This window comes from Astyanax mexicanus, chromosome 1 (genome assembly GCF_023375975.1).
Source record: "Astyanax mexicanus isolate ESR-SI-001 chromosome 1, AstMex3_surface, whole genome shotgun sequence".
In the NCBI taxonomy this organism is placed as follows: domain Eukaryota; kingdom Metazoa; phylum Chordata; class Actinopteri; order Characiformes; family Acestrorhamphidae; genus Astyanax; species Astyanax mexicanus.
In genome coordinates, this window is record NC_064408.1 from 131404317 (window position 1) to 131476405 (window position 72089).

General features: G+C 39.2%; 3 protein-coding genes across 3 annotated transcripts in view; all 3 read left to right on the top strand.

Moving 5' to 3' along the window:
* Positions 1-18: 18 nt before the first annotated feature.
* On the top strand, positions 19-15171 carry LOC103031575 (sialic acid-binding Ig-like lectin 5). The gene is made up of 8 exons (XM_022686933.2): positions 19-100; positions 1537-1899; positions 3434-3745; positions 5901-6164; positions 8479-8772; positions 10202-10304; positions 10402-10567; positions 12607-15171. Exons 1-8 carry the CDS (start codon positions 73-75, stop codon positions 12757-12759), a joined length of 1683 nt encoding a protein of 560 aa, XP_022542654.2. The 5' UTR covers positions 19-72; the 3' UTR covers positions 12760-15171.
* A 20435-nt stretch (positions 15172-35606) lies between these two features.
* Positions 35607-38183, top strand: LOC103031894 (uncharacterized). Its single transcript, XM_049469498.1, has 2 exons — positions 35607-35637; positions 36090-38183. Exon 2 carries the CDS (start codon positions 36176-36178, stop codon positions 36926-36928), a length of 753 nt encoding a protein of 250 aa, XP_049325455.1. The 5' UTR covers positions 35607-35637; positions 36090-36175; the 3' UTR covers positions 36929-38183.
* Positions 38184-53004: 14821 nt separating this feature from the next.
* The window catches only part of LOC111197509 (NACHT, LRR and PYD domains-containing protein 12-like), a 592302-nt gene continuing 573217 nt past the window's right edge, over positions 53005-72089 (top strand). Inside the window, exons 1-6 of the mRNA XM_049479820.1 lie at positions 53005-53151; positions 55260-55308; positions 62004-62046; positions 64756-64926; positions 66278-66340; positions 69456-69565. Of these exons, the coding sequence (XP_049335777.1) occupies positions 53105-53151; positions 55260-55308; positions 62004-62046; positions 64756-64926; positions 66278-66340; positions 69456-69565 (483 nt within the window). The 5' untranslated portion in view covers positions 53005-53104. The remainder of the gene's footprint in view (positions 53152-55259; positions 55309-62003; positions 62047-64755; positions 64927-66277; positions 66341-69455; positions 69566-72089) is intronic.

Genomic DNA, 72089 nt, shown 5'->3' on the forward strand with positions numbered 1-72089 from the left:
TTCCTCTTCGGTTTCTGTGATTGGTCACTGCTGTCCTAACAATTCTGACTACAGACACGAACAAAGCTCAGCATGAGGATCTTCACTGCTGTGGTGTTCGGTAAGTTCTACGTTCGTTTTGGGTTCTCTTCCTCAAATAACGTCCAGTTATGTTCTTATTTTGCACATTTAATTTGACATTTTTTGGAATTGTCCAGTCCACCTTAAACGGTGCAGCAGTTACATTCTAGCACCTGAACTTAAGCCGAGGTGTCAGAATGTAACTGCTGGACCGTTTAAGGTGGACTGCACCATTCTAATAATTAATCAGCAAATAATCATACCTTTAACACACTCATTAATCTGAGCTAATTTATCGATAACAGGGTTCTGTAATCAGACGATGTCGGGGGAAAACAGCGATCATGTGCAGCCGGGCTTTTTTCCCCTGACTTCCACATGTTCCCAATTTAACTGTGTTGTGAAATAACCTCGTCAGAACATCTGACACACTAACGCTGATCTGCTGAGTGAGTTCCACTTCCCCCTGCTGAGTTGCATTTACTAATACCCTCATAAAAACATGGACAGAAACATGCAGGACACCTGCGTACCTGCTGACCAGGTCTTACATAGGGTACCTGCTGATGGTACTTGCCGATGGTACTTGCTGATAGTACTTGCTGATGCTGAGGATTCCTGCTGGTTGTCCCAGTTGATGCAACATAGTGCTTGCTGATCTGACCTGTTGCTGGTACCCGATAACAGTTCTTGCTGATGCTACCTACTAATGGTACTTGCTGATGCAATCTTTTAATGGTACCTGATGACAGTTCTTGCTGAGGCTACCTGCTGATGGTACTAGATGATGCTACCAGTTGATGTTACCTGCTGATGGTACATGCTGATGGTACTTTTTAATGGTACCAGGTGGCAGTTCCTGCTGATGCTACCTGTTAATTTTATCTGCTGATGGTACTTGCTGATGGTATCTTTTAATGGTACCAGGTGACAGTTCCTATTGATGCTACCTGTTGATGGAACCTGCTGACAATTCCTGCTGATGGTTCTTGTTAATGGTACCTGATGACAGTTCCTGTTGATGGTATCTGCGAAAGCTACCTATTGATGGTAGTTGCTCATGCTACCTGTTAATGCTGCCTGCTGATAGTACTCGCTGATGGTAACTGTTAATGTTACCTGCTGATGGTACTTGCTGATGGTACGTTCTAATGGTACAAGGTGACAGTTCTTGCTGATGCTACCTGTTGATGCTACCTGCTGATGCTACCTGTTGATGGTACTTGCTGACGGTACTTGCTGATGCTACCTGTTGATGCTACCTGTTGATGGTACTTGCTGACAATTCCTGCTGATGCTACCTGCAGATGGTACTTGCTGATGGTACTTGCTGATGCTACCTGTTGATGCTACCTGTTAATGGTACTTGCTGATGCTACCTGTTAATGTACTTGCTGATGGTACTTGTTGATGTTGCTGATGCCCTCAAAAAAAATTCATTATGTAATTTCTAGTTTTTTTTGTGTGTTTGTGTAGTGTGTGTGTGCAGGGCGGCCCCGCCTCCTTCCATGCCGGACAGTGTGTTGGCTCTGGTCGGGTCGTGCGTTCTGCTGCCCTGCAGGTTCCCCCCCGCCCCGGGTTCTGATGTCCGGCTGAGGTTCCGCTCGGCGTTTCCGGGCCTGAAGGTGACGGGGTTCAGCAGTGACCAGACGGACCAGGCCAGCAGGGGGCAGCGTCAGCTGAAGGGCCGAGTGTCGCTGTATGGAGAGCTCAACTCCGGAGACTGTTCCCTCACCATCGCTAACGTCAGCGCCTCAGACCCCAGCACCCTGGAGATCCAGCTGAAGCAGAAGAGAGGATCATGGGGTGGAACCAAGAGCGTCCAGCTGATCGTCAACCGTAAGCTACTTTACACCTCCTCTTTACCTCTTTAGCTTACACACCTGAACCTGATCACACTCTCACGGGCCTGTTCACACCTGATATACAGATGTGCTTCAAGTCCAGATTAAATCTGGATCTGTGCTTCATGTCTAAATATACAGTGGCTTGCAAAAGTATTGTGCATTTTGCCTCTTTACAACTACAAACTTAAATTAATTTTATTGAGATTTTAAGTGGTAGATCCCCCTTTCACTGCAGTTACAGCTGCAGGTATTTTGGGGTTTTGTCTCTACCAGCTTTGATCATCTAGAGACTGAGATTTTTAACTCCATTCTTCTTTAAAAAATAGCTGAAGATCAGTCAGGTTGGATGGAGAGCGTCTGTGCACAGAAGTTTTCATGTCTCTCCACAGAAGATCAATGGGATTTAGGTCAGCTCTTTTTTTCTTATCTAAACCATTCCACTGTAGCTCTGGCTGTATGTTTAGGGTCATCGTCTTGCTGGAAGATCTCAAGTTACAGCCTCCAACAGCTTTTCTTCTTCCAGGATTGTTCTGTATTTATTTATCTCCATCCATCTTCCATCCATCAACTCTGACCAGCTTCCTAAATCTGTCCCTGCTGAAGAAAAGCTCATCCCCACAGCATGATGCTGCCACCACCATGTTTCACAGTGGGGATGGATGGTGTGTTCAGGGTGATCGGCAGTGTTACCTTTCTGCCTCACATATCGCTTTGTGTTTAGGCCAAAAAGTTAAACATTGGTCTGATTTGACCACAGAACCTTTATTCCACTCTTCCATAAAGATCAGATTTGTGGAAAGCAGGACTTATAGTTGTCCTGTAAACAGATTCTCCTGATCCACCTGATCTGTGGATCTCTGCAGCTCCTCCAGAGTGATCATGGGTCTCGGCTGTTCTCTGATCAGTGCTCTCCTTGCTGGATCTGTCAGTTTGGGTGGATGGTTGGTTCATGTCTTGGTAGGTTTGTAGAAACAGTTTTAGAATATTTTTCCTTTATTTTTGGTGATGGATTGATGGAACAGAGCTTCTTGGGACGATCAAAGCTTGGGATGTGTTTTTATAATCTAACCCTGCTTTAAACTTTTGTCCATAACTTTATCTGTGATCTGTCTGCTGAGTTCCTTCTTGGTCTTCATGGGGCTGTTTGTTCACTAGTGTTCACTAATAAACTCTTGAGATCTACAGAGAACAGCTGTATTTATACTAAGACTAAACTGCACACAGCTGGATTAACTCTGTTAACTCATTAAGTTAAGATTTCTGAAGGCGATTGATTGCACTGGATTTTATTTCGGGGTTTCAGAGTAAAGGGGGCTGAATACTTTTACAAACCACTGTATGTAACCATCCCTCCATCACTTCTTCTTGTTTAGGTTGCATAAATTGCAACGTTCTGACTTCACTAATAGTCTTGTGACTAAAATCACACCTAAAAAGATCCTTTGTTTGTGTAAAGTACCTGGAAAAGATGAGTACAGTAGTGTCAGATACTCAGATTTACCACCATGTTCACTCTTCTTCTGCAGACGTCCCGCACCAGCCGGTGATTACCAGCCCCAGGGCGGTGGTGGCGGGTCAGGTGGCGGTGGTGAACTGCTCGGTGCCGGTGAGCTGCCCCTCACAGCCCCCCCAGCTGCAGTGGGTGTGGCAGAGGGGGGGTCAGGAGGGCAGCAGTGGGTATGAAGTGACGGAGATGGTACAGGTGAAAGGTGAGCTGCCCCGGCTGGTCTCCTCCCTCTCCTTCACCCCGACTCACCTGGGGAAACCTCGGCTCAGGTGCGATGCTCTGTACCCAGGAGACAGGAAGAGCAGCGTCAGCACCGAGCTCCACGTCCACTGTGAGTCTCTACAACTTCCTCGCTAGCACAACGTTAAAACAATGTTTGAAATTGCTTCGAAAAAGGTTTCAGGAAGGAAGTAACAGAAATAACTTTCCAGGAATGTTCTAAAAAATTTTTTTGCATAACATTCTCCGCTAACAGAGAACATTATAAGAATGTGTAGCAACATTTTGAAAATGTTACAGGGGGCTAGTCTTTAATGTTACAGAAATAACGTTCCAAAAAAGTTCTGAAAACGTGTGACGTAATAATGGTTTACATCACAACGGTATTACAACGTTTCTTACAATGTTTAGCAATGTTTTGTAAAGGTTGCAAGAAGGTTAGTCTGTAACACTACAGAAAAAACGTTTCAGGAACGTTCTGAAAACGTGTGATGTAATAATGGTTTGCATCATGTTATTAAAACGTTTCTTAAATAACTTTTACAGCTAACATAGAACGTTATAACAATGTTTATCAATGCTTCAAAAAGGTTCCCACAAGGATAGTCTACAATGTTACAGAAATAACATTACAGAAACAGCATTCCAGAAATGTTCTGAAAACGTGTGACAAAATAATGGTTTATATCCCAACGTTATTAGAATTTTTCTTGCATAATATTCTTAGCTAACACAGATCGCTATAACAATGCTTAGCAACATTTTGAAAGGGGATCCATGAAGGTTAGTCTGAATTGTTGCAGAAATAATGTGACATAATAATGGTTTGCATCACAACATTATTAGAACGTTTCTTACATAACATTCCCAGCTAACAGAGGATATTATATTAACGTTTAGCAACATTTTGAGAAGGTTCCCAGAAAGGTTAGTCTGTAACATTACATGAATAACATTCCAGGAACGTTCTGAAAACGTGCGATGTAATAAAGGTTTGCATTACAACATTATTAGAACGATTCTTGCATAACATTCCCAGCTAACAGAGAATGTTATAACATTTGTTAATGTTTTGAAAAGGTAGGTTAGTCTGTAATGTTAGAGAAATTGTGTTTCAGGGACATTCTGAAAACTTGTGATGTAATAATGGTTTGCATCACATTGTGTCTTGCATAATATTTCCAGCTAAAATGGAACATCATAACAACATTTAGCAACAATTTGAAAAGGTTGTTAGCCTGTAATACAGAAATAATGTTACAGGAACATTCTACAGAAGTCACATGATAATGGTTTGTATTACAACATTATTCACATCACATTCCCAGCTAACAGAGAAGGTTATAACAACATTTAGCAACTTTCTGAAAAGGTTCCAGGTAGGTAAGTCTTTAATAATGGTTTACATCACAATGTTTTTAGAATGTTTCCTGTATAACATTCTCTGCTAACATGGAATGTTATAACAACGCTTAGCAACATTTTAAAAACGTTAAATGAATGTTAGACTGTAGCGTTACAGAAAATAGTAGCGTTTTAAGAATAATTGACATAATAAAGGTTTGCATCACAATATTAGCACCGTTATTGCATAACATGCCCAACAAACAAAAGTTATAGAAAGTTATGAAAAAGTTATATGTGCACAGTAAGAAGTCTCCTACAAGTCTCCTCGTATAATAAAATTCTTGCCACCTAAAGATAAAAGTAGAAAATATACAATAAAGCAAGAAATAAACTATCTAACTAAATATAAATATTGAATTGGTGTAACATTTCCATCCAGGATGGAAATATGTACATGATAACAGTAATGATAGATAAATAGATAGATAGATAGATAGATAGATAGATAGATAGATAGATAGATAGATAGATAGATAGATAGATAGATAGATAGATAGATAGAAAGACAGACAGACAGACAGACAGACAGACAGACAGACAGACAGAAACTTTATTTATCCCGAAGGAAAATTTAGGCATCCATATATATATAGGGAGTGTGTTATGGATATTATTTACAAGTAAGTGCATGATTATCTACAGCAATGGAATATGAAAAATGTACAAAAAGTTCAGTAGTGCAATTATAAAGTGAAAATGTGCAAAGAGAAAGATGTAAAAATAGATTAATGTGCATGATAATAATGTTTAGCAACGTTTTGAAAAGGTTACAGGAAGGTTAGTCCGTAATGTTACACAAATAACACTCTTGAATCTTGAAATTGACGTAATAGTGTTTTACCTCTTTGTTTTTCTTCTAGTTCCCCCGAAGGACGTGTCCATCCAGGTCCTGACTGTGGTGGTGAGGGACGGAGGAAACGCTCTGCTGGCCTGTGTGTGCAAAGCCGACCCCCCGGTCTCAGAGTACCACTGGAACTACACCCAGTCCGGTAGAACCCACACCCTGCCGGGACGCTCGTCCACCGTCCGGATCTTCAACATCACCCGGGACACCATGGTGCAGTGCAGCGTGAGGAACACCCTCGGCCGAGCCACCAGTCCCCCAACCTCCGCCAACGTCCAGTGTGAGTCAACGGAACGTGAAGAACCATCTGGACACACCTTCTCTTTTTCACTGCGTTTTCTTTATTTTCATGACTGATATTTACATTGTAGATTCTCACTGAAGCATCAAAACTATGAATGAACACATGTGGAGTTTTATGTTCTTAACAAAAAAAGGTGAAATAACTAAAAACATGTTTTATATTCTAGTTTCTTCAAAATAAAAGCCCCCCTTTGCTCTGATTACTGCTTTACACACTCTTGGCATCATTCTCTTCATGAGCTTCAAGAGGTGGCCACCTGAAATGAAAAGTTTTCCAACAGTCTTGAAGGAAGGAAGGAGTTCCCAGAGGTGTTTATTAGCACTTGTTGCTCCTTTGCCTTCTTCACTCTGTGCTCCAGCTCACCCCAAACCATCTGGATTGGCTTCAGGTCCGGTGACTGTGGAGGTTCAGCTCATTTTTTATTAAGAACATAAAACTCCACATGTGTTCATTCATAGTTTTGATGCTTCAGTGAGAATCTACAATATAGTAAATATCAGTCATAAAAATAAAGAAAACGCACTGAAAAAGAGAATCAAGTGTGCCCAAACTTTTGGCCTGTACTGTATTTATTCTTTTTCATATTATACAGAACCCTCAAATCAGAACCTCAAACTTTACAAAGGTAGAGTCTAAGGGTTCTTCATTAAAAGGGAAAGTTTTTCAGTATTATCTAGTACCCCTTTGTAAGCCGTTTAGTAATCTGTTTAGAAATGCAATATCTCAATAAATCATGTGAAACTTTGTCTGGTTAAAGGATTATATAGATAAACAGCCTGTTTTGTAGACGGTTCTATGTAGAAGCTTTAAAAGAATGAACTAAATTCACACAGACAAATCAGACAAAACCCTACTGATCTAAGCTGGTATAATTTAGAACCATTAGGGGTCTGTGAATTCTGCAAGTTACGAACTCGATAATCTTCTTTTTAATACTCTATAGAACCATTAAAAAAGACTTTGCAACTTAAATGGAGGTACTTCTTTGGTTCTATATGTGTTGCAACCTATACTTTACATGCCATAAAAAGGGTTTCTCTTTTTTAACTGAGTTAAAGACATTTTTAGAACTACATAGAACATTCACGCTTGCAGAAGGTTAGGTCAGGGGTTCTGTAGTGAAGGCATGAACGTTTTGTCCTATATGGCATATATATCAAAAGAGTTCCAATGTTGACACTAGAAAAAACACAAAAAAACACTTTTTCTTGTTCTTTGTGAAATACTGTAAGCCTCACTGAGTTGTATATGCAAGCTTAGCCTCCATATATTTAATTATATTTATAGTCACATACCTACACTAATAATAGACATTAAATCATATATAAATATAAATATATTTCATATTCAAACGTTAATAATGTTACACAACTGGCATATAGGTGTATAGTTAATAATGAAAGGGAACTGATGAATTTTAGTCGACTAAATTGACTGCAGTTTTAGTTGAATATATTCTTATGATAATTAGTCAACTAAAACTAGACTAAAATTAAAAACATTTCGGATGACTAAATTATGACTAAAACTAAATGCCATTTTTGTCGCAAGACTATGACTAAAACTAAATCAAAATTTGTTGTCAAAATGTACTCTTCGGGCAACTTTATATAATCTTATAATTTTTAATATCTTTATAACTTAGTCTGTGTCTCTGAAAACATTTTGTCCTTTGAGTTTTAGATCTGTAAAATTGACTGTGTGGGGGGGAACTCAGCAGGTAGGCGTTCTCTGCTGCAGTGCTGTTAGCCAATCAGAGGCGATATGTTTGCATGTATGAATATTCATAAGCAAGACCCGAAATCCTGTCTTTTTTCAGAGACCACTTATTCAGGGAACTAAAACAGGGCTAAACAGAAACACCTGAGCACTTTTGGGAAAAGACATTTGAGCACAATCTAGAACCTTGCATGATAAGGTTTTAAAAGTTTGGTACTTATTTGACCAAAGTTTCTTTGTTCAAATAAATGGTTCTGTTTGGAACTGTGGCAACTCAAAAAGACGAAGTTGAAGATGGTTCTTGTCTATGTAGAACCCTTTATGATAAGTTTGATGATGTGATGATTTGGTTAAAGATTTCTATGAAGAAACTTTTCGACAAATATTTTGCCTGAGACCAAATGGGTTCCACTAATATTACAATTCAAAGAACCTATTTTTCAGCACTATACAGACCCAGTGTTCCAGACCTGAGTGTACGGAACTGTGTAGGTTCTCCATATTACTGAGAACAGTTCAGAATGCTTTAGGTTCTAGATTATTATTAATATGTACGTATGTTTCCCCGTAGACTCCCCGACCATCCTGAAACACTCCTCCTCCTGTGATTGGAACGGGTTCCTTATGGTCTGCAGGTGCACTGTGGACTCGAACCCCCGACCCGCCATCACCTGGAGCGTAAACGGGAGCGTACCCCCACCGGACTACAACACCTCCTCTACCTCCTCCACCCACTCCACCCACGCTCTGCAGGAGACCCTCAGCGGCCCGGCGCTCACTCCACTCACCATCGTCTGCTACGCCTTCAACGGCATCGGCAACGACTCCTATACCCTGCTGCAGGGCGGAGCCGGCGGCTGGACAGGTGTGTACCAACAGCTTACCAACCGCATAGCAACCACCTACTAATCCCACAACAGCCACTCGGTACACCATTTTAACAACACTGCAGTCGCTTACCAATCCCACAACAACCACCCGGTATACCATTTTAACATCATTGCAACCATCCACTAATTCCTCAACAACCAACTGGGATACCGATTTTAATAACATTTCAACCGCTTACTAATCCCACAACAACCACCTGGTATACCATTTCAACAGCACTGCAATCGTCTAGTAAACCCATAACAACCACCCGGTATACATTTTTAACAGCATTGCAACCATTTACTAATCCCATAACAACCACCCGGTATACCATTTTAACAGCATTGCAAACCACTTACTTACCCCATAACAACCAACTGGGATACCGATTTTAAGAGCATAGCAATTAGCCACTAACCCCATAACAACCACCTAGAATACCATTTCAGCAGCACTGCAACCACCCACTAACCCCATAACAACCACCTAGAATACCATTTCAGCAGCACTGCAACCACCCACTAACCCCACAACAACCACCTGGGATACCAATTTTAATAACATTGCAACCACCTACTAATACCACAACAACCACCTGGTATAATTCTTTTTTAAAGCACTGCAATCGCCTATTAACCCCATAACAACCATTTGGGATTACCACTTTAACATCATTGCAACCTCTTACTAATCCCATAACAACCACTTGGTATACCATTTCAACCACTTACTAACCTCATAACAACCATTTGGGATACCACTTTAACATCATTGCAACCTCTTACTAATCCCATAACAACCACTTGGTATACCACTTTAACATCATTGCAACCTCTTACTAACCCCATAACAACCATTTGGTATACCACTTTAACATACTTGCAACCTCTTACTAATCCCATAACAACCACCTGGAATACCATTTCAACAGCACTGTATTTGCCTACTAACCCCATAAAAAAACACTTGACATACCATTTCAACAGCACTGCGATCATCCACTAAACCCATAACAACCACTTGGTATACCATTTTAACAAAATTGCAACCACCTACTAATCTCACAACAACCACTTCGGATACGATTTCAACAGCATAGCAACTGCGTACTAATCCCATAACAGCCACTTGGGGTACCATTTCAACAGCATTGCAACCACTTACTAACCCCATAAGAACCACTTGGTACACTATTTCGACAGCGTTGCAACCATCTACTAATCCCACAAAAACCAAGTGGAATACCATTTCAACAACATTGCAACCACTTAGAAAAGCAAAGTACAGGCTTGCAACTGCTCAGACACAGCATTGCAACAATTCAGAACAGCAGAACGGTGACAATTGCACACTTGGGACACCATGCGAACCACTTAATAACCCCGTATAAACCCTACGCATTGTGTTTGTGTGTTGTGTAGGCAGTCTGTGGACGATGATGCTTGGTTCTGGTTGTTTGGTTCTGCTCCTCCTCGTCTTCTTCCTCCTGGTTCTGCTGTTGTGCCGCTGGAGACGAGCCGGAAGGTAAGAGCTCATCAAGTCCAGACGCCCTGCCGTTAGAGATCAATACACCTGATCAGAAACCCTGAACTGACCTCTGGTGACCCCCTGTACCTGTCAGGAGGAGGCGGCTGATGAGTCGACGCCCCCCCGTGTTTGAGGACAGCGTCTACCAGGACCGTCTGCCGCTCTACATCAACTGCACCGAGGTCACCAACATCTACACCAACGGCAGCTACCAGCTGATCTACCAGAACTGCACACCCTGCTTCGTCCGCACCAAACAGGTACCCACACATTCACACAGCACAGATTAATCATCCAGTGATGAACTCGGATGGAGGTGTGTAGTGATGAACTCTGAAGCTACATGAAGTTTGGAGGTGTGTAGTGATGAACTCTGAAGCTACATGAAGTTTGGAGGTGTGTAGTGATGAACTCTGAAGCTACGTGATGTTTGGAGGTGTGTAGTGATGAACTCTGAAGCTACATGAAGTTTGGAGGTGTGTAATGATACAGTAACTCTGAAGCTACATGAAGTTTGGAGGTGTGTAGTGATGAACTCTGAAGCTACATGAAGTTTGGAGGTGTGTAATGATACAGTAACTCTGAAGCTACATGAAGTTTGGAGGTGTGTAGTGATGAACTCTGAAGCTACATGAAGTTTGGAGGTGTGTAGTGATGAACTCTGAAGCTAAATGAAGTTTGGAAGTGTGTAGTGATGAACTCTGAAGCTGCATGAAGTTTGGAGGTGTGTAGTGATGAACTCTGAAGCTACGTGAAGTTTGGACGTGTGTAGTAGTGATGAACTCTGAAGCTACATGAAGTTTGGAGGTGTGTAGTGAGTGATGAACTCTGAAGCTACATGAAGTTTGGAGGTGTGTAGTGAGTGATGAACTCTGGAGCTACATGAAGTTTGGAGGTGTGTAGTGATGAACTCTGAAGCTACATGAAGTTTGGAAGTGTGTAATGATGTAGTAACTCTGAAGCTACATGAAGTTTGGAGGTGTGTAGTGATGAACTCTGAAGCTACATGAAGTTTGGAGGTGTGTAGTGAGTGATGAACTCTGAAGCTACATGAAGTTTGGAGGTGTGTAGTGATGAACTCTGAAGCTACATGAAGTTTGGGAGTGTGTAGTGATGAACTCTGAAGCTACATGAAGTTTGGAGGTGTGTAGTGATGAACTCTGAAGCTACATGTAGTTTGGAGGTGTGTAGTGATGAACTCTGAAGCTACATGAAGTTTGGAGGTGTGTAGTGATGAACTCTGAAGCTACATGAAGTTTGGAGGTGTGTAGTGATGAACTCTGAAGCTACATGAAGTTTGGAGGCATGTAGTGAGTGATGAACTCTGAAGCTACATGAAGTTTGGAGGTGTGTAGTGATGAACTCTGAAGCTACATGAAGTTTGGAGGTGTGTAGTGATGAACTCTGAAGCTACATGTAATTTGGAGGTGTGTAGTGAGTGATGAACTCTGAAGCTACATGAAGTTTGGAGGTGTGTAGTGATGAACTCTGAAGCTACATGAAGTTTGGAGGTGTGTAGTGATGAACTCTGAAGCTACATGTAGTTTGGAGGTGTGTAGTGATGAACTCTGAAGCTACATGAAGTTTGGAGGCATGTAGTGAGTGATGAACTCTGAAGCTACATGAAGTTTGGAGGTGTGTAGTGATGAACTCTGAAGCTACATGAAGTTTGGAGGTGTGTAGTGATGAACTCTGAAGCTACATGTAGTTTGGAGGTGTGTAGTGATGAACTCTGAAGCTACATGAAGTTTGGAGGTGTGTAGTGATGAACTCTGAAGCTACATGTAGTTTGGAGGTGTGTAGTGAGTGATGAACTCTGAAGCTACATGAAGTTTGGAGGTGTGTAGTGATGAACTCTGAAGCTACATGAAGTTTGGAGGTGTGTAGTGATGAACTCTGAAGCTACATGAAGTTTGTAGGTGTGTAGTGATGAACTCTGAAGCTACATGAAGTTTGGAGGTGTGTAGTGATGAACTCTGAAGCTACATGAAGTTTGGAGGTGTGTAGTGATGAACTCTGAAGCTACATGAAGTTTGGAGGTGTGTAGTGATGAACTCTGAAGCTACATGAAGTTTGGAGGTGTGTAGTGATGCAGTGAAATTTCACAACTGGACTTGTTGCACAAGCATCCTATCCCGGTACCACAGTGCTAGAGTTCACTGAGCTCCTGAGAGCACCGACCCATTTATGACACTAAAACTACACCCGTGATAATCCAACATTTCACAGAGCTCTGAAAAAGCTAGTTTCTAGTCTTAATTAGCATTAAGCTGCTAAAGCTAACTGTTTTTTTTTTCAGATCCATAAGAGACAGCGGAGAGGAGCCCGGCGGCAGAGGGTACAGAGAGAGAGAGACAGGGAGAACCCTGCAGAACCGACAGAGAGAGAGACAGCTCCACCCACTGACCCGGACCTGGATCCAGATACCGCCATCTACGTAGAGGTCATCTGACCTCATTCACCACCACAGTCTGATTCACACAGGAGAGTCTCTTACACTCCTGGTTCCTGGGTGATGTGATGAAAAGTGTGCAGTATAAAGTGTGAACAGATGTGAACAGGTGTGAACGGGATCATTGCCCACCAGAACATGTATAATAACCACAACACCACACCGCCCACCAGCCCTGCCGGAATATACGCACTAACTGCGATACCACGCGGTCCACCATCCTACCAGAACATATGCAATAACCATAATACCACGCTGTCCACCGTCCACATTAACCACGTGATTGCCCACCAGAACATGCATAATAACCGCAACACCACATCGTCCACCATCCGTGCCAGAACATACAAAGACCGCAATACCACTCTGTTCACCACCCCTGCCAGAATATATGCACTAACCGCGATACCACATGGTCCACCATCCCACCAGAACATATGCAATAACCGTAATACCACACTGTCCACAGTCCACATTTACCATGTCACCACCCACCAGAACATGTATAATAACTGCAATACCACACCGTCCACCAATCCCTGCCGGAACATACAAAGACCGCAATACCACACCATCCACCACACCTGCCGGAACATACACACTAACCGCAATACCACACTGTTTACCATCTCTGCCATAACATATGCAATAACCGCAATACCACATTGTCCACCATCCACAATAGCCACACAGTTCACCACCCCTGCCGGAACATACGCAATAACTGTAATACCACACCGTCCACATTAACCACGAAACCGCCCACCAGAACATGTAACCACAGTACCCAACCATCCACCATTCCTTGCCGGAACATATATAGACTACGATACCACATCGTCCATCCCCCTGCCAGAACACACACAATAACCATGATACTTATGTTCTAGATAAGCTGTGAGCATGAGCCCTAGGTTTTTCACTCTAGACCTTCTGAAGGTTCTAGATAGGATGAGAATGTGAACAGCAGTGGCTCTAGTTCCTCTGGAATTTGCTTTAAATAAAACAAAGCACATTTTTATATTAAATACATTTTTTTTTGCCTTTTTTTGAAGAATAAAATCTTAAAACAAGTCACCGATTAAATTTTTTGTGTAAAATTTTGGACACAAAAATTTACTCCTTATGTATTTATACTGAGATTAAATTAAACTCAGCTGGACTCTATTAACTAATTCACTGAGGAGATTGATTGCACTGGATTTTATTTTGTGGTTTTGGAATGAACACTTTTACACGTCACACTTTTCCGATTTTTATTTGATTAAAATTGTGAAAACCACGTATCATTTCAATTCCACTTCACAATGATGAGCTACTTTGTGTTGGTTTATCACTTAAAATCTTAATAAAATACATTTAATTTGTGGTTGTAAGGTGAAAAAATGTGAAAAAATACTTTTGCAAGCCACTTTATACAGGCGTGTAGAGACCAGTTAGTAATGTAGAGAGGGGAAATTATAATTTCTAGATAGTGATTAGAATCAATGATAGGATCTTATAACTTTATAACCAGAGACAAATATGTGTTCAGATATGAACAGTTAAGGGATTTGGTTTATTCAATAATAATCATCTGCATAAATTAATATAGATTTATCTTTATAATGATTGAATTCAGTGTTGATTGATGGAAAGTGTGTGCCAGAAGTTCTAGAGATGAAGCAGATAGCGTAACTAAAATAATTGCTGTTTTATTGAAATATAGAACTTTAATCATGTAAATACAAACTTTATCCCAGTCCCATTTTTCCTAAGACTATCCATAAATAACCCCATTTGATTGGATATTTTTTATTTCTAGCATCTGAGGAAAAAGTGCATTGTGAGAATAAGTCTGGATAAGGATAACTTTGTGAAACTTTACTGATGTTCACAAATTAGAAAGACTATATATCTGTTCTTTTCTGATAAAAATGCAGCAAATCTAAAATGTGGCCACCAGGGGGCGGTACTGGTCTTACAATAATAACTTTATACAGAAATAAACATCTGTTAATGTGAATAGGAGGAGTTTTACATTAATTCATTCATTTCTTCATTTATCTTTAGTCATCACATTTCTATACTTATTTATTATTGTTTATTTGCTCAGTTTAACATTATGTTAAACACAAAGTCTCCTGGGGGGTATACCATGAAGCAGGATTACAGGGTTATCAAGCTAACATTGAGCTAAACCCTGACTTAGTCGTACCACGAATGTGGCTATCCTTTCAGCTGAGTAGGTCGCCATGGTAACGTATTCTACATGTCTAACCTGCTCCGGGGCAGGTTAAGTTGAAGCTCACCACACCAAACTAGTATAAATCCCGCCTCTTGTCCAATCACAGAGCGAGTACAACACCCGCCTACTGGCCAATCACAGAGAGACCCTGTTGAGCTTGGTGCAAATCTTTAAATTGCATTAATTATTTTATTATGATTTGTTTTATAATGAAGATCTCGAGTATATTGATTAACCTTCCTCTATTGTTGTTTTATGTTTTGTGTATTATTGTTCAATTGTTTTTTGCTACCATAATTTTCTTATGTCTGTATTTAACACATATCGTGGATGTTATAGTTTTTGTCTGACATTTTTTTGTACACTTCCTTTTGAATACACAATAAAAAAATAAAAATAAAAACTTGGTGCACGTATAGTGTAAAGCTCTTTGCGGAGTGTGCAAGTGTTTAGAGACAGACAGAAGGAAGGGGAGAGTCCCACCAGTGGAGCCACAGCCCCCTAATTTGGCAGATCGAGTCACTGTGGACCAACCAGAGGGCAGAGTTGTGAGACAGACTATTGCAGAACTATTCTTTAACAGTTAATAAAGACATGTTATATAAAATGGCATACATGCTTTATTTATTCAGATAGTGGTGTGATGCAGGAACAAAAACTGAAGAAATGTCTAAAGGAATATGAAGTAGACATTCACAAACCTTGACCAAACCGTTTCGAAAAAAAAAACACCAGCATTTAATTGAGTGAATATCTAAGGCAAATGATGATTAGCCAAAACCCATAGGTAAATTAGTGGTTTACTTTTTGGATCCCACCTCATCTTCCCAATCTCTTTGCTATAGTTAGTGAATACTTTTCTTTTTTCAGTTTGTTACCTTAAGAGTATATTTTGGGATTACATCTGCTTGGGAGAAACATTTACTATCTGTCTGTTATATCCTAAAATGCTCAATGAAACGTACATTCTAAGAGAAAAACCAAACAAAATACTCAAACCAGTTATTGAATTTTATTATTAAAAAAAAAAATTAAACTTTCAGGGGTGTTGCCATTTCTGCAAAAGAGGAGAGCTACATTAAGATAGGAATATTATTGGGCATGTACATTAAATAAATATTAAATGAAAAATTGTTTCAACCTCTAGCTGTTCAATTTCCAGCTTAATCTTTTTTATCTTTAGAACCTTGTACTGTATATCCAGCTCCAGTGTTCTTTTGTACAATGCTCTTACAGTGTCTGTTCCAACCTTTAAAAAAGAGAGTGTAATTTTTCACTGGTGGGAGATGTATTCATGAACAAATTATAACGGATTAGGAAATGCTGATTTACCTCAGAGGTCACCCTATCACGCCTGCGTGTGGAGGGTCCAAGGTGGGAGGAATGTTCTGTGTGTTCTGTGTATTGAGAGTAAGATCTCTGAGGCCCATTGCGATTGCATCCGTATGTGGTAGTTACTATTAGAATTAATTTATTTGGTCACATTAATATGACCACCCTTGTATCTATACTCATTGTGGATGTTATCAGTTCATAAGATGTTACACCATAGTCTGTCTCTCTGCATACTTTGCAAAGCCCCTTTTTAACCACTTCTTTAATTCGCCAGGTTGGTCATAATAATGTACACGGTCAGCTATTTTTTGCCAAGCATTTTCATGAGCCTTCGCAGCAGCAACTGTATTGCTTTTTGCAGCCCTTGTGAAAAAGAAGTATACTTAAGTTATGTTATTTTGGAAACAATAATTTGTAGTTAATTACTACTTGTTTGTAATTAAAATTATATAAATTTCCACTTAATTCATATTAAGTATACTAGTCGTATGTTATTTTCGATACTTAATACAATTTAAAGCTCACCTTCCGTCGTTTTTTCTTTCATTTTAAAATGTCTAGTTGCGGTCTCTAGTATGAATGAATGACATGTGAGCCGTTTTTGTAAAAAAAGTGCTCAGGTGTCTCTGTATAGCTCTTTTTTAATGGACTGTTTTAGGGGTGTGTCCAAAATGACCGGATTCCAGCTTTGCTCATGAATATTCATACATGCAAACAGCATGCAAATATCTCTCCTCTGATTGGCTAGGAGCACTGCGACGCCCCTCCGCCGCTCTGCCGCTCACTGCCTCCCACCTCCTAACTGATGAGCGGTGATGTTGCGTCGCTTCAGCTCCGCCTCTGGGAGTTTCTCGAGCCAAGGTGGGCTGGTCTGTGAGTTTCTGCCTACATAGGCAGAAAGATAATTCAAAATTCACCCGTTTTTCGGAGGGGGGGAGGGGGGATTTCTTTGCTTAGCTCCTGCAGACAATGGGGGCTGCAAAACAGTTTAATGTGCAGGTGTACACATTCAACTCGGAGAGACCTACTGTATTCCACAAAAAACAAGAAAAATCGCATTTTCGCGGAAGGTGACCTTTAAATAAATTAAATTCTTAAATTATATAAATAGTGGTGAAAATAACATACGAGTGATTACACTTTTAAAGTCTTCAAAGGCTGACACGAGTAAACAGCCTGCTCTTCTGCTGTGAAACACATCGCTTTAGACCGATCCATCTCCAGCTTTTCCAACAAACACCTAGGCCACCAGCCCTTTTTAAAGTGCACGCCCACAGGACTTGATTAGGAAAGCCTGGCTAGAAGTAACCAGTTGTTAACTCACGTCGTGGTACCAATTAAGCCAGTGTGTGAATGTTTGGTTAAACTGAGCTGGCTAGCAGGCTGAAACCACAAACAATCTGAGCTTGCTTCGTGGTACAGCCCTCTGGTGTTCTGTATTACTCCCCCACTGACCGGTGTAGTGGAATTTTTACATTAGAAGAAGACGGACAACCTCTACAATCTACAAACTTCAAATATAAAATACAAAATGAATAGTGAAGTGATCCAGACTATGAAGGAATCATGCCCCCCCCCCCACCTCTTCGAAGGACTATTAATACTTAATTGTTTATTCATTTATTTGGTTAATATTAATAAAAAAACTGAACCCCCAAGTGTATCTGCTTAAAATTTTTTTTTTTTTTTTTTTAAACAAGATACACTTGGGGGTTCAGAGTTGGCAGGACTGGGGAGTGAGATGCAGAAGAATGTACAAGGAGAGAAAAAAGAAAGAAAGAAAGAAAGAAAGAAAAAAAAGATAAAAAATTAGGAAAGCAGAAATAAATGTTTTTATTTTCCTCTGGATTCACTTGAAGTTTCGGTTTCATCCTTACCTAAATTACATAAATTCTCTAAAAGCCTTGATGTTCATGTGCCCATGGTAAGACATAAGCTCTACAAATGGAGAAAGTTCAGCACTGTTGCTACTCTCTCTAAGCGAGGTAAAGTCCTGTAAAGATGACTGTAAGAGCACAGCGCAGAATGATCAATGGGGTGAGGAAGAATCCTAGATCAGCTGAAGACTGAATACAGAAATCTCTGGCACATGCTAACATTTATGTTGACAAATCTACAATAAGGAGAACATTAAACAAGAATGGAGATCATGGGAGGACACCACGGAGGAAGCCACTGCTGTCCACAATGCAGATAGAAACTATGCCAGTTTTACTGCACATATTTAATCAACACGGATGGAAGCGCCACCAGGAAGCTTCTCAAATGATCAGACGCCAACAATTCCCACTGAGAGATAAAACTGAAGAACTGGAATAAGCTGATCTCAGACCAACTTTCAGAGGAAGCTGCGGTATCCAGAAAAAAAAAACTACTTTTATTAAACCATTACATTAATTAACTAAACAAATCATCAACCCTCTAAACAACAGATTAATTGTCTAAAAATCTAACAATTAATACTAGTCCTAATAAAAATATATAGTGCTTTAATAAGAAATAACAATACATTCTGTTAATAAAATAAATCTGCTCTTAATTTTATAAAAGAAGTGCTAATTTAAGTTTGGAGCTGTAGATCTGGTTGAGTGTGGTTTCTCAGAAGTGATCATGTGACTGAAGGAAACTAAAAACTTTTATAAGCAGAAGTGAAGTCGACCAAAGTAGCTCTGCCCTTTGCTGAGCTGTGGGTTTTATTTCTGCAGCAGGCATGGGCGTGGTAGTGGGGGGGAGGGGGGGGGGGCATTGTGTACTGGCATGGATAGGGGCCCACTGACACTGAAAGTGTACAGGGCCCAGAATTTGCTGCTACGCCCCTGGCAGCAGGTTTAGTTCCTCTTTTATTTCTTTATTTTCTCTCTGTTCCACACTTTATTTAACTCATTTACTGCAGAGTTAAATTTATTTAATTACTTGGATACCTGCATAAATTGGTGATTAAATGTGTTCTGATCTTCATCTACATCACAACAATAGACAAACACAGTCTGCTTAAACTAATACCACACAAAAATGATACGTATGTATGGTTTTATTGAAGACCGTATGTAAACATGCTGTCCAATCTTTTAAGAAGAATCGAGTGATTAACGATATCAAAGGCTTTTGCCAAATCAATAAAAATTGCTGCACAATACTGTTTGGAGTCTAGGGCAGAAATAAGGTCATTGAGAATTTTGAGTGTAGCGGTGACACAGCCGTAACCTGATCTAAATCCAGACTGAAACTCAGACAGGATATTGTAGGTCTCCAGGTAGTTGGTCAATTGCTTGTTAACAAATGTCTCCAACACTTTTGATAAACACGGTAATAAAGAGATTGGCTGATAACAATTAGGGTCCGTCTGATCTCCTCCTTTAAAGAGAGGGCGTACTAAAGCTGTTTTCCACGCTTGTGGAAAGTTGGCAGTGTGTAAAGACAAATTAAAAATATAGCCGCAAGCGGCAATCATCGGGTTCAAGCACCAACTTGCACAATGGTGCCTACTGGAGCATTGAATGGTGATGTGTAAGAAGGTCTAATATGATTGGAGAAAGTGAAGTTTTTCACCTGTTATTAATGTTGAGCAGAGGCCTTTCAACCTGATCAGTGCTTAAATTCACATGTAAATCTAGTGAACTTTGTAGGATATTCATTAAGTGAGTTAGAACTAGTCAAAAGGTGTCTACATGTTATTGGTATTGATCAGGTGGCTTCAACCAGAATGTTCACAAAGTGGTATTCAGATTGACCTTTGAACCTTTGCAGAACAAGCTGAAATGTTTGACCAAAGTTTAAATTAACACAAAGGAGTGAATGTTCTGATATGACATGTAATTACGAAGTTATTATAAATCTAGTTCTGAATTAAATGGCGCTTCATCAAGCACCAACTAGCACAATGGTGCCTACTAGAGCATAGGATGGTGATGTGTAAGAAGGTCTAACACAATTGGAGACATTCTGTCACATTTAGAAATGATCAAAAGTCTTTCACCTGTTATTAATGTTGAGAAGAGGCACAAAGGAGTGAATGTTCTGATATGACATGTAATGTCAAGTTATTCTTAATCTAGTTCTGTATTAAATGGCGCTTCATCAGAGTGATATTGTACAGAGGTCTTTAACATTGTGAGATTACAGCAAATACTGCAGAGTTACAGCAATTTAGGTTAGAAATTCCAAGGACGCACAGATTGCTTGATGCCTGGAGAGTATTGTATGTGAAATTTTCACAAATGTTTTTAATGAACATTTACCTAGAGACTCTACAGTGTGCAGCAAGACTGAAATGGAGGTGATAGGCCAAATATCCAGAGAGTAGTTTCAATATAGCTATTTTCAAACAATTAGCAATTATGAATGAACAAAGCACTTTTTAAACATAGTTGTATTGAGAAATTTGTCAGAGCCACTGTACTAAATATGGCAAAAACAATTAGATGTCAAAATAGTACAGCATGATTGACATATACTCGTTTTTTTGGAACAGCGCCCCCCAGTGGGCGGATTGTTTCAGCACTTTGCAGGTCACTACAGTGTCTCCACCTGAACATAACTGCCAAATATCATCCAGATTGGGCAACATTCAGCCTGCCAAAATGTCTGCTGAATGCTGATTGGCTGATGGTGTTCAGCCATGTTGATTGATTAAGTTGCCCTTTGAACATCCTTTAGAGGCTGTATGATAGATTCTGCATGCAAAGTTTCAACTTGCTAGGTTGCACGGTTGCTGAGAAACAGTGCTCCAAATTTACCTCTTGAAGTGAATGGGGCATATATCCGGAAGGACTAATTTGCATATGGCGGCCATATTGTTTACATTTCAACTTTATCTTAATGAATATTGAAGCGCATGCTCTCACGAGTGTTTTGATACCAAACATGCCAGGATTGGTCAAAATTCCTAGGACTAGTTTGCAAAAGTAGGTTTTGCATATTATGCAAATTAGCAAAAAATCTATATAGACGGAAGTGCATGGTCCAAATTGGAAAGTTGTTGGTAAGGAATCCATCAAAAAAAGAATTTTGAATGTAGGTCTTATGGTTTTTGAGTTATTGAGAAAATTGTGAAAAATGAATTTCCTTGTTTATAGCGCCACCACTTGACCAATCGGAGCCATTTTTGTTGTCCACCGAGATGCACTGATCCTACATCTACCTACCAAGTTTCATTTCTCTATGACTTACGGTTTAGGCTGCACAACTGTTTTTTCAGGAGAAAAAGAATAATAATAATAATAAGAAGAAGAAGAAGAAGAAAAATCTTAGCAAAAACAATAGGGTTCTACGCACCTTCGGTGCTTGAACCCTAAAGATCTGCAATTGGTTTTGCAATTATAGGAGCGCCTATCCTGGCAAAGAACGGGGCACTTCACCAACTGATATAACCTGCAAGGAAAAGCTCTGAGTTGGGCTCAGAGATCTCGTGGGATCCTTAGAGTGTAAAGAAAAGGATGACTTGGGGGATAACTGAGTGTAGGAAGTACTAGGGATGCAGGGAAAGTTACCAGCTTCAGGAATTCACAAAACGTTGGTTAAAAATGTTAACCATATGCACCTTATCAGTGATGATAAGGCCATTTACACTGATTGAGTGGGTCACTAAGAGAAAACTGTTCTTTAAAAAAGTTAATTTTTGCTTTGCGGACTGCTTGTGTGGCCTTATTCCTGAGCCTTTTAAAGGCAAGGTAGTCAGCAGGAGACTTGGATATACGTGCTATGTGCCAAGCAGCATTTTTCTGGTGTAGAAGCAAGGATAATTCATGATGAAACCACGGACTGTGTCTCGCTTTTATCCTCATTTGCTTAAAAGGGGCACGTTTGTTGACAACAGCACTAAAAATATTATAAAAGTTTAAAACGTTTATATTGCTGGCAAAAATCTCTATAAAACGTAAAATTACATTCTTTAAATAAAAAGACCCCACCGTAAGAAGTGCTTTCAGTAAAAAAAATTTAAAACAAAGGTCCCAACGCTGCTGATTTTTTGTTAAAGTGTGGAGAAAATGTAGTAATAATAATATTAATGATAATAATAATAAAAATAATACAAATAATAATAGTAATAATAACAACAACCAAATCTGTTATATTATTTTAAATATTAGGTATAAACGGAGTCATTTTGTCATTTATGTATATAATTCAGACATTGCACGCATAATGTTTTCTAACAACAGTAAATGTAATGTGGAGTAAAATGTTTAGGTTGTAAAGTCACCTTTAGATTTAACTAATAATAAGCTGAAGTACAGGAAAAATTATTAGTTCTAAGTTATTATAGGGTGGGTAGGCTTTAATTTATTTTAGCAACTGTCACACCCCCCACCCCCCCAATGTCAAACCCAATTCTACGCTGTTGAATCTCTGAATATACTTTCTGTATATTCTCTGATTCAGTCGGACTCAGATAGTACACTGCTACAAACCCACAATAAATACCCTTTACTACCAGTTTTATATCAGTTTCTGTTGTGGTTCTTTTATTTGGCTAGAAACATTTAAAGCTTAGTTCCATAAGCTCTGAACTGTGAAGCAGACTTTTATTTTGAAACCGCCCAAACTCTGAGTATCAGCGTTGGGCTCCACCCTCCTCAGTTCTCTCTGAATCTCGGAGAGGAGAGGTGGGTGTTTACACTGCTCTTTCTAAAACACTGTTTAAAAGTAGTTTAAGTGCTTATAATGCAGTATGTTAGTTAGTTAGTGTTATTTTAGTACTGAGAGGAAGATACTGAGGGTTGTGTGTTTAGTTATTTTGTGTAGAGTGTTGTAATTAGTACTGCTGACTCATTGGAGTTAATGGAGGCGCAGCTAAAAGTTAAGCTAAAGTGGTTGCTTTTTATATCTCACAGCCGCTTATGTGTTTGTGTAGTGTGTGTGTGTGTGTGTTTGTGTAGTGTGTGTGTGTGTGTAGTGTGTAGTGTGTGTGTGTGTGTTTGTGTAGTGTGTGTGTGTGTTTGTGTAGTGTGTGTGTGTGTGTGTTTGTGTAGTGTGTAGTGTGTGTGTGTGTGTTTGTGTAGTGTGTGTGTGTGTTTGTGTAGTGTGTGTGTGTGTGTGTGTGTGTTTGTGTAGTGTGTAGTGTGTGTGTGTGTGTGTGTTTGTGTAGTGTGTGTGTGTGTAGTGTGTAGTGTGTGTGTGTGTGTGTTTGTGTAGTGTGTAGTGTGTGTGTGTGTGTGTGTAGTGTGTGTGTGTGTGTTTGTGTAGTGTGTGTGTGTTTGTGTTTGTGTAGTGTGTGTGTGTGTGTGTGTTTGCGTAGTGTGTGTGTGTTTGTGTTTGTGTAGTGTGTAGTGTGTGTGTGTGTAGTATGTGTTTGTGGAGTGTGTGTGTGTAGTGTGTGTGTGTGTTTATGGTACAGATAATTTACTCTATGCGGTGTTGTTACTCTTCTGCACAGGAAGGAAAATAAAACTCCAGATTTTGACAGTTTTTCAATTCCTTTGATCAAAACGCAGATTGTATCAAGACTCAAGGGAAGAGACAGAGACACACATCAGCTACAACTGAACGTTTCTGTGAGCGTTTATCTCCTGCCGTGACGATGAGTGGAAGATGTTCAAAAGAAAAAAAGGAGAAGTCGGCTGGAGGATGGTCGAAGTGTGAAAGATTTTTGATGGGTGGAGAATGGTCAGAAGAACAAAAGGAGCAGTTTGCTGCTGAGCTTTTCCAGTCTGTCCAGGGGACTTCAGTGATACCTGATATTGGTATTGACGACTCCATACTGAAGTACTCGGGACTGGACTCGGCCTCTGCTCTGGACGACTACTCTTCTCAGCTTATAGACCTGATCATTAAGGGTTCAGGCTACCTGAAGGACCTGGGTTCCTCTTTATCCAGTTTCAGCATCGTCCCGAATGCTGTTGGGCTCGGAGCTCTGGTCATCTCCATACTCCTGGAAACCTTCATGATTAGTCTAAAGAAGACCGAAGATGAAGCGGATGTGTCGGGAATGATGCGGCGGGTGTTCGCTGAAGAAAAGGCCTCGGATGTCCGAGACTTCATGGATGAGTACATCAAACGCTTTAGTTTAAAAATGCACAATCCTGAAGAGCTGCTGTACGAAACTAAACGCTTGGAGGAACAGCTCAGCAATGGGCTGACTCGGCTCAGGAACTCCATGCTCCACGATAACCAAATCAGCACACGTTCAATGAAGCACTGGACCAATGGCGCAGCGTTCCACCTGCAGATGTTCATCCACAAGGCCCGGATGGAGGTGGCGATAAGCGTGAGTTCCAGTTCTGAGCTCGACAGCCAGGTGCGGTCAGTCGGAGAACTGGCTGATCAGTACGAAAACGACATGAAAAACCTTCTAACCAAGTATGAGGCTTACAAACGTTCTACCATCAAAACCAGCACAACAAGAATAGTCAGTTTTGAACAGAAGGGTGAATTTGCATACACGAAATTTAGACATTTAGATTCAGAGTTAAAGACGGAAGCTGGGTTTGAAAATGATCAAGATCAGGGCCGCTACAAAAGAAACCTAGAAGACACCTATCAGAACTACATGTTTGAGAACTGGAATCTGCTTAAAGAGCTCAGGGAGTATTTCCCCTCCATCAAAAAAAACCTTCAAGAGACGATAAAGCAGAACACAACCTTTTCCATCGAGAAGTTCTTACCCACTCCAGAAGGAAATGATAGAACAGATAACTGAACGTAACTAATTACGGCCTACGATTAGCTTAATGATCCAGCAGAGTTGATCCTGGACTTTGTGTGGTGAGCTGTAGTGAGGACACTTAATTTGTCCTCAGACTCAGTATACCTGTAGTTCTGCCTCAGTTTAGCTTATTTTACCTTATTTACAACTTTATTTAACCCTTTACTTTGCAGTATCTGGCCCAATTCAATTTTGGAAATCTTTTTTTTTATTTTATTAATTTTTAATGGAAAACAGCCAAACTTAATAAAACTAATCTTTCCAGGACTTTTAGCTTTCTGTTGATTTTTCATGTTGGGTATATTTGGCTGTTTTGTATTATGTTAATCTGTGATTTAAATACTTTAATTAATTGTGAAATGGACAATATTGTTTGTGAATCGCATAAAAATGTGTTTTTCTTTCAAAAAGAGGGAAGTTTGCAATGATCCTAAACATTTGAGTGGTAGTTTATTCCAGCTCCAGCTGCCTTCACATCATTTACTCATGCTTACGGAGAGAGAGAGACACAGAGAGACACAGAGAGAGACAGACAGAGAGACAGAAAGAGAGAGACAGTCACTCTAATCTCTTGGATCCAGTCCACTGAACTCTGATTCCATTGGACTAAGATAGTACACTGCTACGAACCCAAAATAAATACCCCTTTACTACCAGTTTTATATTTGGTTCTTTTCTATTATGTTAATCTGTGATTTAAATACTGCATGCATGTCTCTATTAATGTACTCATTTATTTGCTTATTTGCATATATCCTACATTTTACCCCACATCTTCCGTCCTGATGTTACACGCATGACAAAAAAAAGTGCTGAAAATCCAAGTTTGGACACACCTCTTCTCATTCAGTGTGTTTTCTTTATTTTGTGATTTTGTACATTTAATATTGAAGACTATATTAAAGCTTTACAGGAACACATGCAGAATTATTTATTAAACAGAAAGTGTTAAAAAATAATGTTTTCTACTTTAGATTCTTCTAAATAAGTATCAGATGTATGTTTGAGTTCAGATCTGCAGACTCTTGATGAGATTTTAATCTCAGTATCTTCATGATTTAGAGTCACCTGGAATAGTTTTCTCAGAGTCTTGAAGGAAGGAGTTCCTGAAGGTGCTGAACAATAGCTACTGCTTTTCCTTCAAGCTGTGTTTTTCTTCAAGGGGTGTTGCTAGCTTTTGACTGTAATACAATACAGGAAACATAGGGGGCCGCTCTATAATGCTCTATAATGTTCATATAATCCACATGCTCATTCTGACAGACTGTAATACACTACAGGAAGCGTAGGGGGCGCTCTATAATGCTCTATAATGTTCATATGATCCACAGTCTCATTCTGACAGACTGTAATACACTACAGGAAGTGTAGGGGGCGCTCTATAATGCTCTATAATGTTCATATGATCCACACGCTCATTCTGAAAGACTGTAATACACTCCAGGAATTGTAGGTGGGGCTCTATAATGCTCTATAATGTTCATATGATCCAGACTAACATTCTGACACTTTAATACACTACAGGAAGCGTAGGGGGGGCTCTATAATGCTCTTTAATGTTCATATGATCCACACGCTCATTCTGACAGACTGTAATACACTCCAGGAAGCGTAGGGGGTGCTCTATAATGCTCTATAATGTTCATATGATCCACACACACATTCTGAAGCTACATGAAGTTTGGGGGTGTGTAGTGATGATCTAATCTGAAGCTACATGAAGTTTGAAGAGGGTACAGGGAGAGAGAGACAGGGAGAACCCTGCAGAACCGACAGAGAGAGAGACAGCTCCACCCACCGACCCGGACCTGGATCCAGATACCGCCATCTGCAGTGTAAAGTGTGAACAGGTGTGAACGGGATCATTGCCCACCAGAACATGTATAATAACCGCAACACCACACCGTCCACCAGCCCTGCCAGAATATACGCATTAAACGCAATACCACACCGTCCACATTGCCCAGTAGAACATATAATATAATATAACATGTATAATAACCGCAACACCACACCGTCCACCAGCCCTGCCAGAACATACGCATTAAACGCAATACCACACCGTCCACATTGCCCAGTAGAACATATAATATAATAGAACATGTTTAATAACCGCAATACCACACCGTCCACCAGCCCTGCCAGAACATACGCATTAAACGCAATACCACACCGTCCACATTGCCCAGTAGAACATATAATATAATAGAACATGTATAATAACCGCAACACCACACCGTCCACCAGCCCTGCCAGAACATGCAATATCTGTAATACCACACCGTCCACATTGCCCAGTAGAACATATAATATAATAGAACATGTATAATAACCGCAACACCACACCGTCCACCAGCCCTGCCAGAACATGCAATATCTGTAATACCACACTGTCCTCCGTCCATATTAACCACGTCACCGCCCACCAGAACATGTAACCGCATTACCACACCATCCACCATTCCTTGCCGGAAAATATAAAGACTGCAATACCACATCGTCCACCCCCCTGCCAGAACACAGAATAACCATGATACTTATGTTCTAGATAAGATGTGAGCATGAGCCGTAGGTTTTTCACTCTTTCACTCTAGATAGGATGAGAATGTGAACAGCAGTGGCTCTAGTTCCTCTGGAATTTGCTTTAAATAAAATAAAGCACATTTTTATATTAAATAATTTTTTTTTGCATTTTCTTAAAGAATAAAATCTTAAACAAATCACAGATTAAATTTTTGTGTAAAATTTTGGACAACAAAATTTGCTCCATATGAATACTTTTTCACGTCACACTTTTCAGATTTTTATTTGATTAAAATTGTGAGAACCACGTATCATTTTTATTCCACTTCACAATGATGAGCTACTTTGTGTTGGTTTATCACTTAAAATCTCAATAAAATACATTTAATTTGTGGTTGTAAGGTGAAAAAATGTGAAACAAGTTCAGGGGGTATGAATACTTTTGCAAGCCACTGTATACAGGTGTGTAGAGACCAGTTAGTAATTTAGAGAGGGGAAAATCTCTATTCCAAGATAGTGATTAGAATTAACGATAGGATCTTTAAACCTTATAACCAGAGAAAAGTATAAAATGATCAAAAAGTGTTCAGATATGAACAGTCAAGGGATTTGGTTTATTCAATAATAATCATCTGCATAAATGAATATACATTTATCTGTATAGTTATTTAATTCAGTGTTGATTGATGGAAAGTGTGTGCCAGAAGTTCTAGAGATGAAGCAGATAGCAAAGAAACATTGCAAAAATAACACATTGCACAAATATGTATATATATATATATATATATACACACGTGAAAAATAAAGCAAAATGAGCACTACAATACTACAATACAACTCAGCATTAACATTTTCCTCTGGATTCACTTAAAGTTTCAGTTTCATTCTTACCTGAATTGCATAAATTCTGTCTGATTCACTCTGATTAGAAAAAGAGAGAAAACAGCAGCTTTATTCACTAATAAATGCAGATAGAAATCATATCAGCTTTACTGCTCATATTAATAATAATAATAATAATAATAACACATTTTATTTTTATAGCGCTTTTCAGGATACTCAAAGACGCTTTACATTGCATAAAAAAAATAAATGAATAAATAAAAAAAAAACACAATATGAAAATACCTAGGAAATAATCAACATCATCATCATCATCAACATCATCAATACCATACAATAGAAATCAAATAGAGCAAAACAATCAATGCATAAAAGATAGAAAATTCAAAATGTAATTTAATGAGTTAAAAACAGATGAAGAAAAAGGGAGGAGAGGAAAAAAGAAGAGGCACACAGAAATGTTGCATCATGCGTTGAAAGCAGATCTGAAAAGGTGAGTTTTGAGGAGAGATTTAAAAGTGGGAAGATCAGAGCAGGAGCGGAGGTGTTTTGGGAGAGAGTTCCACAGGGAGGGGGCAGCTATGGAAAACGCTCTGTCGCCCCAGGTCCGTTGCTTGGTTCTACCAATGGAGAGTAGATTGGCGTCAGATGATCGAAGTGAACGGGAAGGAGTATGATAATGAAGCAGGTCAGTGAGGTAGGGAGGGGCCTGATTATGGAGAGCTTTGTGAGTAAATAAAAGAATTTTGAATTGAATACGATGAGTGACAGGGAGCCAGTGAAGTTGTTAGAGGACAGGTGTAATGTGGTCGCGGGAGGGAGAACGAGTGAGGAGACGTGCAGCGCAGTTCTGAATATATTGAAGTTTATTTAAGATTTTGTTAGATGTGCCGTAAAGAATGCTGTTGCAGTAGTCAATTTTAGATGTAATGAAAGCGTGGATCAGGGTTTCAGCGGAGGAAAAGGAAAGTGATGGACGAAGGCGTGCAATGTTTTTTAGATGAAAAAAAGCAGATTTTGTGATTTGATTTACATGATTGTCAAATGAAAGATTACTGTCAAAAATGACTCCAAGATTACGGATGTTTGAGGAAGGAGACAATGTAGAGTTGTCAATCGTGAGCTGGAAGTTTGTTGTGTTTTTTGTCAGGGATTTCGGACCGATAATAATCATGTCAGATTTATCACAGTTTAATTTGAGAAAGTTGGTTTTCATCAGGATTTTATTTCAGTGAGGCAATTTGTCAGAACAGAAAGAGATGCAGTAGTGATGGATTTGGTAGAAATGTAAAGCTGGACATCATCAGCGTAGCAATGGAAATGAAGGCCATGCTGACGAATGATGTTACCGAGAGGAAGCATGTAAAGTATAAATAGTAGTGGACCAAGCACCGAGCCTTGGGGAACACCTTGGGATAGTGGAGCAGTAGCAGAACTGCAGTTGTTAATATTAACAAACTGTTGACGGTTTGTGAGGTATGACCTTAGCCAACAGAGGGCAGTACCTGTGATATTGAGTGAAGATTTGAGGCGTGAAAGAAGAACAGAGTGGTTAATGGTGTCGAAAGCTGCAGTAAGATCGAGGAGGATGAGAATACTAATATGTCCTGAGTCAGAGGAAAGAAGAAGGTCATTTGTCACTTTGATAAGGGCTGATTCAGTGCTATGTTTGGGACGGAAACCAGACTGAAACAGTTCAAACAAATTGTTTGAAACTAAATGATTTGTAAGCTGAGACGCAACAACACGCTCAAGCATTTTTGACAGGAAAGGGAGGTTTGAGATGGGACGAAAATTAGTCAAATTTTCTGGGTCAAGCCCTGGTTTCTTTAGGATGGGGGTGACAGCAGCCAGTTTGAGGGAATGTGGAACTGAACCAGAGCTAAGGGAAGAGTTTATTATGTCTGTGATGAGTGACGAGATGGCTGGGAAGCAATCCTTCACCAGTTTAGATGGGAGAGGATCTAGGATACAGGTGGAGCTTCGAGTTTTAGCTACGATCTCAGACAACTGCATTTGAGACACAGGTGAGAACTGCGAGAGAGGCTGAGTGATAAATTGTGGTGAGACAAATGGAGGGCCAGGAAGGACAGGAGGGATGGACAGTGAGCTGTAAATGGTCTCGACTTTTGTTTGAAAAAATGAAAGGAAAGAATTGCATTTATCAACTGTAATGGAATTGGAGATGTTATCCATTGGTTTGAGAAGTTTGTTTATTGTGGAGAAGAGAGCTTTAGGGTTAGACCACATGTGTCAAACACAAGGCCCGCGGGCCAAATGTGGCCCGCCACGTCTTTTTATGTGGCCCGCGAGAGCTTGTAAGATCTTAGTGTCTATAATAAATAGGTCAGAAGCGTTCTTTGACCAAAAAATACATTTCCCACAATGCTTGTCGATTGTATTACCCGCGAAGTTACGGCTTACTGCCACTACACGGCAGTGTAGTCATTGATGTGGAAACCCTGCCGGAGGGAAGGTGTAACTTCGCGGGTGGAATTGAGACATATAAATGTTTATCCCATAATGTCCAGAAAAAGAGAAGTTGATGCAGACGGACGGCTGTGCTTCAAGGCGAAAGACCGGTATGCCTTTTGTGTTACGAAGAGTGTTACTGACCAAAATAAACGCTTTTTAGGAGAGATATAAGTTCTGTGTAAACATTTATAAGACAATAGCTGACAAAATCTGTTTTAATGACGTTAATAAACATCACAGTGAGAGCGCTAGTCGCAGTTTCACCTCAGCAAAGTACGAGGACGTGAATCACTTATCTAACCAGCCTTTACTGATTTCTGCCCTCAATAACCCTTTCAATAACCTCCAATAGCCTTTAATAGTCTTCAGTAGCCTTCAACAGTCTAACCTTGCAGCCGTGGTGTGTCCACTAAACTCCGTAGTTATAAACATCCTGAGGTTAGCAGCGCGATAACTGACCTGTTTATAATGTAATCCCAGCAGTGACTCATGCTCTAAACGGCTGCTGTTAGGTGATTGGGCTGAAAGATGAACTGTAGAGAGCTGTATTATTCGGTTACAAAAATCTTTATTTCATACACAGAAGAACTTAAAAATTGTAAAAACGCTCCAGACTGGCTGAGCTGAGCCCTGTAGCCCGTGGCTGGGCTGTAGCTCTGACTAAGTAAAGACTGCGGACTTGTGGTGCTGCTGCTGCAGCTCCCACTAGTGGTTGGATGAGGAACTGCTAAATCTGAGGAAATGCTATGTTCTTAACAGCTCACAATTTTTGATTTTATATTTATTAAGCCTTATTTCAGTTAATAATTTCAAAGTTAATATAACTTGATGTCATTTCTATTCACTTGAATAGTTTGGTTCTTGATTGATGGAGTTTTTGGATTTCATGACATGACAAATTAAAAGGATTTATGTTAATAGAGCAACAAGCAAACATTTTTTCAATGCAACTGTAATATTTGATTGAATAAATAATATATTGAGAGTTATTTAACATTAAGGAGTAATTACATTCATTTACATATATTACATTTGGTTACATTTTATTACATTTATAAGTTACATCTGGCCCTCGGAGGACAGCCAATATGCCAATGTGGCCCTCGGCCAAAATGAGTTTGACACCCCTGGGTTAGACGAATCAGCATGAATAAGATCAGAGTAGTAAATGGATCGGGCTATATTTAGGGCATCTTTATAAAGTTTAAGGTGATCAGAGTATGCCTGGTGGTGCACTGTTAGGCCAGTATTCCTGTAAAGTCGTTCAAGCTGGCGTTTCCGAGATTTCATTTGGTGGAGTTCTGGTGTGTACCATGGTGATGAATGGGAAAATGAAACTACTTTGGTTTTGAGAGGAGCCAGCTGATCAAGACAGGAGGAGAGAGTGTCATTATAATAATCGACAAGGGCTGAAGGATTTCTAGGTGGCAGAGGAGGAGAGACAGACAACTGGTTGATAAGAGAGTCTGTAAGAGCAGAGGGGGAAATTTGTTTAAGATTCCTAAATTAAATTTTACGTTTTGTTTTTGTGATGGGGGCAGGAACATCAACATCAAAGGAGACCGTCAAATGGTCAGAGACACCAAGTTGTTGAATGGAGATGTGATTTATAGCAACACCTGTCGAGCAGACAAGGTCTAGAGTATGACCCTTTATATGAGTTGGAAAGTCAACATGTTGTGTAAGGCTAAAGCACTCTAATAAATCCAAAAATTCATTAGCGAACTTGCAGTTTGTGTCATCAATATGGATGTTAAAATCACCCAAGAGGAGAACAGATGAGGAAAGGGCACTTAGATGAGTGAGGAATTCAGAAAAGTCAGCAAGGAAGGAGGGGTTTTGCTTGGGGGGGCGATAGATCACAGCAATGACCAGAGGAGTAGGGCCAGACAGCTTGAAAACAAGGAAAACAAAGAAAGTGCAGCAGGAATGGAAATTGTAGTTGTTTTAATGTCTGCCCTATAGATTGCAGCGATACCACCTCCTCGCCCTTCCATGCGAGGCTTAACAATGTATGTATAACCTACAGGAGTGGTCTGATTTAACAAATAATAGTCCAAAGGTTTTTGCCAGGTTTCGGTAAGACAGAGAAAATCTAGTTTGCTGTCACATATAAATTCATTCAAGACAAGGCTTTTAGTATTGAGCGAGCGAGTATTAAGCAAAGCCATTTTCAGGTGGCATTGCTGTGTGTTTGACTCCAAGGTCCTAGGGAAAGAACGAAGGTTGGCCAAATTTGCATATGGTTTGTTATGGCGCCATGGTGGCAAGGTTGTACGGTAGGACCAAATAGATGGAATGCAGTTTTGAAATGCCATATTGTACATAGAAATAGGGTCAAAACCTCTGTTTGGAGGTTGCCACTGTGGTTCCATTACACCACATTTAACCATGTAGACCATACTGACCAGGAATTCCAGCACTAATCTGGAATTTACCTGTGGCCAACGTGAGGAAACTGGAGTTAGAACACAGAGGAGTGACAGACACCCTCAGAGGAAGCTGCAGTATCCAGAAAAAAACCTTTTATTAAACCATTACATTCACTAAACAATAAATACTGCTAATAAAAATATATAGTGCTTTAATAAGAAAAAATAATTCATTCTGTCACACATGATTGTGTATATATGTATTTAAGGTTAATGTATATTTATAATAATACAATAAATCTGCTCTTAATTTTATAAAAGAAGTGCTAATTTAAGTTTGGAGCTGTAGATCTGGTTGAGTGTGGTTTCTCAGAAGTGATCATGTGACTGAAGGAAACTATAATCCTTCATAAGCGGAAGTGAAATAGGCCACAGTAGCTCTGCCCTTTACTGAGCTGTGGGTTTTGTTTCTGCAGCAGGTTTAGTTCCTCTTTTATTTCTTTATTTTCTCTCTGCTCCACACTTTATTTAACTCATTTACTGCAGAGTTAAATTCATTTAATTACTTGGATACCTGCATAAATTGGTGATTAAATGTGTTCTGATCTTCATCTACATCACAACAATAGACAAACACAGTCTGCTTAAACTAATACCACACAAAAATGATACGTTTGTATGGTTTTATTGAAGACCGTGTGTTAACATTCACAGTGAGGGGGAAAAGTATGTAAACCTCTCGGCTAATAACTTGCTTATTAACCGAATCAGATTAGTTTATTAGATTTAACATACTGAAATCTATCTATAAGATAGCTTGAAAACCACGCTAAAGAATGAGGTGTGAAACAGATGCTGTCCAATCTTTTTAGAAGGAACGAGTGATTAACGATATCAAAGGCTTTTGCCAAATCAATAAAAATTGCTGCACAATACTGTTTGGAGTCTAGGGCAGAAATAAGGTCATTGAGAATTTTGAGTGTAGCGGTGACACAGCCGTAACCTGATCTAAATCCAGACTGAAACTCAGACAGGATATTGTAGGTCTCCTGGTAGTTGGTCAATTGCTTGTTAACAAATGTCTCCAACACTTTTGATAAACACGGTAATATAGAGATTGGCCGATAACAATTAGGGTCCGTCTGATCTCCTCCTTTAAAGAGAGGGCGTACTAAAGCTGTTTTCCACGCTTGTGGAAAGTCGGCAGTGTGTAAAGACAAATTAAAAAGATCTGCAATTGGTTTTGCAATTATAGGAGCGCCTATCCTGGCAAAGAACGGGGCACTTCACCAACTGATATAACCTGCAAGGAAAAGCTCTGAGTTGGGCTCAGAGATCTCGTGGGATCCTTAGAGTGTAAAGAAAAGGATGACTTGGGGGATAACTGAGTGTAGGAAGTACTAGGGATGCAGGGAAAGTTACCAGCTTCAGGAATTCACAAAATGTTGGTTAAAAATGTTAACCATATGCACCTTATCAGTGATGATAAGGCCATTTACACTCACTAAGAGAAAACTGTTCTTTAAAAAAGTTCATTTTTGCTTTGCGGACTGCTTGTGTGGCCTTATTCCTGAGCCTTTTAAAGGCAAGGTAGTCAGCAGGAGACTTGGATATATGTGTCTCGCTTTTATCCTCATTTGCTTAAAAGGGGCACGTTTGTTGACAACAGCACTAAAAATATTATAAAAGTTTAAAACGTTTATATTGCTGGCAAAAATCTCTATAAAACGTAAAATTACATTCTTTTAATAAAAAGACCCCACCGTAAGAAGTGCTTTCAGTAAAAAAAAATTAAAACAAAGGTCCCAACGCTGCTGATTTTTTGTTAAAGTGTGGAGAAAATGTAGTAATAATAATATTAATGATAATAATAATAAAAATAATACAAATAATAATAGTAATAATAACAACAACCAAATCTGTTATATTATTTTAAATATTAGGTATAAACAGAGTCATTTTGTCATTTATGTATATAATTCAGACATTGCACGCATAATGTTTTCTAACAACAGTAAATGTAATGTGGAGTAACATGTTTAGGTTGTAAAGTCACCTTTAGATTTAACCAATAATAAGCTGAAGTACAGGAGAAAATTATTAGTTCTAAGTTATTATAGGGTGGGTAGGCTTTAATTTATTTTAGCAACTGTCACACCCCCCCACCCCCCCAATGTCAAACCCAATTCTACGCTGTTGAATCTCTGAATATACTTTCTGTATATTCTCTGATTCAGTCGGACTCAGATAGTACACTGCTACAAACCCACAATAAATACCCTTTACTACCAGTTGTATATCAGTTTCTGTTGTGGTTCTTTTATTTGGCTAGAAACATTTAACGCTTAGTTCCATAAGCTGAACTGTGAAGCAGACTTTTATTTTGAAACCGCCCAAACTCTGAGTATCAGCGCTAGGCTCCACCCTCCTCAGTTCTCTCTGAATCTTGGAGAGGAGAGGTGGGTGTTTACACTGCTCTTTCTAAAACACAGTTTAAAAGTAGTTTACGTGCTTATAATGCAGTAAGTTAGTTAGTTAGTGTTATTTTAGTACTGAGAGGAAGATACTGAGGGTTGTGTGTTTAGTTATTTTGTGTAGAGAGTGTTTTAATTAGTACAGCTGACTCATTGGAGTTAATGGATGCGCAGCTAAAAGTTAAGCTAAAGTGGTTGCTTTTTATATCTCACAGCCGCTTATGTGTTTGTGTAGTGTGTGTGTGTGTGTGTGTGTGTGTGTGTAGTGTGTAGTGTGTGTGTGTGTAGTATGTGTTTGTGGAGTGTGTGTGTGTAGTGTGTGTGTGTGTTTATGGTACAGATAATTTACTCTATGCGGTGTTGCTACTCTTCTGCACAGGAAGGAAAATAAAACTCCAGATTTTGACAGTTTTCCAATTCCTTTGATCAAAACGCAGATTGTATCAAGACTCAAGGGAAGAGACAGAGACACACATCAGCTACAACTGAACGTTTCTGTGAGCGTTTATCTCCTGCCGTGACAATGAGTGGAAGATGTTCAAAAGAAAAAAAGGAGCAGTCGGGTGGAGGATTGTCGAAGTGTGAAAGATTTTTGATGGGTGGAGGATGGTCAGAAGAACAAAAGGAGCAGTTTGCTGCTGAGCTTTTCCAGTCTGTCCAGGGGACTTCAGTGATACCTGATATTGGTATTGACGACTCCATACTGAAGTACTCGGGACTGGACTCGGCCTCTGCTCTGGACGACTACTCTTCTCAGCTTATAGACCTGATCATTAAGGGTTCAGGCTACCTGAAGGACCTGGGTTCCTCTTTATCCAGTTTCAGCATCGTCCCGAATGCTGTTGGGCTCGGAGCTCTGGTCATCTCCATACTCCTGGAAACCTTCATGATTAGTCTAAAGAAGACCGAAGATGAAGCGGATGTGTCGGGAATGATGCGGCGGGTGTTCGCTGAAGAAAAGGCCTCGGATGTCCGAGACACCATGTCTGAGTACATCAAACGCTTTGGTTTAAAAATGCACAATCCTGAAGAGCTGCTGTACGAAACTAAGCGCTTGGAGGAACAGCTCAGCAACGGGCTGACCCGGCTCAGGAACTCCATGCTCCACGATAACCAAATCAGCACACGCTCAATGAAGCACTGGACCAACGGCGCAGCGTTCCACCTGCAGATGTTCATCCACAAGGCCCGGATGGAGGTGGCGAAAAGAGGGAGTTCCAGTTCTGAGCTCGACAGGCAGGTGCTCTCAGTCGGAGAACTGGCCGATCAGTACTGAAACGACATGAAAAACCTTCTAACCAAGTATGAGGCTTACAAACGTTCTACCATCAAAACCAGCACAACAAGAATGGTCCGTTTTGAACAGAAGGGTGAATTTGCATACACGAAATTTAGACATTTAGATTCAGAGTTAAAGACGGAAGCTGGGTTTGAAAATGATCAAGATCAGGGCCGCTACAAAAGAAACCTAGAAGACACCTATCAGAACTACATGTTTGAGAACTGGAATCTGCTTAAAGAGCTCAGGGAGTATTTCCCCTCCATCAAAAAAAACCTTCAAGAGACGATAAAGCAGAACACGACCTTTTCCATCGAGAAGTTCTTACCTGATAGAACGATATCAGGTAAATGATAGAACAGATAACTGAATGTAACTGTAATTACGGCCTATGATTAGCTTAATAATCCAGCAGAGTTGATCCTGGTCTTTGTGTGGTGAGCTGTAGTGAGGACACTTAATTTGTCCTCAGACTCAGTATACCTGTAGTTCTGCCTCAGTTTAGCTTATTTTACCTTATTTACAACTTTATTTAACCCTTTACTTTGCAGTATCTGGCCCAATTCAATTTTGGAAATCTTTTTTTTAATTTTATTAAGTTTTAATGGAAAACAGCCAAACTTAATAAAACTAATCTTTCCAGGACTTTTAGCTTTCTGTTGATTTTTCATGGTGGGTATATTTGGCTGTTTTGTATTATGTTAATCTGTGATTTAAATACTTTAATTAATTGTGAAATGGACAATATTGTTTGTGAATCGCATAAAAATGTGTTTTTCTTTCAAAAAGAGGGAAGTTTGCAATGATCCTAAACATTTGAGTGGTAGTTTATTCCAGCTCCAGCTGCCTTCATATCATTTACTCATCCTTACGGAGAGAGAGAGAGAGAGAGAGAGAGAGAGAGAGACACACAGAGAGACACAGAGAGAGACAGAGAGACAGACAGAGAGACAGAAAGAGAGAGACAGTCACTCTAAATCTCTTGGATCCAGTCCACTGAACTCTGATTCCATTGGACTAAGATAGTACACTGCTACGAACCCAAAATAAATACCCCTTACTACCACTTTTATATTTGGTTGTTTTGTATTATGTTAATCTGTGATTTAAATACTGAATGTATGTCTCTATTAATGTACTCATTTATTTGCTTATTTGCATATATACTACATTTTACCCCAGATCTTCCGTCCTGATGTTACACGCATGAAAAAAAGAACAATAAAGTGCTGAAAATCCAAGTTTGGACACACCTCTTCTCACTCAGTGTGTTTTCTTTCTTTTGTGATTTTGTACATTTAATATTGAAGACTATATTAAAGCTCTACAGGAACACATGCAGAATTATTTATTAAACAAAAAGTGTTAAAAATAATGTTTTCTACTTTAGATTCTTCTAAATAATATCAGATGTATGTTTGAGTTCAGATCTGCAGACTCTTGATGAGATTTTAATCTCAGTATCTTCATGATTTAGAGTCACCTGGAATAGTTTTCTCAGAGTCTTGAAGGAAGGAGTTCCTGAAGGTGCTGAACAATAGCTGCTGCTTTTCCTTCAAGCTGTGTTTTTCTTCAAGGGGTGTTGCTAGCTTTTGACTGTAATACAATACAGGAAACATAGGGGGCCGCTCTATAATGCTCTATAATGTTCATATAATCCACATGCTCATTCTGACAGACTGTAATACACTACAGGAAGCGTAGGGGGCGCTCTATAATGCTCTATAATGTTCATATGATCCACAGTCTCATTCTGACAGACTGTAATACACTACAGGAAGTGTAGGTGGGGCTCTATAATGCTCTATAATGTTCATATGATCCACACTAACATTCTGACACTTTAATACACTACAGGAAGCGTAGGGGGCTCTATAACGCTCTATAATGTTCATATGATCCACACGCTCATTCTGACAGACTGTAATACACTACAGGAAGCGTAGGGGGCGCTCTATAATGTTCATATGATCCACACTAACTTTCTGACGGACTGTAATACACTACAGGAAGCGTAGGGGGCGCTCTATAATGCTCTTTAATGTTCATATGATCCACACTAACATTCTGACGGACTGTAATACACTACAGGAAGCGTAGGGGGCGCTCTATAATGTTCATATGATCCACACGCTCATTCTGACAGACTGTAATACACTACAGGAAGCGTAGGGGGCGCTCTATAATGTTCATATGATCCACACGCTCATTCTGACAGACTGTAATACACTACAGGAAGCGTAGGGGGCGCTCTATAATGTTCATATGATCCACACTAACTTTCTGACGGACTGTAATACACTACAGGAAGCGTAGGGGGCGCTCTATAATGCTCTTTAATGTTCATATGATCCACACTAACATTCTGACGGACTGTAATACACTACAGGAAGTCTAGGGGGGGGCTCTATAATGCTCTATAATGTTCATATGATCCACACACACATTCTGAAGCTACATGAAGTTTGGGGGTGTGTAGTGATGATCTAATCTGAAGCTACATGAAGTTTGAAGAGGGTACAGAGAGAGAGAGACAGGGAGAACCCTGCAGAACCGACAGAGAGAGAGACAGCTCCACCCACCGACCCGGACCTGGATCCAGATACCGCCATCTGCAGTGTAAAGTGTGAACAGGTGTGAACGGGATCATTGCCCACCAGAACATGTATAATAACCGCAACACCACACCGTCCACCAGCCCTGCCAGAACATACGCATTAAACGCAATACCACACCGTCCACATTGCCCAGTAGAACATATAATATAATAGAACATGTATAATAACCGCAACACCACACCGTCCACCAGCCCTGCCAGAACATGCAATATCTGTAATACCACACCGTCCTCCGTCCATATTAACCACGTCACCGCCCACCAGAACATGTAACCGCATTACCACACCATCCACCATTCCTTGCCGGAAAATATAAAGACTGCAATACCACATCGTCCACCCCCCTGCCAGAACACAGAATAACCATGATACTTATGTTCTAGATAAGCTGTGAGCATGAGCCGTAGGTTTTTCACTCTTTCACTCTAGATAGGATGAGAATGTGAACAGCAGTGGCTCTAGTTCCTCTGGAATTTGCTTTAAATAAAATAAAGCACATTTTTATATTAAATACATTTTTTTGCATTTTCTTAAAGAATAAAATCTTAAACAAATCACAGATTAAATTTTTGTGTAAAATTTTGGACACCAAAATTTGCTCCATATGAATACTTTTTCACGTCACACTTTTCAGATTTTTATTTGATTAAAATTGTGAGAACCACGTATCATTTTTATTCCACTTCACAATGATGAGCTACTTTGTGTTGGTTTATCACTTAAAATCTCAATAAAATACATTTAATTTGTGGTTGTAAGGTGAAAAAATGTGAAACAAGTTCAGGGGGTATGAATACTTTTGCAAGCCACTGTATACAGGTGTGTAGAGACCAGTTAGTAATTTAGAGAGGGGAAAATCTCTATTCCAAGATAGTGATTAGAATTAACGATAGGATCTTTAAACCTTATAACCAGAGAAAAATATCAAATGATCAAAAAGTGTTCAGATATGAACAGTCAAGGGATTTGGTTTATTCAATAATAATCATCTGCATAAATTAATATACATTTATCTGTATAGTTATTTAATTCAGTGTTGATTGATGGAAAGTGTGTGCCAGAAGTTCTAGAGATGAAGCAAATAGCAAAGAAACATTGCAAAAATAACACATTGCACAAATATGTATATATATATATATATATATATACACACACGTGAAAAATAAAGCAAAATGAGCACTACAATACTACAATACAACTCAGCATTAACATTTTCCTCTGGATTCACTTAAAGTTTCAGTTTCATTCTTACCTGAATTGCATAAATTCTGTCTGATTCACTCTGATTAGAAAAAGAGAGAAAACAGCAGCTTTATTCACTAATAAATGCAGATAGAAATCATATCAGCTTTACTGCTCATATTTAATCAACACGGATGGAAGCGCCAAAAAGAAGCTTCTCAAATGATCAGACGCCAACAATTCCCACTGAGTAATAAAACTGAAGAACTGGAATAAGCTGATCTCAGACCGACTTTCAGAGGAAGCTGCGGTGTCCAGAAAAAAACCTTTTATTAAACCATTACATTCATTAACTAAACATTATGTAATTTCAGGTGGAAATTGGTAAAAATAGGCTTGGAGCTTAAGAGGTTAAGCATGCAAGCATGGTAATTGGCTAATTGGTGGGCTTTGAGCTTCTGTTAGTTACATCAAAGCCCCAATGAAAAGCTGAAAAGCTGAAAACAACAGGCTGGTAAATTGTGTTTAAAGAGGTTTAAAACATTAAAAGACATGTTTACCACACAATACCATATTCAGTACACGTTTATACAATAATAAAACACAAATTGTAGACTGATGCTGGTATTTAAAAACTTTCCAATCAGGAATCTGCTCTCACTGGGTAGATTCAGCTAAACCAGCTCTCCTATTGGTGTCCTATTCAATGGTAGAACTGAAGATCGTCAGATTAAACATCAACACAACTAGGAACCAACAAATCACATTCTGATTTACAATGGGTTTGGTTGTTCTAGAGCATGAGCAGTGAGCGTGGTGTATCTCTTGATCCTAGTTTCTACAAATTAGCTATAGATATGAAGAAGTAAGCAATGAAGCACTGTTGTAAGTCGCTCTGGATAAGGGCGTATGCTAAATACCTTAAATATAAAAGTAAATGTAAATGCTATTCTCATTATATATATATTTCTCAGCATTTGTACACATTTGTACATTTACTTCCGCAGTTCTGTTCTAATCATATATTTACCTTAGTAGTGCCACTCTAATCATACATTTACCTCAACATTTGTACAATAATCATACATTTACCTCAGCAGACATACTCTAATCATGTATTAATCTCAGCATTCACACTCTAATAATACATTTACCTCAGCAGACATACTCTAATCATGTATTAATCTCAGCATTCACACTCTAATAATACATTTACCTCAGCAGTTGTACACTACTTATGCATTTACCTTATTGGTCATACACTAATCATTCATTACCTTAGCAGTGCCACTCTAAACATAAATTTGCCTCAGCATTTGTACACCTTTCAACAACACTTTTAAAATATTGCTGAACATTCATGTAGATTTCTCTGCTAATTGGCTACTAGATGGAAACTATGCTGTCTTGTTTTGTGTCCATATGAAGACATTCTAAAATCTGACTAAACAATCTGAAGACAGACTAACCAGTTCATGTGACATTTACCACAATAGTGCTCCTCTAATCATGTGTTAACCCCATAAGTTACACTCTAATCATTCATTTACCTCAGCATTCACACTCTAATCATACCTTTACGTTAGCACATAGAAACCTGAAAATCAACAGTGGGTAGGAAAAGCTCATTCAGTGCTGGAGGAAGAAACCCTGTGAGGAACCAAGATTCAAATAAAAAGTCACCCATCCTCCTGCTAAGACTAAATATTTAATAAATTAAGGTTAGTAAATAATATTAACATCTTAGTTTACTTTTTCCTTTTTTACCTTATATTTTGTATACCTTATCTTATTTCTCAGGCAAATGTCCAGTAATTGTGTAAACAGCTGTACAGTCAGGATGCATTTTTAGGGAACGTGGAGGTGAGGACCACACACTTTTCTGTTTGTTTGTTTGTTTACAGTCATAAATTGCCATTTTCTCATTGGCTAGGTCTATTTCAAAAAGTAAAGGAAGTTCATTATTTTTATATGAATGTAAGTTCAAAAGAAGATCTTTAAATTCTATTCAATAAATGCTAATTATTTGTTTGTAAACTCTTAGTGACACTTCTTTTAATCTTTCAAATATTATTTATCAGTGTGATATCAAAGTAATTATGTACCAGTTTTTTATCATGGTTTTTATTATGTTGTATGTATTTATTGTATTTAAATATTAATAAAGTTAATGTAGATACTAGTTTTTGTGAAACTGAAAATGTTGAGCATAAAATGCAATTTATATTGTTTGTTATGTTACATTGTGATGCAAATCATTATAGTTACACATTTCAGGATGTTCCCGGACCATTATATCTGTGAAGTTGCAGTCTATCCCTTCAACAACACTTTTTAAAAATATTGCTGAACATTCATATAGATTTATTTGATAACAGGCCACTAGATGGAGACTATGCTGTGTTGTTTTGTGATCATATGAAGACACACCTGAGACACACCTGAAAACATTCTAAAATCTGAGTAAACAATCTGAAACCAGACTAACCAGTTCATGTGACTCTCTCTATAATTTGATCAAACACCCTCCTAAAAACTCTCTGTTAATGAAGAAATACTTTCAGTTGATGAAGAGACGCTGCGTACCAACACACAGGATTGATTTTACTGCAGAATCCAGAAATATAAAGGTAGGATTAATATTTTGATTAACTTTAAATTGTCTTATTTTCTATGATTTAAAAAAAATAATAATAATTCTAATACAGTGAGTTTGATCTTGTAATCTTGTTGAAGTTTGTACTTTAAATTATACAAGACAGAAATGCAGCAGGTTTTCAGAAGGTTTTTCCACGTTGCAAAAGGTTCATCCAAAAAAGCTGCATCATTGTTTTGCACAGGGATTCTGTGTTTAGCCTTTAATTAGCCAGATTTGTATTCATCTAATTATTTCCCTTTTACCTTAAAAAGTCATTGATTTATATTGATTTATGTCTGTTATCAAACCCCAGAACCTACTAATCTAACCAGCACAGCACCATCCATCTGTTATTAAACCCCAGAACCTACTAATCTAACCAGCACAGCACCATCCATCTGTTATCAAACCCCAGAACCTACTAATCTAACCAGCACAGCACCATCCATCTGTTATCAAACCCCAGAACCTACTAATCTAACCAGCACAGCACCATCCATCTGTTATCAAACCCCAGAACCTACTAATCTAACCAGCACAGCACCATCCATCTGTTATCAAACCCCAGAACCTACTAATCTAACCAGCACAGCTCCATCCATCTGTTATTAAACCCCAGAACCTACTAATCTAACCAGCACAGCACCATCCATCTGTTATCAAACCCCAGAACCTACTAATCTAACCAGCACAGCTCCATCCATCTGTTATCAAACCCCAGAACCTACTAATCTAACCAGCACAGCACCATCCATCTGTTATCAAACCCCAGAACCTACTAATCTAACCAGCACAGCTCCATCCATCTGTTATCAAACCCCAGAACCTACTAATCTAACCAGCACAGCTCCATCCATCTGTTATTAAACCCCAGAACCTACTAATCTAACCAGCACAGCACCATCCATCTGTTATCAAACCCCAGAACCTACTAATCTAACCAGCACAGCTCCATCCATCTGTTATCAAACCCCAGAACCTACTAATCTAACCAGCACAGCACCATCCATCTGTTATTAAACCCCAGAACCTACTAATCTAACCAGCACAGCTCCATCCATCTGTTATCAAACCCCAGAACCTACTAATCTAACCAGCACAGCACCATCCATCTGTTATCAAACCCCAGAACCTACTAATCTAACCAGCACAGCACCATCCATCTGTTATTAAACCCCAGAACCTACTAATCTAACCAGCACAGCACCATCCATCTGTTATCAAACCCCAGAACCTACTAATCTAACCAGCACAGCTCCATCCATCTGTTATTAAATGCCAGAATCTACAGTTCTCTCCACATCAGTGGATCCTCCTGGTGGGTTAAAACAGTCTCTTAACTGGATCCATTTGGGCTCTACAGCTTTATTAAAGACAGGAACAGGAAGTCAGTAAACAGAACAACACTCCCACTCACTAATGTCCCCGGGGTTATGGTGATGAGGTGAACTGTCTTTATCACATAATAATATGATATGAGTATGATGTCTGTACATTAATCTGATCTGAAGGTAGATGTTAGCACTGTACGTCTGTTGAGAGCTTCAGCTAAAAGTGCTGTATTTCAGAATGCTGAGGTGAACAGAGGTTTTTAATAAAAGTTCATACTGGTTATCATGTTTCTCTACTTCCCCCCAAGTCCATTTCACTCTGGATTTCTCTTTAAATGCTGATATTTCTCTGTAGTTTTGGGAAGGAGACAGTAATGATGCTGTAGATTGGGGGTTTAGTCTTTTTAAATGAGTATATTTTAATGTGCTGAGTAAGTGTTTAATGAAGAGCTTTAGCAGGAAACAGGAGCAGCTGTGCGTGTGAGAGAGATTTAATTCATATTTCTACATAAATAAATAGTTTTTAACCTATGAACTCGACAGCAGTGATGCTGTGTTTGCGTTGCTAAATAAAACCACTGATACTGTACATCACCAGCCTTTGTTTAAAATAGTAAATTATGAGAGGAAACTGGTACCAAACTTGGTACAATGAATCATTTGCATTCAAAAATATATGTTGCAGATTAATCACATGCAGTAGCACTTTACTCACAGCACTGGTTAAAAAAATTTACTTTAATGAGTTTCTCCTTTCACTCAGTAAATTTCAACATCAAAGACCTTCTATTGCTCAACAGCTCACACTGCTGCTATAGGATTCAGTACTTTAACCACAATAATGATGATTAAATGAGACTAAAATGTAGTCTGGCAGGTTTTTATCCTTCCAGGGAAAAGAATAAACATTTAAGTTATGAGACTAAAATGTAATCCAGGAGGTTTTTCTTCTTATAGTGAAAAGATCAAAGTTAAGTGCCTGGGGTGTGGGTGTGTGTGAATTAGTGTGTATAGAAGTGTAATAGTGTGTGTATGTATAAATGAGTGTACAGTATGGTATAACACATAGTGAATTTTTATTATTTGGAAATTATATATTTTTAATAATTAAAAAAAATCTAGAACACACTTAAACTTTCTTATGGCTGACTTACTGACACATAAAATAGTATAAATCTGTTCTTTAGTGTTTTTTTTTCGTCATGTCATATTATGTATGGCCTTCACTATGATGTCATAAAGCTCAGTATAGATAAATAGATAGTCTTTATTGTTCACAATGGAAATGTATTCACCATTAGTTCAAAGCTTCACAGAGATCGATACCTTAATACCCTCAAAACATACCCTTTAACAGAGGTCATATGATGATTTCCTGTAATTAAATGTGGGAGTCGATTCTAATTATTAAAGTGAATTAATTTAACTTTGTGTCGACTGTCGTTCACAAAATACATGTTGAGTAACAGCATTTTACAATGCTTTTATTACAGTGTAATAAACAGTGTAATTACAATGAGTTCATTTCTGATTAGTACATAGTTACACGATTTGGAATATCAAACTCAACACCATTACACAATGTAGTTATATTCTTTGTAAATAAATAATGGAACATTTTGTTAATGGAGACTATAACTCAAATGTCAGCAGTGGGTTTTCTTTATACAGTAGATAATTTCATTAATTAGGGTTTTTGGACATTTTTGGACCTTTATCAACATTTTCAGAAGTGGTATGAATGCCAGAAATACACCTGTACATACAAATAAATGAGATTTGTCCTCAAATATAAACATTATTTTCAGAAAGAAAGTGTCATTTATCTACTGGTTCATTTTGGAATCATCATACAGTACATCATGAAATGAATTTCTTTTACTCATGAATTTAAATTATTTTACTCATTTCACACCCGAATCGATTTCAGAATCCAGGATTGATTAGATCCTGAATAAGTTCACTTTATTATACTGAACTGATGTTATGTTATCGAGCCTGACCCAGAAAAGAAGGAAAAATCACAAACGTATTAATATCAACATTTAAAACATTTAAATGAGCTAGCAGTGTGCTAATCTCTACTCTACCTTATAGTCTAAGAGACTGTACATCATACTGGCTTCCTCTTAAAACTGTTTTTAATCTCTGTATGATAATGAGCTACAGCTGAATCTGATTGGACGTTGCTCTCCATGTTGATTACTTTTTTTCTGATGTGATTAAAATGTCCTTCAACTGTTTTTTCTTCCTGAACAAAAGGAAAATACAGAGCGTTCCTCATTCCTCAGCCCTGAAGAACAGACTTCTATAAAAGTGAAGCTAAAAAAAACAGAAGAAAAATAAAGTAAATTCCAGCTGGTAGGTTTAATAGACAAGATAATTCACACTTGTTAAAGGAGCGACTTCACTTTATTAAAATGAGTGTGTCGTCTCTCTTCACAGTTCTGGTCTTAGCTTCATGTATCTGATCTGTAGATTGTTCTATGGAAATGAGGTCCAGTAGAGTTATGATCCAGACTCTTCTGTACAGTGTTCAGGTGGGATCCATCGATTATCCAGTATGAGTTCTGCAGCTGTAAAAGCAGACAGTAGTAGATTCCTATGATGATATGATGATAACTAAAGGTTTAAAATGTTGTTTAAAGATATAGATCTGGAGTTAGCCGTAATCTTTTCTCTCTCAGTGTTGATATATCAGAAGTAAAGTGTCTCCAGAACACTGAGAGTGATGGAAATAACCAGAAATAACACATAAATATCCCTGATTCTCCTAGAAAATATACATCACAGAGGGGAGAGATCATCAAGTGCATATAGAGTTAAATAAAATCTATATATACATCTCCAGTGAACCATCTTGTGGTTCTGAGTTTTAGAAGATATAAAAAGTAAGACTACAGAAATGATCAGAAAGAAGATCCTGTAAATCAGAGTCTGTATATTTGATCAGGAATCTGGATGTTCAGAGTTGAGTTGAGTTTATTTACAGAAACGTATGAGAACAGCTCAGTCTATCATAACCAGTCTGTCAGGTTCAGGAGTTCAGAATCGTTCCTTCTCTCTCTATCTGACTGACTGTGGTATTTAGGGTTAAGGGGAGGGATATGTGTGAAAGAACATGAGTGGTTAAAGTTGTGAGGAGACGATGATATTGTCAGTTTAAGGGGAAAAAAGACTTAAAATGAATTAACATATTAAAAGAGCATTCTACAAGATACAGTTGAAAAACGAAAATATTTTGTTGTAGATAGAATATCCCATTGGGTGGTTAAATGTGTGCTCCATGTGGATATCAAGTATGATATTATTGGTCTAAAAAGGCACATTTAGCCACACTGCCAGTGGATAGTCTTGGGTTATAATTTAAAATTATGGAAATAGAGACCTCCCTCTGTTTTACAACACTGAATAGTTGATTACGTAATACAAGGACATTTCCCCATTCCAAATGTAGAAAAATAACTTGGATTTCAGCTTGTCCCAGATCCCAACTGGTACGGGGGGGACAGGGATCGTGTAGGAATAAAAACTGCTTATATATGGGCATATAGAGAATTAGGAAAATGAGACCAACCTGTAGTTGGTTGCTGTTGTCTGAAACAATTGGTGAGTTCATTTATTTGGAGTGTTTCCCCTTGGTTTGGTTTGTTTTTACACAGGCACAAACCTAAACACATCAAAATGTGCCCCAACAAACCATATGAGCACAATGTCTTCTCTGATTGGTCACATCAGGTCCTCCCCCTCCCTGGACCCCTACCAGTTTGCATATCAGTTAAATCGCTTCTCCACTGCGTCTCCACTGCTCTAACACATCTAGACCTACATCAGAATGCTGTTTGTTGACTTCAGTTCACTTTGCTGAACCATGAATGCCTACCAGTAGATGTCAGGATTAACTTGCGAAAAATGTTAGAAATAACTTGCAAAGCCCACAACACAGACAACACGGTCCAAGAGGTGACTTTATGTTGAAAAGATTACACTTCAGTTTCAGTTTCTGCTTCTGAAGCTGGGCAAACACTTCTTCCAGCCTTTCCATATGTTGTCCTACAGTGGCAGAGAAGACAGACTGATAACGGCAGTCCCCAAACATACGCTCCATGAGATGATGGAAGGTACCAGGTGCATTGCATAATCCAAACGGCATTTGATTGAACTCGAATAACCCAAAGGAAGTGCAGAAAGCAGTCTTGAATTTATTCTTTTCAGCTACAGGAACTTGGTTGTACCCACTGGCCAGGTCAAGAGTAGAAAACCATCTTGCTCCAGAAAATGCATCTAATGATTCATCAATTCTAGAAAGTGGATAAGAACTGCGACATGTCTTGGAATTCAACTGTCTATAGTCTACACAAAGTCTAAGGCTTCCATCCTTCTTAGTTACTAGCACTATAGGGGAAGAATATGGGCTACTACTTTCCCTAATGACTTCAGCATTTCTGACATTAAAGTTTGGTCATGGATCTTCCACTTGCAAGGGTACCATTATATGCTGCAACTGTGGAAAAGAGGGACATGATCTTCCTTTCCTAAAAAGTGCAGGAACTGTGGGGGCCCTCATACCTCCTCTGATAAAACTTGCAAAACTTAAAAAATTTAAAGAGTAGCTAATTTCACGTGTCGGACGATAGAGTCTCCTATCACCAGAGTACCTTTAACAGGCTCCTCAGTGGGAGCTTCACTTAGCGGGGCAAACCTGTTTGACACGTGAACTGGGGGAGCGTGGTGTTCAGGTGGGCTGGCTCTGGCCTTTGCATTAGCATTAGCCGTAGCCTTTCGACTATGCTGCCGAGGCGTTACCCATTCGCCCCGCTGTGAGGGCTCTAAGGCCGGAGTCTAGAGGGTACTAGCTCTCCCTGAGACACCTGGGGCTGCTAACAGTGAATCCTGCTGTCTATCCCTTATTAAACCCCGGACGTGCAGCTCTAACTTATTCACCTTATCCACCAAGGTGCTAACTAACTCACACTTAGTACAAATACCACTATTTTTACCAGTATCTAAGCTAAGCTAAACATGCCATGCTCTCCGCAGCCGGGAACCTCCGTACAAAGAATCTCTGTTCATTTGGAGCCTCACAGCTAATCTACTACACTGCACATAGTAAAATACCTAGCACAGCCCCTGTTTTTTTTAAGAAAAAATTAAAATAAAACGCTGTATTAACAGGCACACAGGAAACCTTATAATACAGCTAATAATTAAGTTTTTTTTAGTTCTCGTCTCGCTAGAAACTGGGCTGGTGAAGGTCAGTAACGTAAGACATTTGATTTATCTGTTGTGCAAGTGGACTCTGGACCAGATCCATTTTATGGACCCACCCCGGATGTTACCAGATGCTGTCTAGGTTACATAAGCATTTGCATTAGCATGTAGACAGTGGAATCAACAATTTAATTCTTGTGCTGTTAAAGAAATTTCCCCCCAGGCTCAGATTCACAAAACTCTAGCCATTGTTCACTGTAAAGGGGATTAATTTAAACCATATATTACGGTAGCTGAGGGCACAGCAGAGCTGGGGAGAAAGCTGCGCTCGCTTTTACTGCAGAAACTGAACAAGAAACAGAAATGAGGTTTACACTCAATAAACATAATTTAACCAGCTTTAATCAACACATTTACATCAGAAACAGAACTACATATCTGTCCTTTCTTTTACTACCATTTTCAGGTAAATCCCCTATATTTAAAACTTTGTTATGTACAGGCCAACATTTAAATGTCAGATTTCTGACTTCTGAGTGCAATGGATTGCAGCAGTGTAATTATTCACTTGACTGAGCCCAAAGAAAGGCTGGGTTCAGACACACAGCCACTCAGAGTGAGTGTTGCCACTTAATGTGCACCACAAACAAGTGCATGCCATATTTTACTTTTTTCTTTGTGTTTATTGCATTTTTTTAATAAGAACTTCTCTTATTGGCACACCCTCAGCTGTAATCTACCCGCTGACCTTGTGTTGCCAACCTTGGGATTTGATGAGGCGGCATCAGAAGCACCTCACTTAATTTTTTTATTTTTCTAAATTTGTGGATATTTCAAATCGCTGCTAACATTAGTGGTAGCTACTGCAGGGGACTTGGCTTTCAGGATATCAAATACGCTTTTTCAGGTTTTAGTGATTGAGAATGTGTTTACTCAGGTTAGAAGGGCTTCCATGGGCAGCTTTGCATGTCAATATTTCATATTACAAATATTGCAGATCATGTTGTTTGTGACAGATAAAAATTGTTAACCCCGTTAGAGTCTGTTTCAGCTTCTCTGACTGTGAGTTATGATTGAACCGTAATTTGGCAGTGATGTGTTGATAGCATGTTGATACTGCATACACATTTATCTGTCTGCATCTTTATACTCTTGTAACATTTTCTGGAAGAATTTTGCTGGAGTACCTGAACCCTCATCACATCACATTATGTAGCTAAAGTGGCGCAAGATGATTTCTTATTTTTTTGCATATTTGTCTCTTAAATGTTTCAGATCATCAAACAAATTGAAATATTAGTCCAACACAACACAAGTAAACACAAAATGGAGAGAAATACAGGTTTTTATTATTATGTAAGGACCTACCTACTCAAAGTGAAGTAGACCAACAGATACTCAAAAGCTAGACATCTTGCCAATTTCCAAAGATATTAAGGAACAAATGAGAAAGATTTTTTCCCAGTTTCTTACTTAAGCCTTGTGTGGTGTTCGGGTCTGTGGGATCCGTTTTAATTTTTCATCAAATGATACAAAAAAAATATTTTTTCTACCTTAAACTCATTGGCATTGGCTCATTTTTTGTGAAGAACATATATCAAAACTCATTTTCTATAAACACACACTGTACACCCCCCCACCCCCCTCCCTGCACATTTATATTACATACAGTATGTTTAGCCAAGGGCTAATAAACATTGCTTCATTTGTAAATTTGAAACTAAACAAATTTTCTACTCAAATCTTGAGTTTAATTCATTTTCTTTTACATTTTATTAAAAAACTAATAAAAAAAGAGTAGCACTTTTTAAAAGAAATGTAACATAAGAAAGGTAAAGGGCAAATATTAACAATGTAAGCTGTTTATATTGCAAATTAGTTGAAGCAAGCATGTGTAAAGCATTTTAATGTAGAATTGCTTAATTTAGCTGAATTTAATACAAGTTACAAAAGTAAACGAGTAACAAAAATATGAACACCACACAAGGGTTAACTGAGGCAAGTGAGGCCTGCAGTTCTTTGGGTGTTGTTCTGGGTTATTTGGGATCTCCTGTATGAGTCGTTGCTGCGCTCTTGCGGTAATTTCGGTCGGCTGGTAACTCCTGGGAAGGTTCACCAGTGTTCCATGTTTTCTCTATTAGTGAATAATAGTGAATCACTGTGGCATTCTGGAGTCCCAAAACTCTATAAATGGCTTTACAACCTTTTCCAGACTGATATGATCAATTACTTTCTTTCTCATTTGTTCCTGAGTTTTGTTGGATACGAATATGGTGTCTATATTTTGAGTATCTTTTGGTCTACTTTGTCAGGCAGGTTCTATTTAAGTGATTTCTTGATTAAGAACAGGTGTAGCTGTAATCAGGTGTGGGTGTGGCTAGAGAAATTGAACTCAGTTATGTTTTAACTGGAGGGGCAAACACTTTTTCACACAGGGTCATGTAGATTAGATTTTTTTCTCCATTAAAAACTTTCATGTAAAACCTGCATTTTGTGTTTACTTGTGTTATCTTATATTTAAATGGTGATTGATGTTCTGAAATATTTAAGAGTGAAAACATGCAAAAAAAAAGATATCACACCACTGTATATTCTGTTCTCATTTCACATACAACCCCAATTCCAATGAAGTTGGGACGTTGTGTAAAACATACTTAAGAACAGACTACAATAATTTGCTAATCTCTTTTTAAATAAAATATTTAATGTTCAAGTGGATAAACTTTATTGTTTTTTGCAAATTTTCCCTCATTTTGAATTTGAGGCTGCAACACGTTGTAAAGAAGTTGTACAGGATGATGTTTCTGTCTGTGTTTCATCCCCTTTCCTTTAACACTCAACAAGCTTTTGTTGAATTGAGGACACTAATAGTTAAAGCTTGTAGGTGGAATTCTTTCCAATTCTTGCTTGAAAGACCAATAAGGTTTATCTGTTTGAACATGAAATATCTTGTCTTTGTAGTGGATTCAATTGAATATTTATTGAAAATGATTATGGTATTGTATTGTGTTGTATTCTGGTTTTATTTATGTTTTTACACAACGTCTCATCTTGACTGGAATTGGGGTTGTAGATGAGATAAAGCTGATCATGTTGACGAGTCTCTCAGTTCTCTGTGTTTATGGATGATCTGTTCACAGAGGGACACGTATCCCGTCTCCAGATGTGAGTTTATGAGGGGAAACTCTTCATAATGGGGGGTAAAAACTGCAAGTGTGCAGAAGAAGCTTCTGACCCAGAGTGAGTAACTTTATATAACATCCCTCAATACTCAGACTTTACTCAACACTTTACTCTCATCTTCATGAGGGTCTGTTTTAGTGTCATCTTCAAATAATTGCTCTTTTTACATCTAATGTGTTCCATATTATCAGATTGAGGCTTCTTGTATTGTGTGAGATTCTCTCTGGCCAGTCAGTGCTCTTCAAGGTTTCTGTGAGGACTCCGCCCACTATTCTCAGTGCAGCAGTTTTTTGTTTAAAACCTCCAGCAGCACTGCTGTATCTGATCCACTCACTGTACCACCAGCTCAACACACACTAACACCTCATACACCACCACCATGCTAATCACTGCTAATCACTGCTGTATCTGATCCACTCACTGTACCAGCTCAACACACACTAACACCTCATACACCACCACCACGCTAATCAGTGCTAATCACTGCTGTATCTGATCCACTCACTGTACCACCAGCTCAACACTCACTAACACCTCATACACCACCACCATGCTAATCACTGCTAATCACTGCTGTATCTGATCCACTCACTGTACCAGCTCAACACACACTAACACCTCATACACCACCACCACGCTAATCAGTGCTAATCACTGCTGTATCTGATCCACTCACTGTACCAGCTCAACACACACTAACACCTCATACACCACCACCATGCTAATCACTGCTAATCACTGCTGTATCTGATCCACTCACTGTATCACCAGCTCAACACTCACTAACACCTCATACACCACCACCATGCTAATCACTGCTAATCACTGCTGTATCTGATCCACTCACTGTACCAGCTCAACACACACTAACACCTCATACACCACCACCACGCTAATCAGTGCTAATCACTGCTGTATCTGATCCACTCACTGTACCAGCTCAACACACACTAACACCTCATACACCACCACCATGCTAATCAGTGCTAATCACTGCTGTATCTGATCCACTCACTGTACCAGCTCAACACACACTAACACCTCATACACCACCACCATGCTAATCACTGCTGTATCTGATCCACTCACTGAACCAGCTCAACACACACTAACACCTCATACACCACCACCATGCTAATCACTGCTAATCACTGAAGTATCTGATCCACTCACTGTACCACCAGCTCAACACACACTAACACCTCATACACCACCACCATGCTAATCACTGCTGTATCTGATCCACTCACTGTACCAGCTCAACACACACTAACACCTCATACACCACCACCATGCTAATCACTGCTAATCACTGCTGTATCTGATCCACTCACTGTACCACCAGCTCAACACTCACTAACACCTCATACACCACCACCATGCTAATCACTGCTAATCACTGCTGTATCTGATCCACTCACTGTACCAGCTCAACACACACTAACACCTCATACACCACCACCACGCTAATCAGTGCTAATCACTGCTGTATCTGATCCACTCACTGTACCAGCTCAACACTCACTAACACCTCATACACCACCACCATGCTAATCACTGCTAATCACTGCTGTATCTGATCCACTCACTGTACCAGCTCAACACTCACTAACACCTCATACACCACCACCATGCTAATCACTGCTAATCACTGCTGTATCTGATCCACCCACTGTACCACCAGCTCAACACTCACTAACACCTCATACACCACCACCATGCTATGCACCACTTATTACACACACATGAACACACAGCAGCACAAACCCAACTTTTACTTCAACAATAAACAGAATAGTAAATAAAATAACATTTCTGTTCCCGTAAATGAGCTGCTGGAGCTTCTTCACAGCTCATGATTAATTAAGATAATTAGTATGTTTTGTGCATTTTGTGCAACATAAGGTGTAATTTTCCCGTGGTTAGAATAGCAGAGACACACTTAGCCCTAAATCAAGCAGCATGGTGCATGGCTCGCCTATAGATCACTAAAATGGGACCGATATTGTTCATGCAGTGTCCTAATTTTTCACATGACTACATACAGCACCAGCATTCATCTGTTGTGTGAAGTCTGTAAAGATCATATTGTGTTTAAATGTGAGTATACATTAATTTGTTTATTTATGCAGAAACACAATGCTGATTTCCTATTAAACCCACAGAACCCAAGAGAAGACGGACATTTACAAGAAAAAGCTCGACACATTGAAGGTTTGTTATTGTGTGTGTGAGTGTGTTCTTTTAATCTAAAATTTGTTTCATAAATATTTTTTTTTAAAGAGCACAGTATTACAAATCTTAATAAAATAATAAATATCAGAGCATTAATAAAGGAGTGTAGACGGATTCAGGATGCAAATGCAAGTAGGTTTTATTTGAAGCCATAATGAAAATAAAAAGTAACAAAACACTAAGACTAGGACACAAACACAAAATACCAGCAAGACAAAGAAAAAGAGATTAAAGATATCAAACAAAACCGGCTACACGGAGGGTCAAACAAAACATGACCCAGAACACAGGTAAACCTGGGGTATAAGCAGAGCTCAGGAAACAAGAAACACCTGGAGAAGATAATGAGGGGGCAGGTTATCAAATTAAACACATATGCGAACACTGGTGACAGGGCGGGGCTAGGGCTGAGTCAAGTCAGAAACTAAACAGAGCCATGTGTGGGAAAACAAACAGGAGGGATTTTCCTGTATAACAGTGTAACAAGGCAGCAATCCAAACAGAGGGTAAGATTTACCTCAGGATTGCTGCTATGTTTATTTCTAACTCCCTAATGGATATCTTCATCAGGGTGGACTCAAAGGGTGTTCCACGAATCAAGCTAACTCAATAGGTCAGGCTTATTAAGACAAGCCTGGCTCATTTTGCCCAAATTTTGGTTCCACGAAAGAGGCTAGACTTAAGCCTCGTCCAGTTACTATAGCAACATATACGTTTGTCCAAACCTGCTCTGTCCCAGGCTAGAGTTGACGCTTAGCTTAGCTGCAACTCTTCTATTGGATGAGCCATGTGACGCCATAGTCTGCGGGTAGGAAACAAAAATCGGTTTTATCCAATAAATTGCAGTGGATGCAGCAAATCATATAATAATTCTATACATTTAATTGAGTATTGTACTGTATTGGATATGTGTCTGCACAGTGCAATTTATTGGTTCAATCTTAACAAATTCAGGTCAGTGTAAAATGAAATACAGTATTTAATCGCAGTTATTTTCCACAAAGATTTATTTGCATAAACTCTATATCACAAAAACACATTTATTAGTATTAATGATGCCCAGGTACACTACCGTTCAAAAGTTTGGGGTCACTCAAACAATTTTGTGTTTTCCATGAAAAGTCACACTTATTCACCACCATACGTTGTGAAATGAATAGAAAATAGAGTCAAGACATTGACAAGGTTAGAAATAATGATTTGTATTTGAAATAACATTGTTTTTACATCGAACTTTGCTTTCATCAAAGAATCCTCCATTTGCAGCAATTACAGCATTGCACACCTTTGGCATTCTAGCTGTTAATTTGTTGAGGTAAGCTGGAGAAATTGCACCCCACGCTTCTAGAAGCAGCTCCCACAAGTTGGATTGGATGGATGGGCACTTCTGGCGTACCATACGGTCAAGCTGCTCCCACAACAGCTCAATGGGGTTCAGATCTGGTGACTGCGCTGGCCACTCCATTACCAATAGAATACCAGCTGCCTGCTTCTGCTGTAAATAGTTCTTGCACAATTTGGAGGTGTGTTTAGGGTCATTGTCCTGTTGTAGGACGAAATTGGCTCCGATCAGGCGCTGTTCACTGGGTATGGCATGGCGTTGCAAAATGGAGTGATAGCCTTCCTTATTCAGAATCCCTTTTACCCTGTACAAATCTCCCACCTTACCAGCACCAAAGCAACCCCAGACCATCACATTACCTCCACCATGCTTAACAGATGGCGTCAGGCATTCTTCCAGCATCTTTTCATTTGTTCTGCGTCTCACAAACGTTCTTCTTTGTGATCCAAACACCTCAAACTTGGATTCATCCGTCCACAACACTTTTTTCCAGTCTTCCTCTGTCCAATGTCTGTGTTCTTTTGCCCATCTTAATCTTTTTCTTTTATTAGCCAGTCTCAGATATGGCTTTTTCTTTGCCACTCTGCCCTGAAGCCCAAAATCCCGCAGCCGCCTCTTCACTGTAGATGTTGACACTGGTGTTTTGCGGGTACTATTTAATGAAGATGCCAGTTGGGGACCTGTGAGGCGTCTGTTTCTCAAACTAGAGACTCTAATGTACTTATCTTCTTGCTTAGTTGTGCAACGTGGCCTCCCACTTCTTTTTCTACTCTGGTTAGAGCCTGTTTGTGCTGTCCTCTGAAGGGAGTAGTACACACCGTTGTAGGAAATCTTCAATTTCTTAGCAATTTCTCACATGGAATAGCCTTCATTTTTAAGAACAAGAATAGACTGTCGAGTTTCAGATGAAAGTTCTCTTTTTCTGGCCATTTTGAGCGTTTAATTGACCCCACAAATGTGATGCTCCAGAAACTCAATCTGCTCAAAGGAAGGTCAGTTTTGTAGCTTCTGTAATGAGCTAGACTGTTTTCAGGTGTGTGAACATGATTGCACAAGGGTTTTCTAATCATCAATTAGCCTTCTGAGCCAATGAGCAAACACATTGTACCATTAGAACACTGGAGTGATAGTTGCTGGAAATGGGCCTCTATACACCTATGTAGATATTGCACCAAAACCAGACATTTGCAGCTAGAATAGTCATTTACCACATTAGCAATGTACAGAGTGTATTTGTTTAAAGTTAGGACTAGTTTAAAGTTATCTTCATTGAAAAGTACAGTGCTTTTCCTTCAAAAATAAGGACGTTTCAATGTGACCCCAAACTTTTGAACGGTAGTGTACTTTAAGATGAAGTTACTTTTAGGTAATAATTTGTAATCCCATAATTATATCAATTCTTAATGTGATCATATTTGTTCAATACAAAAAGTGAATGGATATAGACAACTACCCTACCAGTATTTTCATACAGGTGATATAAACTAGCAAAAATGTAGGCTATAAAAAGAGCAGCCAACATTGAAGGCTGTAGGCAGTGATTGACATCACCACCAGTAGCAGCAACAGCTGTTTTATTTCTGGTTGCTAAAATATTTCACACAATAAATACACACTCAATACACACTAAAATATGTAATTTAACATTTCCCTGCACATTAGACTTACCAATTCCTTACCGCATTCCTTCACCTCTTTAAACATTTTTCTTGGCTTTTCAGGGCTCGATTAATGAGGCTGTGTAAACACCGTGTGCATGTGCACAAGCCTTGATTAAAAAAGCCTGGCTTGAATTAGTGGGAACAGGTTGAGTCTGGATTTCGTTAGTGGAACGGATCTAGCTGGAAGTGACTTGTTTGGCTAACTCAAGCGAGGATTACTCAAATAAACGCCGCTGTTTTAAGCTCGCTTCGTGGAACAGCCCCCAGGTTACAACAGGGCCAAAATAAATACAAAAATCTTGATAAACAGAAGCAAAGAGTGGTGTAAAGAGTTTCACACTGTGAAATGCTTGTGTGCAAACTACTCTTTGGGGTCGTGGTGTGCTTTTCAGAGAGAGGTAATATATTTATATAATATAATGTACTCGGCATTAAAACAGACTACGGGACTACTCTAAGCTTTCTCTAAAGCTGTTTAGTTTTGAGAAAGCCCTATTAGCCTGGAATAAGGTTCGCAAGCTAACACATCTCCACAGTCACTGATGAGCTCCGCCTGAACTACACTCATTAACCGATAGATGTCGCTGTCTGACAGATTCAGATTCAGCAGCACAGCGCTGAAACTTGCTGGGAAGTTGTGGATGTAGGCCCTACTTGGCCACTAGATGTCACTGTGGCGTGTGATGACTCGAACGTCTCACAAGATCGGATCATTTTCCGAATCAATTGGTTCATTTGATTCGATCTCCCAAAAGCCCCCCTTTTTCCATCACTAATAACTACAACAAACTAGAGAGAGAAAGAGGGGGAAAAGAAGATCCAGCACTGAGTATCTGGCTGGAGTCCCTTAAACAGGTTGTAAGCAGGTGTTCTAAATTAGCCAAATTAGGTCTCAGTGCTGGTCTTGAGTGCCCTCAGGCTAAGACTGCTTCTGGTGTAATCTGAACAGATTAAAGAATCTGCAGTGTCTGAACAGTGGGCAGGCCTCATAAAGGCACTAACCAGGTGGGATCAATCAGCCTGATTATTGTAGAAGGAAGAGTGGCAGAAGGTGGCCTCCCTCTAGAGGCAGGAGGACTACGGTGCAAGCACCCCCTTACAAACAGACTCTAACATTGAACTAATGAGGTACAGTACATTGATGAAATAACGTTTGAAGTACCGTTGTTTCCGTAGTCTGAACTCAAGTGTCCAGACTTCTTCAGACTGTACTATATTATACTGAAATCAGGTTATTAATGTATTATTTAGACTATTCATATTATTATCATCAGCAGCCACAATAATATTAATACAGTTAACAATATATTTAAAAAGTATTATGAATAATTATAATAATTATAATAGGCAAGTTAACCCTCCTGTTATGTTACGTGCCAAATTGACCCATTTAAAAGTTTGAAGATCTAGAAAAAATAGTTAAAAGTATTTTTTTTAGTATAAAACTTCTTCTGCTTGTTGTAATTAGTGTCAACAAATTGCCCCCCAATAACAAAAAATAAAACAAAATTTTACGTTATGTGTTAATGTTATGTAAAACTATTATGTCTAATATGTTGGTCTTTCAAAAGTAGTAAAGTAGGGACAATATGTCTTTTTTTTAAACGAGTAATTGTCCTGATTGAATAATTACCTGTTAGAGGTAATGAAAACCATTGCACTAAATATTGATAGGATAATTAGCAATGTAGTTAGTAATAAAATATTGACACTGCTTGTTTGGATTGTTTTAAATAATCATTATTTTGGATAATTATTATTTTGGATAATTAATATTTTTTATATTAATTGCATAATTAAACATGAACCAGATCAAATTGACCTGGGAACACCATTGCTGTTCCTGACAAATGAACATAACAGGAGGGTTAAAAAAAGAAAAGAAATAATAGCAAAACAGTGTATTTATAAGCGCTATATCTATATATATATATATAAGTATACAAATAATAATTAAACAATGTTAGTTAAATTTAGTTCATATCAGTGTCTCATAAACACAGGCAAGGATTGAAAGTTCTGCTTTAAAATGTAAATTTCCCACACTAAAGGATAAAAGATATACAGTATTGTCACGTCCTGGCCCTGTCTCTTGTCTGTTCTTATGTTTTCCCCCATGTGACCTGTGTTCCTCTGTGTTTTTTTCTCAGTAGTTTCCCACCACGTGTGTCTCATTTGTAGCTCCACCCTTTCCCCCTTTCCCCAGGTGTTTCCAATTCTAATGTGTTTCCTGTTTGTATTAATAGTTCCCCTGTGCCACTTTGTCTTCGTCGGTCTTCGCACTAACCACTGGCGTTTGTCTCTCATAGTATTTCATTGTTTCTCTCAGCGGTTCTTTGTTTCCTTCGTGTTTTTTGCCTTAGTTCTCTTTTCCATATGTATATATATATATAGATCCCTCATCCCTCTCTCATCCCTGTTCCCATGTCCAGTCTCCCATCCTGTCTCCGTGCATTGTCCAGTTTCTGTTTCATTCCCTAGTCTGTCTCAGGTTTTCCCGGTACCTTATTTCTCAGTAGTTTTCCACCACGTGTGTCTCATTTATAGCTCCGCCCTTTCCCCAGGTGTTTCCACTTCTAGTGTGTTTCCTGTTTGTATTAATAGTTCCAATGTGCCACTATGTCTTTGCGGTCATTGCACTTACCACTGTTATTTGTCTTTCATAGTATTTCTAAATATATAGATATATAGTATATCTTGTTTATTTCTTGTTTAGTTCTGTTTTGTTTTTCTAGTTTCATTTAATATTTTATTCCCTTGTATATATGTCCCTGCCCTGTTTAGTTTATATTTTTTTCGGTTACTTGTTTGTTTCCTTGTATAGCACCCCTCTTTGTTTTGGTTTGTTTCTTTGTTCAGTGTTTATTTGTCTCTTTGTTTATTTATTTATATATTTATTAAATTTCTCTTTCTTACCTGCAAATATGTCCGCCTCCTCCGTCTCCCTGCCTGCATCCTGACAAGTATATAGATCAAATACAGTATATTTAACAATATTTATAATATTTTTTATATTAATATATTTTTAATGGATTTATTTTCTGTGAAGAGCTACTTTTACAAAGTACTTGATATTTAAAATGTTCGTACAGCAAAATGAATATTTTTCATCTTTCTATTACTAATTCTACCGTCTATCGTCTCCGTATTTCGCCATAGAGGATGTAATCATCAGGATCTAAGCTGGTCTACAGCTGTAGTTGGAACAAATCAGCTGAACCACGGTCATTGTGAAGGTTTGGTCTAACTGTGTTTTTTGGAAACACCCGAGAGGCGTAACAATGGTTCGCATTGAGTAAGTTACTAACATAGTTATGGTTTTGGGACCCCTGGACTAAGGAGGACATGGGAAGAAAACAAGACGGGAACCAAAAGGACAAAGAAAATAAAAAACAAGATAAACAAGAGCTAAGATGTGATATGTATTTGGAAATATATATGTAGCTGTGTGCAAAAATATAACACTGAAGGTTTAAAAGTCAGAACATTTAGAAAAAAATGTCTTTAGGGATTCAACAAATATTTACCAATCAAACATATTTAACAGATAATGGCAAAAAAAGCACATAATATACAGAAATCTGGGAACTTTCCTCCCTCAAACAACCAGGAACATCTGATCTGCCTCATTACCAGAGACCTCCATTAAACCTAAATCTGCTCTCCTTCAGGTGCCGTCAAACAAGATAACAAGCGATCCACAAGTGTTTAAAGGTGATGTAGCTCCATGTTTATTCTCTTATTTCATGTAGCGTATTATGTTGATGTGTACATATTTACAGTGTCACCCTGGAATTAAAATGAATTGTTTCAATTTTTGGGTTTTTATTATTTTATTATATTCAGAACATGCCTACAAACTAAGTATGTGATTTTTGTGAAGCAAACAACAAACAGGACAAAATAACAGAAAATCTCAATTTGTAAAACTATTCACCCCCTAATACCAGTTCTTTGTAGAGGTAACTTTTGCAGCAGTTATAGCTTCAGGTCGCTTTGGATAAGTCTGTAAGTCTCATATGGGGTTTATTCCCATTCCTTGAGGAAAAGCTGCTCCAGCTCCTTTTAAGTTGGATGGTGAACAGCAATCCTGAGCCATTCTGCTCCCCTGGAACAGCGCGACAACTTACCGCCCCAACACGTCGTCTACCTGGCCCAGCGAATCAGCTCCCGTGGCCCAGCGCGTCAGCTCCAAGGCCCTATTTTGGACAGAATGGACAGTATTTGCCTGGATACCTCTTTCTTTCTGCCTGCTAGGTGCTTCTCCTATCTGGCATCTGTGTTCTGTCAGTCCTGCCTGTTGCTCAAATTCATATTTTTGAATTGCGACTGCGGGGCTTCCTTGGCTCCACGATGACATCACCGCCACTCCACACAACGGCACCCTTTCCCTTTCCACCGCGGCTCATTCCCCGCCTCCCACATGTTTTACCCCATCTCTGGTTCAGCCATCCTCGCGTTGGAGGATTCTGCAATATCCCTCTTGGGTTCTTCGGTTTGTGTTTTACTGTTGTGGTTCTTTCACATGCCTCCAAGTTGCTCACCATCCAGGAGTCTGCCTTGGCGTTCTCCCTGTTCCAGGATGTCCTGCACTCGTCCTGACTGTTGCTCAAATTCTTTATTTTCTTTTGGGGTGTGTCGGCTCCCCTGGCCCAGTATGGCAGCTCCCCATCCCAGTGTGTCGGCTCCCCTGGCCCAGCGCTTTGGCTCCCAGCGTGACTGTGTGGCTTTCTGGACACTGCGATGATGTCACCACCACTCCCCGCTATGGCACTTTCTCCCCCTCCACTGCGGCTCATATCCCGCCTCCCACATGTTTCACCTCACCTCTGGTTTGGACATTGTCACCCTGTTTCTTTTCCTCCTGGCCTGCGACAGTCCAACCTTCTTTCCTCTGCTACCTTCTCTCTACGTTCTGCGGCCTCCTGTTTGATGGAAATATAAAGGCCCATGACGGCATCTTCCTGTTCCTTTCACTTCCTCCAGGATGCTCAGCCATCGGCCTTGTTTGTTTCACCTTGTGCTCCCTCTGCAGGTACCCAGGCGACCCAGCCCGTCATCTTTACCCCCAACTTCTCCCTATCCACCACGGCTTATGCCCCACCTCCCACATGTTTCACCCCACCCCTGCACTCGTCCTTTCTGTCTCCTCTGTCTGCCCTAGTTTGGACAAAAAGGACTGCTCCACTCTCTGCCTGGATGCCCCTTCTCTCTGCCTGCTAGTTGCATCTCCTCTCTGGCATCTGTGTTCCGTCGGTTCTGCCTGTTGCTCAAATTGTTTTTTGTTTTTTTTGGAGAACTATGTCTTCTTTAGACTTCTCTTTCTTGAGTTCTTGAAACATTACCTTCTCACAAGCAGCAGTTTCTTTTACTTCCCAATCATCTCAATTTCATTATGCACTTTATTCCACAAGGTTACACTTTTTTCTCCATCTCCATTTTCATTCCCGGTGTATCTAACCCTCTTGCTATCATCAGACAAAGCAAACAGACCAGTTTGAAATATTACTTCAGTTAACCAGTTCAGACTGCTTCACCTCTCAGTCTTCATGAACCTCTCCTGTTCTACCTCCTATTCTCTCTCTCCCAAGACGCTCGTCCACATTAACCCCTGTTTATCAGCAAATCCGGTTTCCACCACCAGATATTCACCATATCTCACCTTCAGCGGTTTTAATCCTAATCATTTCCAGCTCAGAATTGAAGCAGCTACCACAGCTTCACACTAACGCTTACCTTACTTTACAGATCAGATTCTCGGATACCGGTTGCCCCCACATGTACTACACCTTCATCTGCACCCACACTCAAGACACTGCCCATAAAATCCTGGCTTCAATTTAGTTTTTAGGATCTATTTCTGTTTGTCTGTTCGTCCTTGTTTCCACACGTTGTGTTCTTTTGGGCGGCCCTGGCTTAAGAATCTCAAGTAGTGCTGATTGGTATGGCCAAAAATGTATATAACAAGACAGTTTCACAGTATATCACAGTATTATTATTATTATTATTATTATTATTATTATTATTATTATCAAAAATTAAAGATGGTCTTTAGTGTAGGTTTGTGACTGTACTGTTAGGATTATATATAATATAAAACACTAAGGATTTGATTAATTTTGAGTTTACTTTGGCCCACAAAATTACACAATATATGAAGGAAACAATAGGTTATTATTGAAGCCATTAGAGGCATTAACCTACAGTTTTAAAATCAGACTCAATTCCCTTCTTTCTCCAGTTAACAAATACGTTAGTTCATATATTTAAAAGGGCTATGTGAGCTGTGTCTGTTTATTTTGGGGGCTGTTCTAAAATAAGCAGACACAGCTCGCTAGCTAATGCCAGCCAGTTAGCACAACAAGCTAATAACAAATTGTTCTGTAGATACACTTTAAACTCTGTTTTGCTATGTGAACACAGATCAAACTGGTCTTGCCCAGACCACCACAACCCAGGACACCACAGCTCCCAGTGACCTGATCCAGAACACCACAGCTCAGAGTGGAGCGACTGTCAATAATCCTGTTCTACAGGGCAATGTGATTCATGGCCCAGTTACTTATAACATTGGAGCTTACTCTAATCGTGAAGGTAATAAAAAAAAATCTGTCCAAAAAAAATCTTTCCATTTGTTTTATCTTTATAAAAATTGTGTTACATTTTCCTGCCATATACAGAACAGGCCAAAAGTTTGGACACACCTTCTCTATTTCAATGCGTTTTCTTTATTTTCATGACTATTTACATTGTAGATTTTGCTTGTTGACTAGCTTTAGCAGTGGATTACTAGCAGCTATTTGACCATGAAGTCGTCTCCTCTGAACAGTTGTTGTAGAGATGGGTCTGCTGCTAGAACTCAGTGTGGCGTTCAACCGGTCTCTGATCTGAGCTGCTGTTAACTAGCGATTTCTGAGGCTGGTTACTTGGATGAACTTGTCCTGAGAAGCAGAGGTGACTCTTGGTTTTCCTTCGTGGGTTGGTCTTCATGTGTGCCAGTTTGGTTGTAGCGCTTGATGGGTTTTGCAGTTTTCCGCACTGACTAACTTTCATTTCTTAAAGTAATGATGGCCACTTGTTTTTCTTTAGTTAGCTGATTGGTTCTAGCCATAATATAAATTTTAACAGTCGTCCAATATTGTCCAATGTCTGCTGTGTAGTAACCTGACTTCTGCATAACACAACTGATGGTCCCAATCCCATTGATAAAGCAATAAATTCCACTAATTAATCCTGATGACAAACCTGAAAACCAACCTCTTTTTTCTGCCTCTTGAAGCTCATTGAGAGAATAATGCCAAGAGTGTGTAAAGCAGTAATCAGAGCAAAGGGTGGCTATTTTGAAGAAACTAGAATATAAAACATGTTTTCAGTTATTTCACCTTTTTTTTTTGTTGAGTACCAAACTCCACGTGTTCATTCATAGTTTTGATGCATTGAGTGATAAAGATACAATGTAAATAGTCATGAAAATAAAGAAAACGCATTGAAAAAGGTGTGTCCAAACTTTTGGCCTTTACTGTATATATTTCAACTTCATTTTAAAAATAAGAATATTCTAGAATAATCTATATATGATATGATCATATGCCTCACACTCACAGTGTGTCCTGTTATTTTGAAGAGGAAATGAAAGCATAAGGAATATATCTGGAACAGGGAAGTGAATCTTATGATCATTTAGGATGCTGTAGATCTAAAAATCTTCATGCCAGGTATTCATACATTGGTTTGAACACAATAAATATACAAATCTTACAAAACAGTGTTAAATGGAATTCATTGTTTTAAATGGCATCAGCAGAAGTTAGAAATAAGGCGGAGTCTAACTTTACATGTTTTTGAGGGGGGTCCTATTGAGGCCGATTTTGGAAAAAAATGAATTAAACTGACCTGAATTGTATGATTATTATATTCTTTTCTGTACTGCTGTTCACTCTCTCAGGAAGAGACAGAAGAGAAGAGGAAATGGGCAAGACTGCAGGAGCCTCCACTACAGATGATGCAGGTAATCAATTCTGTCATCAATATCATGGGTTAATACATAAATAACAAGTTCAGTTTAAAAACGATAGCATAGACAGGTCTTTGCATTTTGTGTGATGTGTGATTTGCAAGATAAGATTCTGTTGCCCACAGGAAGTAAAATGGCCCTGTATGGGATTTTGATTAAGAAATGTTTACCTTGACAACTCAAATCAAATTTATTTATATGTGACGTTGTCACAAAGCAGCTTTACAGAACAAACAATCAGACATAATGAATAGGGTGCGAATCTCTCAGTGTCTGGCGATTCGAATCGATTCCAATTTTTGGGGCCACGATTCGATTCAGAAACGATTTAAAAACAAAACGAGGCTTTATTACAAAGCACTTTAACAGATAGCGTAGTCCGATAAAGGCGTGGGTCAAAGCAAAACATCAGAGCCGAACCACAAACCAAAAACAAAACCATGAGACAGAAGCAGAGTTCAATAAACCAGGAAATCACAAAAATAAACAGAGCAAAGGATAAGGCAGAAACATAGTCAAAAGAACAAACAAGGGTCATACACGGGTAATTCAGACAGAAGATAAACACTCAGTATATCGCTGGATAAACAGGGAAAATACCTCGCGACAAGCGAGACAAACAGACAGGTATTTATACCTAAACTAAATTACTAACACCTGAACACAATCTAAAGTTACGGTGACGTAGAACGCCCGAGTGAGCCGCGGTTGGCCGAGCGCGTGGTGTTGTCAAGTGCATGCTGGGAGGTGTAGTTCTGGACCGGGGATTGTCACCTGTCTGGTCTTCATTTGTGTTGGATAACATGAACCTCTGGGAAATGAAACCCAGAGTCCAGATCCTTGATTAAGCTGGTTAAATTGTAGCTATGATGAAAATGTACTTCCACCTTGATTCTCAGCATTTATAGACTGAAATATCTCCAAACAAAAATGTTTTTCTGAAAATAACAGATCATGCTCTTTGCGCACTCTGAGACTGCTATGGGTGAATGGTAAGCTGTGGACTGAATAGTAATTTGCCTTAAAGTTATTGCAGTTTATGGATTGGAATCAGCATCTGTAATTAAATCAATCTGGCCATTTTTTAGATTGTGACGCGAGCTTAGAACAGAGATTAAATATAACCCAAGAGTTAAATCAAAAGACCCCAATAATCTTTAACAATAACCCGACTACGCCACCTGAGGACTACCCCTCAGGAAATTATGAATACTTCCCAGTCATTAACCAATGGCACACAGGTTGGTTGTTATGAGGAGACAGAGACCAAAGTTTCGTTCAAAGTTTATTTTCACAATGCACAGTTTATTTCCAAAATCTAAAATTTAAATACTTGACTGCAGCCTCCAAATCACCATGGGCTTTTGAAAAAAAAAACAAAGAAAAAAAAGGTATAAACTAACAATAAACTAAAACAATGACGAAAGAAACTTCCCAAATAAATACAATAAAGAAAAAAATCCCAAATCCCAAATAAACGTAAGAAACACACACAATTATGTAGTTCAATTACAGCCAACTCAGTTTAGCTAAAGAAAATAAACTCAAAAGGAACAAACAAATCATTCACAAAGCCCAAAATTAATTATCTGAGTAGGGAAAAGGAAAAGAAAAGAATAAACAATAAAAAAACAATAATTAAGCGTCATCCAAAAATAAAAGAAAATGTATAATTCAACGCAAAATTATAAATTTACCCAAATCAAACATAGCCAAAATATTTACAAAAATATAAGCAAACAAATTACTAAAGAAGAAAACGAAACTCAACATAAAAAATAACGATAATGAAAAAAAAAACAAAAAAATAATAATTCAACAAAAATTAGAAATTTCCCCAGATCAACAATAACCAAAATGTTCACAAAAATATAAAGAAACGAATTACTGAAAAAGAAAATGAAAACCAACACGAAACCAACAAAAACTACTTAATTAGCCCCATAAAATACCGGGACCACGGCAGAAAACCGCGCCCAATAACCTTCACAATACATAAAACAAAACCCCAAAGAATGTCCAACGATGCAGCAGCCACGTACTTTGCCAATTAAAAACTAAATACGCCGTAAAAGAACCAATAACGACCGCCGCACAGTACCAATTAAAATTTAACAACGGCATATAACAGCCATGAAGGTGAGAGCAGCAGCAGCACAACGGAGAGGAAGTGCCCGGGATTGTGCGGCGGGGCAAACAGGAGGAATGAGAGTCGCAGGCCAGATAGCTCACTATCCTAACAAAGGAAATAAATATATTATATATAATAAATATATATAAGTACCAGATAATAAAATACTTTAACGAGGTCTAAGATAGGGGAGACGCTTTCAGTCACCAGCACCGCAAAAGCAAAGCACTCTGATTCTGATCACTACAAAATAATTACATTTAAAATCACCCAATTACATTGCACACCAAAAAGCACTACACACCAATAACACAATCCATCCTACCTAAAGTGATTGCCACCACAAGGAATTCCGCAATCCAGCACGCCAAACCAGAAGCCGAACTGCCGCCCAGACCTCCAACAAAGGGATCAAGTTCACCCAACCGGAACCACCATTAAACCCTCCTACTTCCTTTTATATCCCCAAAGCGACTTCCCATAATTAAAGCTCCTTATCATTAACCCCTACACCACCATTACTGACAGCTCACCTGTCACAATATCATACATTAATTGATGTTAATCTCGGACCAATATATAACAGTATACTGATATTGGATCAGATCTGTTCCATCTCTATGTATTATTACTGTTTCCTCTTGGGCAAACATAGAACTAGAAGACTACAACAGATTCAGTAAATACAGCAGATATGAGACAGTTTAACAGACAGGACACTGCAGTACTGACACAGTACAGTCTGAATGTATATGTTGAGAGGTGCAGAGATATATCCTGTTATAACATGTAATTTTATGCAATGCAGCTTATAACCTACATGATCACAGCAGTTACTGAGGTAGAAAACATACTGAAGAATAGAGTATTATTATAGTATTAATTATTCCTGATAGAATGAGAGTAGACACAGACTGGGATAATTATATAAATTATCGTGTGAAATGTTTGGCTTTTTTTTTTATTTGTATCATACAGTGGCTCTAAGAAAAACAGGAAAAGAGAAGCTCAAAAAGATCATCAAAGGTCGCTATGAAACTTTATACGAGGGAACAGGAAAGAGAGCGAAGCACATCCTCCTGAACAAGGTTTACTCAGAGCTGTATTTGGTGGAGGACTGGAGGGGAGGAGTCAATACACATGGTTCAACATACAGTGGAATTAAGATCAGTGAGATTTTCCATGGAGACTTTAACATTAAAAAAGTGCTCACAATGGGAATAGCTGGGATTGGGAAAACCGTCTCTGTTCAGAAGTTTGCTCTGGATTGGGCTGAAGGAAAATCCAATACAGACATAGATTTTGTTTTTATTATTGCTTTCCGAGAGCTGAATCTTCTAAAAGATGAAGAGTATGACCTTCCAGGACTTCTTCTTCATCTGTACCCACAGCTGAAACATTTGAAAGAAGCTGGTCTTTTTGATGATGAGTGTAAATGTACTTTTATCTTGGATGGACTGGATGAGCTCAGGAAGCCTCTGGATTTTGAACAGAAGAAAATGTCCTCTATAACAGAGAAGACAACTGTAGACGTTCTGGTGACCAGCCTCATCACAGGAGCACTGCTTGAGTCTGCTCTTGTCTGGGTCACCTCCAGACCTGCAGCAGCCGATCAGATCCCACCAGAATACATCCACCGGAAAACAGAAGTACGAGGATTCATCACGGACCAGCAGAAGGAGGAGTACTTCAGGAAGAGAATACAGGATGAAGAACAAACTAACACAATCATCTCACACATTAAAAATGTGAAGACGCTCTACATCATGTGCTACAAACCAGTCTTCTGCTGGATCACCTACACTGTGCTTCAGGAACTCATCAAGAACAAAGTAAAAGAAATCCCTAAAACTCTAACTCAAATGTATGCACACTTTCTGAACATTCAGAAGGACACAAAGAGCAAAAAATATGACAATACTTGTCAGAAAGATCTTCAAAACCTGCTGGAATCCAACAGAACCGAGCTTCTGAAACTGGCTGAACTGGCTTTCAAGCAGCTGATGAAAGGCAGTGTGATGTTCAACGAAGAGGACCTGAGAGAGAGCAGGATTGATGTCTCTTACTCTGAGTATTCTGGGATCTTTACTGAGATCTTTAAGGATGAATGTGTGCTTTACCAGAGTAAGGTCTATTGCTTTGTTCATCTGAGCTTTCAGGAGTTCCTGGCTGCTGTTTATGTGTTTCATTGCCAGGAGAGTGGGAATCTAAAGGAACTGCAGTGTCTTAATCCATTGAACAGAATCTGGTCTGAGAATGTTACTCTGGATGAGCTGCTGAAAGGAGCTGTGGATAAAACCGTAGAGAGTCAGAACGGATACCTGGATCTGTTCCTCCGTTTCCTGCTGGGCATCTCACTGCAGACCAATCAGAGTCCCCTACAGGGGCTTCTGACTTTTAAACACAAAAGCACAGAGGAAACCACAAAGTACATCAAGGACATAATCAAAGTCCAACATCTTTCTGCTGAGAGATCCATCAATCTGTTCCTCTGTCTGTCTGAAGTGAAGGACCAGTCTCTGTCCACAGAGCTTCAAGAGTATCTAAACTCAGAGAATCACTCAGGACAGAAGCTCTCTCTTGGACAGTGTTCAGCAGTAGCCTACATGCTTCTGACCTCAGATGAAGTTCTGGAGGAGCTGGACTCCAAGAAAATCAACACATCACCCGAAGGTTACAGCAGCCTGATCCCAGCCCTGAGCAACTACAGAAAGGCACGGTGAGTAATCCACATAAACACTATGCAGTAATTTTAATTTAAATTATGTCCTTAAATACTGAATACAGTTAAATAAATCTCCACATACCAGAATATCATACCAGAATGTTTATCTAGTAGTTGTATTTGGCTTATTTGTATAGAACCTGCTATAGGCAGGGGCAATTCAAAGTGCTTTACATACACTAGGAAAAATGCAAATACATAAAAAGTCATGATTTCTAGCGATTTGGAGCAACTTTTATTGATAATGTGGACTGCGGCGAGATTGTCAGAGTGGAGTAGAATATATTTTTTCCGACCATTCATGTCCCCAAAGGAGGGCAGCGACGACGACTGGATACGGTTCGCAGAAGAATCGCGAAGCTTAACACCAAAAGAGCTGGAAGCTGCATCGGCGTAGAAGAAGGAAATCCCGTTCAGTCGTAGAGGAGGTACAGCCAGAAACAGAGTTCCTACAAGCAGTATTCGTCAAGCGTAACGAATGGTGGAGGGATCGGACAGAAGAAGCCGAGCGGAGGAGGTGGGAGACGGGTTCAATTTGTATGAAAGTGGCCGAGGGGGCAAGAAGTTAGTGCTTGGTACGGGTGGGGAGACTGAGGAAATCTGAGAGAACAGAATTGACGTGGATGAGCTTGTGCTGAGGAAGCGAAGCTTGAAAGGAAAGTCCAGGATGAGCCAGAGGAACTCGAGAGACGTGGCGGGACCAACGGACTTCTCCAACAGTGGGGCACAGAGATGAGAGAAGCGCTGGTTACAGCTTCAAGACCCCGCGAGGGGGGCGAGGAAGGAGGATCGGTGATGAAGAAGTTATCCAGGAGCCGGCGTTAAGCAAAATCCAGCAGAGCGGAGGAGGTGGGAGACGGGTTCAATTTGTATGAAAGTGGCCGAGG

Bases quoted from the DNA above. Each gene is read 5' to 3' on its own strand.
- LOC103031575 (XM_022686933.2), top strand. From the start codon at position 73: ATGAGGATCTTCACTGCTGTGGTGTTCG. The intron at 101-1,536 runs GTAAGTTCTACG...GTGTTTGTGTAG, and splicing joins CTTCACTGCTGTGGTGTTCG to TGTGTGTGTGCAGGGCGGCC. The intron at 1,900-3,433 runs GTAAGCTACTTT...CTTCTTCTGCAG, and splicing joins CGTCCAGCTGATCGTCAACC to ACGTCCCGCACCAGCCGGTG.
- LOC103031894 (XM_049469498.1), top strand. From the start codon at position 36,176: ATGAGTGGAAGATGTTCAAAAGAAAAAAAGGAGCAGTCGGGTGGAGGA.